Source organism: Scyliorhinus torazame, chromosome 14 (genome assembly GCF_047496885.1).
Source record: "Scyliorhinus torazame isolate Kashiwa2021f chromosome 14, sScyTor2.1, whole genome shotgun sequence".
Classification (NCBI taxonomy): domain Eukaryota; kingdom Metazoa; phylum Chordata; class Chondrichthyes; order Carcharhiniformes; family Scyliorhinidae; genus Scyliorhinus; species Scyliorhinus torazame.
This window is the reverse complement of record NC_092720.1, coordinates 209,496,510-209,568,598: the sequence shown is the minus strand read 5'-3', so window position 1 is coordinate 209,568,598 and position 72,089 is coordinate 209,496,510. Positions and strand designations below refer to the sequence as shown.

At 47.3% G+C, this 72,089-nt stretch overlaps 1 protein-coding gene across 1 annotated transcript; it reads left to right on the top strand.

Moving 5' to 3' along the window:
- The first annotated feature begins 21,021 nt into the window (after positions 1 to 21,021).
- On the top strand, positions 21,022 to 57,944 carry LOC140389150 (uncharacterized). The gene is made up of 12 exons (XM_072473309.1): positions 21,022 to 21,645; positions 21,731 to 21,826; positions 21,917 to 22,150; positions 23,304 to 23,326; positions 24,340 to 24,455; positions 33,717 to 34,264; positions 42,443 to 42,913; positions 50,975 to 51,070; positions 51,162 to 51,395; positions 52,607 to 52,629; positions 52,726 to 52,841; positions 53,537 to 57,944. The coding sequence occupies exons 1-12, from the start codon at positions 21,238 to 21,240 to the stop codon at positions 54,094 to 54,096; spliced, it is 2,925 nt and encodes a 974-aa protein (XP_072329410.1). The 5' UTR covers positions 21,022 to 21,237; the 3' UTR covers positions 54,097 to 57,944.
- Positions 57,945 to 72,089: the final 14,145 nt, after the last annotated feature.

Here is a 72,089-nt window from a genome sequence, read left to right as displayed (position 1 = left end):
TTTAAGAGTGAGATGAGGAGGAATTTCTTCTCTCGGAGGGTTGTGAGTCTTTGAAACACCTTGCTACAGAGAGCTGTGGGGTTGTGTCATTGAGTCATAGTCATAAAATTCTACAACACAGAAAATGTCCTTCGGCCCATCGCATCTGTGTCGGTCAAAAAAACAACCTAAGTATTATAATCCCATATTCCAGCACTTGGCCCATAGCCTTGTATGCCTTGTCATCACAAGTGCACATCTAAATACTTCTTAAATGGTATGAAGCTCTCTGCCTCCACTACCCTTTCAGGCAGTGAGTTCCAGACTCCCACAAGCTTCTGAGTGAAAACGTTTTTCCTCCCGTCCCCCCTCAACCTCCTGGCCCTCACCTTAAATATATTGATCCCTGCACCAAGATGAAAACTTTCTTCCTGACTACTCTATCTATGCCCCTCATACCTTTAGACATAGTGATCATGTCCCACCTCAGTCTCCTCTGCTCAAAGGATAATAAGTCCAATCTATCCAATCTCTCTTCATAGCTAAAACTCTCCAACCCAGGCAACATCCTGGTAAGTCTTCTCTGTCCCCTTTCTGGTGCTATCACATCCCTTCTACAACGTGGATTCCAGAGCTGAATACAATACTCTAGCTGCAGCCCAACCAACATATTCTACATTTCCAGCATAATCCCTGCACTTAAACACTAGCCGACAGAATACCCTTCGTCGTCCAGTACTTCCCCGGAGCGGAGAAACTACGTCATCTTCTTCACAGCCTTCAACACGTCATTGATGACGATGAACATCTTGCCAAGGTCATCCCCACACCCCCACTACTTGCCTTCAAACAACCGCGCAACCTCAAACGAAGCATTGTGTGCAGCAAACTACCCAGTCTTCAGAACAGTGACCACGACACCACACAACCCTGTCATGGCAATCTCTGCAAGACGTGCCAGATCATCGACATGGATACCACTATTACACGTGAGAACACCACCCACCAGGTACGCGGTACATACTCGTGCGACTCGGCCAACGTTGTCTACCTCATATGCTGCAGGAAAGGATGTCCCGAAGCGTGGTACATTGGCGAGACCATGCAGACGCTGCGACAACGAATGAACGGACATCGCGCAACAATCACCAGGCAGGAATGTTCCCTTCCAGTCGGGGAACACTTCAGCAGTCAAGGGCATTCAGCCTCTGATCTCCGGGTAAGCGTTCTCCAAGGCGGCCTTCAGGACCCGCGACAACGCAGAATCGCCGAGCAGAAACTTATAGCCAAGTTCCGCACACATGAGTGCGGCCTCAACCGGGACCTGGGATTCATGTCACATTACATTCATCCCCCACCATCTGGCCTGCGAAATCCTACCAACTGTCCTGGCTTGAGACAATTCACACCTCTTTAACCTGGGGTTACCCCATCTCTGGATCTGTAAAGATTTAATCACCTGCTAATGCTCGCATTCCTAGCATTGTTTGGCATCTTTGAATTTGTCTATATATGTGTTTCTGGAACAGACCTCTTCATTCACCTGAGGAAGGAGCAGCGCTCCGAAAGCTAGTGACATCGAAACAAACCTGTTGGACTTTAACCTGGTGTTGTAAGACTTCGTACTATGCTCACCCCAGTCCAACGCCGGCATTTCCACATCTTAAACACTATGCCTCAGCTCATAAAGGCAAGTATACCATATGACTTCTTAACCCCTGTATCTACCTGCCCTGTGACCTTAAGAGACCAGTGTATATGCAGACCAAGGTCCCTCACATCCTTAGTGCTTCCCAGGGTCCTGCTATTTATCATGTATTTCCTTGCATTGTTTGTCCTGCTCAAGTGAATCGCCTCATATTTATCCGGATAGAATTTCATTTGCCCACTGATTCGCCCATCTGGCCATCTATATTCTCCTGTAATCTAAAGCTATCATGGTCATTATTTACCACTCCATCAATTTTTGTATCATCAGCAAATTTACTGATCAACCCTCCTACATTCATGCCTAAATCATTCATAAAACCCACAAATAGCAAGAGCCCCAAAACTGATCCCTGTTGGTCTCCATTGGATACAGACTTCCACTCAGAAAAGCACCCCTCGACCATCATCCTCTGCTTCCTGCCACTCAGCCAATTCTGGATCCAATTTGCCAAATTTCCTTGGATCCCCTGGGCTCATACCTTCGCTATCAGTCTCCCACATGGGGCATTATCAAAAGCCTCGCTGAAGTCCAAGTAGACCACATCAAATGCATTGCCCTCATCTACACAGCTGTTCACCTCTTTGAAAAATCCAACCAAGGGTTGCATCGTGGCACAGTGATTAGCACTGCTGTAGCACAGCACCAGGGACCCGGGTCGAATTCCAACCTTGAGTGACTGTGTGGAGTTTGCACTTTCTCCAAGTATCTGCGTGGGTTTCCGTTGAGTGCTGTTTTCCTTCCACAGTCCAAAGATGTGTAGGTTAGGTGGATTGGCCATGTTATAATTGTGACTTGGTACACAGGTTAGGTGGGATGAGGAGGTTACAGGGATAGGGCAGGGGAGTAGGCCTAGGCAGGGTGCACTTTCGGAGAGTTGGCATGGACCCGATGGACCAATTGGCCTTTTTCTGTTGTGTATGGATTCTATGATTCCCCGGAACAAAAGCACACTGACTGTTCTTGATTAATACCTGCTTCTGCAAATACAGATTAATTTGGTCTCTCACAATTACTTCCAATCGCTTCTCGGCGTTTTGGCTAAGATTGAGCGTGAGGTCAGGTGTAATGCCTGGATCTGGTATGTCTCTCTTGTGGGGACCATGAATTGGATCCAATTTGAATTGGCATTTGGAGCAGGCAAATATCTGGATTAGGGGTTTGCCCCTGTCCATTCTGAGTTTTGGCTTTGTAACTGATATAGGAATAAAAAAAACAATTGCTTCCAATAATTTCCCCAACACTAAGGTTACACTGACTGGACTGTAACTTCCTGGTTTATCCATCTTCTTCAATAATGGTACCACATTAGCTATCCTGCAGTCCTCTGGCACCTCTGCTATGGCCAGAGAGGAATTGAAAATCACTGCCAGCACCCGTGTTATTTCCTCCTTTGTCTCACTCAACAACCTAGGCTACATTTCATCTGGCCCGGGAGACTTGCCTACTTTTAAACATGTCAGACCACTCAGAACCTCCTCTCTGTATATTTTCATTTTAAAAACGTTATCACAGTCCTTTCTGTGATTTCTATATCCACACCAGCCCTTTCACTCGTGAATTACCAACACAAAGCATTCATTTCGAACCCTACCTATGTCCTCTGGCTCCACACACAAATTACCACTGTGCTCCGTAATACGCCCAACTCTTTCCCTAGTTATCCTTTTACCCTTAATGTGCTTGTAAAACAACTTAGCATTTTACCTGCCAGTATCTTTTCATGTCCCCTTTTTCCCCCCACCTGATTTCCTTTTTTAAGTTCCCTCTTGGACATTCTATACCCCTATAGGGCTTCTACTGTTTTGAGCCCTCGATATCTTTCATGAGCCTCCCTTTTTCTCCTTATCCAGTTCTGTATATCGCTCAATATCCAGGGTTCGTTTGATTGGAACATGTTGGCCCTGTATTTTCCCTATTTCTTTCTTGAATGTGTCCCACTATTGTTTCACAGATTTACCTAAAGATGTCTTCTCCCAGTCCACTCCGGCCAAATCATATCTGATCTTATTAAAATCCCCCCAGTTTAAAACTTTAATTTCAGACCCATTCCTTGTCCTTTTCCATAGCAATCTTGAACCTAACAGGGTTATGATCACTGTCTGCAAAATACTCCCCCAGTGATACTGCAACGACTAGCTTTGTTATCTAAAACTAACTGCAGGACCGCTCCCTCTCTTGAAGGCCCTTCTACGTACTGGTTTAAAAAGTTCTCCTGGATGCATTTTAAGAATTTTATTCCCTTTGAACCTTTCACACTGTGACTATCCCAGTTAATGTTGGGGAGGTTGAAATCCCCCACTGTCACTACCCTGTTATTTTTACTTATTTTATCATTTATTTACTTATTTATCTTCTCGTATTCCCTTTCAACATATTCTCCCTGCTGAGTGTACCCGATCCTAAATTCATCCCTTTTAACATTCAACAGGTTTGTTAATGATATTTAGCAAACACTTGTCCAACAAGTAAAAGGCGAAGATCTGCAAGCTTAGTTGGCTGGTGTCTTCCAGTTCTAAACAATTTTAAACACAAATTACTTTCTTCCTAAACCCTCTCTTCCAGGTATAAATGCTCCCAGTTTCTGCAGCGTCTCCTCTTGACCGAGCTGCCACATCCCCGATTAGATTGGTTACTCTTTAACACATATTCTCCAATGCTGGATGACCCCCCTGATAACATGTTGATCAAAATGTTACCCAGAATTGCAGATCCGGCTGAACCCGCTGCTCAGATCTAGACCTGCTGACCACACTATTCCCTCTAAGGGGACATCTTGCCAGCCAACTTGGTGGAACAGCCCTCACCAGGTTATATTCTTTTGATCCGGTTTTATTCAGGTGTTATTCAATCGTCTTCCTAGACACTTTACTCAAAATAAGCTTTATTCTATATATAAACACACAGCAAGAATTTTTATCAATTACAAACAAAGATACCCCACAGCTACAGTAATCTATGTATAACACTTAATGAATTCCCCCTTAACTGTTCCAATTCAAACACAAAATCCCATCAATCCAAAAATAAAATCTTTTCAAGGGTGTGACCCAGCACTCTGCATTTTCACTTGAATAAGACTGGCTTTTCCTGAGATTATGACCCCATCTCTCCAGCAGGGGGAGGAGGGGGAAGGAGTGGGAGAAGGGGGGGCGGAGGGGGGGGAGGTGGGAAGGAGGGGATGGAGGGGGGAGGGAAGGGGGGAGGGGGAGGTGGGGATGGAGGGGGGAGGGAAGGGGGGAGGGGGAGGGAGGGGGGAGTAGAGGAGTGGGGAGGGGGGTGGGGAGGGGGAAGGGGAGGGAGGGCGAGTGGGGGAGGGAGTGGAGGGGAGGGGGAGGGAGTGGGGGGAGGAGGAGGAGGAGGGGGAGGGAGGGGAGGGAGGGGGAGTGAGGGGGGAGTGAGGGGGAGGGAGAGGGAAGGGGAGGGAAGGGGACGGAAGGGGGCGGAAGGGGGAATGGAGGGGGGTGGGAGGGGGGAGGGAGAGGGGGAGGGGGAGGGGGAGGGGAGGGGAGGGGTGGAGGGGGAGGGGTGGAGGGGGAGGGGGAGGAGTGGAGAGGGATGGGTGGAGGGGGAGGGGGGACAGGGAGGGGGGATGGGGAGGAGGGGAGAAGGGGGGAGTGGAGGAGGAGAGGGGAGGGGCGGGGAGGGGGAGGAGGGGGGACGGAGGGGGGAGGGGGAGGATGGAGGGGGAGGGATGGGGAGGGAGGGGGAGGAGGGAGGGGAAAAGGAGGGGGAGTAGGGAGGGTGAAGGGAGGGGGGCAGTGGGGAAGGGGGAGTGGGGAGGGGGAAGGGGGGAGTGGGAGAGGGGGAAGGGGGGGCGGGGGAGAGGGGGAGGATGGGGTGGGGGATGGGGGAAGGGGGGAGTGGGAGAGTGGGAAGGGGGGGCAGGGGAGAGAGGGAGGATGGGGTGGGGGGGAGGGGGAGGAGGGTGGGGGAGGGCGAGGAGGGTGGGGAGGGAGGGGGTGGTGTGGGGGAGGGGGTGGAGGGTGGGGGGAGGAGGGGAGGAGGGGGGAAGGGGAGGAGGGGGAAGGGGGAGGAGGGGGGAAGGGGGAGGAGGGTGGGGGAGGGAGGATGGTGGGGGGAGGGGGAGGAGGGTGTGGGGGATTGGGAGGAGGGTGGGGGCGAGGGGGAGGAGGGTGGGGGAGGGGGAGGAGGGTGTGGGGAGGGGGAGGAGGGTGGAGGAGGGGAGGGAGCGGGAGGTGGCGGAGGGGGGAGGGAAGGAGGGGGGAAGGGGAGGGGGAGGGAGGAGGGGGAGCGGGAAGGGTGAGGGGGAAGGGTGAGGGTGAGGGGGAGGGGGAGGAAGGTGGGAGAGGAGGAAGGTGGGAGAGGAGGAAGGTGGGAGAGGAGGAAGGTGGGGGGAGGAGGGGGAGAGGGAGGAGGAGGAGGGGGACGGTGAGGGGGAGGGGGAGGGGAGGAGGATGGGGGGGGGAGGAAGGTGGGAGAGGGGGAAGGTGGGGAGGTTGGGGGGTGAGAGAGGGGGGAGAGAGGGAGGGGGGAAGGGGGAGGGGGGCTGCAGTAAACTTCCAGCAGTGCGCTTTGCCCCTTATTCCTCCTCAGTCCAATCCATTTGTCTTCATTTGATACTCCTTCAGCAGATTGTTCCTCCTCACAGCTGTGTTTGTTTCTTTAACCAATTTGTGGCCCACTCCTTTTGTTGTCTCTATCTATCCTGTCGAACAGTCCTGACATTGTTTGGGAGGAATGGGGCGGGGAAACCAGCCTGGCCCAGCCTAGAGGACCCATCGCCCCTAAATTCAGTCCCATATCCCCAGGAATATAAAACCCTCCCTGCTGGCCCATGTATTCAGGCGCACCTCCCTCCTGTTTCTACACTAACTAGCACATGGCACTAGGAAGGAATCCAGGGATCTCTGCCTTTTAGGTTCTATTTTTCCATTTTGTTTCTAGCTCCCTATAAAAATCTCCATCCCTCATTTTTCTGATGTCCTTGGCCAGTGACGGGGTCCACGTGTCCCGATTTAAATGGAAGAGGATTGAAAACATAGTGATTGCTGCAGTGTTTTCTCAGAGTGGTGCAGGTCACATTTAACATCGAGGGTGGGGACACGCTCCACCGTTGAGATTTATAACTAGAAAGGTACAATCATAGTGAGTGTGGCACAGGCAGAGGGGACCCCAAATGGAACATAAAATGTGTGGTGGGGTGAGGGAATACACTTGGGGGTGAAATCTCTCCTGTGGAGGGGGTGCCAATGTCAGAAGGCTCCCTTCAACAAATGAAAAAAAAAAAAAAAATCATTTATTGTCACAAGTAGGCTTCAAATGAAGTTACTGTGAAAAGCCCCTAGTCACCACATTCCGGCACCTGTTCGGGGAGACTGGTATGGGAATTGAACCATGCTGCTGGCTTGCCTGGGTCTGCTTTCAAAGCCAGCGATTTAACCCTGTGCTAAATCACCTCACTGTGCATAAACAACGGTGATGCAATGCTAACAAAAAAATCAGAGCAACCTCGATTTTAAACAAAACACAGCATGGGTGTGGAGAATTAAATTGGGCTTTTGACCCCAGGCACTGCACTCTCTGTCTGGTGGGGTGCGGACAGGGAAGGAGAAAGTGGTTTGTATCCATGAGATTCTCAGCACAGCAGCAAGTCTACACCAACAGGTTGCCAGACACAACTGAAATTAAATAAAAATGGAAAACTATTATACAGGAGGTTGTTAGCAGGGCAAAGGGGAGAGACCGTAATGTGTAAACTTTCCAGCACATCCACACTCCTTCTGAGGAATAGGATTCCCGTGCAGACAAAATCACCTCAATCTGACCATCGTAAAGAGTCCAAATTTCTTCCAGGGAACCAAACCTTCAGGTGGCTTGTCTCTGCTACAATTCCAGTCATAGTCCTGGAGGAGATCAGCAGAACTGCTTGTGTGGTGGGCAGTTGCCAGTGTTTTTCCTTTGGGGCATTGCTAAGGTTTCTTTAAAAAAAAAGCCTTTGCATGGTCGAGGGCTACATTTACGATGCAACCACAGAGGAAATGAAACTTTGATGCTGTGGTGATCTGTGTGAGGGGTTTCCAGGATGGAAGGCAGAGTGAGCACAAAGACACTTGAAGCTCCTTTTAATAATTAAACTAATTTTATTTACACTACTAAGTTAGAGTTCCACACTTATTCCAAATAGTAAACATGTGTATAAGAATTAACCTATACTCACTAACACTATCTTCATCGACAACTATGACTATAATATAGTAACTAGCTTTGCAATACACTTCAATCTTGTCTTCATCAGCTCTAATCCACTCTCCCCTAGAAGAGAGAGTGCAATACCTGGTACTGTCCCTTAGCTCCTTCTAGTGACTAGGTTTAACATAACATTAACTCTTCACATGCTGTACATTTGTATAATGTCACAGATGCAACGATACAAACACAATTTGCATTTAAACAAAATACTAATGCCAACATTAAGGTCAAGCAAGCGTAAGCTTTATCTCCCAGCTCAGCTAGTATGTTAAAATAAAGCTGCAGGGTTTGAAACGGGCCGACCAACCCAACCTCAAAGTAACTCATCCCCAACTCCCGAAAGCCAATCCACCATCTACAAAGCACAAGTCAGGAGTGTGATGGAATCTCCATTTGCCTTGTGCCAACTCTCCATTTGCACAGTGCCAACAACACTCAAGAAGCTTGGTGCCATCCAGAACAAAGCAGCTCCCTTGATTTCTACCCCTTCCAAAAACATTCACTTCCTCCAACACTGACATAGTGACAGCCGTGTGTACTATCCACAAGATGCACTGCGGGAACAGCATCTCTCAAACTCCCGATCTCCACCCTTGAAGGACGAGAGCAACAGGCACAAGGGAACACCAGCACCAGGAGGTCGCCCTCTAAGTCAGTCACCATCCTGACTTAGAAATATCACTGTTCCTTCACTGTCACTATGTCAAAAACTTGGAATGCCTTCCCTAACAGCACAGTGGGTCTACCTACCCCACGAGGACTGCAGGCAGCTCACAATCGTTTCCTCAAGGGCAATTCGGGATGGACAATAAATACTGGTGACACCCACATTCCTTGAGCACACAAGTTAAAAAAATTTCCCAAGACAAATTAAATGATAATTAGCTTGGGGTGGGGGGGAGAATAGATTGAGAAAGTGACTGAACAATGATTAAGTTACATAGTTCAGCTCACTGTGCTGGAGTATCTAATAATAGACAAAAGCAATTAAAAAACAGAGATACAAGTTTAACTTGCTTGACAAATGAGGTGCAAGTATACAATTTCAACAGAAGCTTTGAACACTTGCACTGACATGCATCAGTTATGTGAGTCATATGATGACTCTGGGTCTGTGCTTGTTGGAGTTTAGAAGGCTAAGGGGGGAATCTCATTGAAACTTACAGATTACTGAGAGGCCTGGATAGAGTGAATGTGGAGAGGATGTTTCCACTCGTAGGAGGAACTAGAATCCGAGACACAGCCTCAGGCTGAATGGACAATACTTTAAGACAGAGATGAGGAGGAATTTCTTCAGCCAGAGGGTGGTGAATCTGTGGAACTCATTGCCGCAGAAGGTGGTGGAGGTGGTGCAGTGTCTTTTAGACAGATATAGATAGGTTCTTGATTAATAAGGGGATCAGGGGTTATGGGGAGTAGGCAGCAAATTGGGGATGAGAAACATATCAGCTATGATTGAATGGCAGAGCAGACTTGATGGGCCGAATGGCCTAATTCTGCTCTTATGTCTTATAGTGAGCCTCCGCTCAGCGGGCCCCACTCCTGCCTGAGTCACAGTTGTGGATCCAGATCTCACTACACAGGCTGGAGTAGAGAATTGTAACGCCAGTACTGAGGGAGTGCCGCATTATCGGTGGTGCTGTGTTTCAGATGAGATTTTATAACTGAGACCCTGTCTGCCCTCTCACACAAGCACAGAAGCTCCCACGGCCACTGTTCGGAAGAGCAGGGTGTTCTCCCATCTTTTCCTGGACAATATTCATCTCTTGACCAACATCAGTGAAATATTTGACCTGGTTATCGCGTTGCTGCACGTGGGAGCTTGCTGTGCGCAATGTAGTTACCGCGCCTATCTCTATGACAACAGTGACCACGCTTTAGAAGTACTTCATCGACTGTGAAGGGTTTGGGAAATCCTCGAGGATGGGATAGATGTTATGTAAATACCTATTTCCAATCAAACTGACAACTTGGGAAATGGGTTTGTGGGTTACAGATTGTTGATTTATTATCAAAATAAATCAAATGTCTTTTTCTTCTTTCGGCTAAATTACTCATTGATTTCCCTCCGCACCTTCCCTGGTTCACATTACAGTAAAAGGCCACTCATCCCCTCTGGTCCACGCCGGGGTTTGCATTCCACCTCAGGTCATCTCACCCTATCACTTCCTTGAATTTCTCTTCCTCCTGTGCTTATCCAGCTTCATTATTAAATACGTCTCTGCTCTTCATCTCAACCACTGTAACCGTCCAAACACCCCCGACGTAAATCTAACCCCTGTTTAGTGTGATTAGAGAGAATACCAACACTAAGAACTACACAATTCCTCCCATCGTGTTTTATTTAAAAAAAAAAAAATGTATTAGGATATTTGCAAGTTTTTATAACAATAATAACGGCGACATAAACATGGTACAACAAACATTTCCACTCTCATCACAATCTTCACACACCCCAACCAAAAAACAACAATCTTCCCCCCCACCCCCCAGCTTTGGAATTCTCTTCTGCTAACATTTTACTTTTTCCCCAGAAAGCCGGCGTACAGCTGCCACCTCCGGGTGAACCCGACCATTGACCCTCTTAAGGCGAACTTTATTTTCTCAAGACTGAGAAACCTAGCTATGTCACTACCCCAGGTCTCTGCACTCGGGGGCTTCGAGTCCCTCCACATTAATAAAATCCGTCTCTGGGCTACCAGGAGGCAAAGGCCAAGACGTCGGCCTCTTTCGCCCCCTGAACTCCAGGCTCTTCTGACACTCCAAAGATCGCCATCTCTGGACTCCAGGCTCTTCTGACACTCCAAAGATCGCTATCTCTGGACTCGAGCCTGCTGCATCGTTCAATGAGATTCTGGCTGATCTACTCCTGCACCATTTCCCTGTACTATCTCCATATCCACTGATCTTTTTAACATGTAGAAATCTATCGATCTCAGTCTTGAACATACTCAATGACTGAGCCTCCACAGCCTCTGAGGCAGAGAATTCCAAAGATTCAGGACTCCGCACCCTGAGACAGGATCTGAATGTGTCAACCCTCGGGACTTTCTGAATCTTAAATTTTACAATCTCCAGTCAACTCAAATATCACTGCCATGTTTGAACTTAAGTCACTCCACACCTAAAACACACACAGCCAAATCTCCAGAAATATGGATTTCCTCACCCTCTCCATATAATTAATATATTGTCTTCATATTCTTCCTGCCTTTTCCCATATTGTACTCCACCTACTGTCACTTAACCTATCAAAATCCTTTTGTGAACTCTTCATGTCCTCTTCACAACTAATTTTCCTGACCATCTTTGTGTCATCAGCAAATTTAACTCCCATACATTCGCTCCTTTCATTCATGTTATTAATATCAGTTAGAGGGATTGCATGTTTGTGGAAGGGGGAGCGATCAAACGGGCGACTTTGTCCTGGATGGTGTTGAACTTCTTTAGTGTTGTTGGAGCTGCAGATAAGCTGACAAGACACTGGCAGTGGGGGGCAGTCAAGAGAGGTAATGGAGAGGTAGAACTGGGTGTCATCTGAAAACTGTCCCTCTTTCTGTGGGTGAGGTTACTAAGTGGCAGCAAGTCGATCAGGAAAAGGAGATGATCAAGGAAAAAAAGTTTGAGAGTCTCCTCGGGAGCAGTATGGAGGTGAGAAGTGAAACTATTGCTGGAGATACTCTGGCTAGGATAGAATCGGCAAGTGTGGAACCAAATAAAGACAGTGCCACAGAGTCGGGAAATAGAGGAGATAGTTTGGAGGAGAATGGTGGTATTGAGCATGTCAATGTTTGCACAGAGGTTCAGAGGGATGAGGAGGGATAATGCTTTCTACTCTCGTGTATGTCATTTATTAAGATGATTTTGGGGCTGTGATCGGGATGAAAATCTGGTTGCTGTGGTTCAAACATCCAGGTGCAGTAAATTGGACATTTATTTCAGAATTGATCATTTCTGGAAGGCTTTGTAGAAGAATGTAAGGTCAGCGAACAATTACAAATACAGAGAGATCGAGATTAGGGAATTTAAAATGGGGCTTAAAACTCTGAACAGGAATTTAACAGGAGGTGACAGCACAGGAACAAGATCGGAGAGAGAACACAGCCCTGTCTGACTCCGGATTTAACTGGAAAACTTTTCAGTTTCAACACTGATTGAAATTGCGGTATTTTCGTTTGGAGAGAGCAGTTGGATCCATTTGCAGACTTGACTCGATAGCTGATGACCTTGGACAGAATTCTGTTGTCCATGTTAAGCAGTGAAATGTCACCAATTTTGAATTCCTCTCACTCCTCTTCCATTTGTAGATGAAGGTGAGGGAAGCCTTTCCTCATGGATCCTGAAATCTTCAGAAGCAGACTCTCATACACTCCCAGTGGACCTGGACAAATCCAGTCTCACAGAGTCAAATTGAACTGTCCTGGTGAACTGTCATTTCTTCTGAAGGATTTGGCAGCTCGCCCAGAGTTAGTGGTTTTTCCAGGCTCTCCCGTGTACTGTCATCTAAGATCGATGTGATAGAAGACAGTAAGATCTCTGTGACAGAGGACAGTAAGATCTCTGTCACAGAGGACAGTAAGATCTCTGTGACAGAGGACAGTAAGATCTCTGTGACAGAGGACAGGAAGATCTCTGTGACAGAGGACAGTAAGATCTCTGTGACAGAGGACAGTAAGATCTCTGTGATAGAGGACAGTAAGGACAGGGAGGCCGTGCTCTCTGTGGGCTTCATGTCATACAATCTGGAACAAAAGGATTTGCTGATCCTCAGAATTTCCGACCATGATTATGTCAACCTCTTCATTTACCTTATTGATCACCGAGCCCTCTATCTCTCTCTATAACCTTTGGTCGATGAAACAGACTCTGGAATGAATGACCAGCTTGGGGCCTCTGCATCAAAGTGCAGATTGTTCACCTCTTGGATTATCAGCAGCAGGAGCAGATTCTGCACGCTTTTCTGTAGTCAGGACATTTCCTTCCATCTCTTTAACTTTCTGAACATCTTTAAGGATGACAGAGACTGAATGAGTGGGCAATTAGGTTATCATAGGATTTACAGTGCAGAAGGAGGCCATTTGGCCCATCGAATCTGCACCGGCTCTTGGAGAGCAGCCTACCCAAGCCCACACCTCCACGCAATCCCCATAACCCAATAACCCCACCCAACACAAAGGGCAATTTTGGATACCCAGCGCAATTTAGCATGGCCAATCCACCTAACCTGCGCATCTTTGGATCATATGGTAAGTTCTGGTATGTCCTTTTTAGGTTCACATGTAGATTAAGAATCAAGATCTTTAAAATAATTAAGCTAGCTTTTGTTTAATAGATAACTGCATGGAGTGGCAGTTACCTGCAATCACCTGAAAGCAGTTGGTTCAAGCAGTGTTAATTAGTGTAGGAGGATGTAAAACTAACTCGTGTCACAACAGAGGGTCGCTAAAAAAGACAGGCTTTCCAATTTGCACAATCAATAAGGGGTGGATGAGGAGACAGGCGACAATAACTGAGTAAGATGTAGACTAAGGGTATGATTGTCGAGTCTTGTTGTTCTCTCACACGAGCTAAACGAGGCTGCTGAATAGAGGGAGAGGCAGAAAATGAGAACTGCGGCAGGTGCCAAACAGTTTGCAATGCAACCGGCCCGCTCCCATAGGGGAAATCGGGATTTTGACGTAGTTTGGCGAGAAACCAATTATCTTCAGAAATATCAGTTCTTCTTTTTGCTCCATCTGTTACTGCAAATTTGAGAGTTTCTCCTCAATAGAATTTAAATTCTCCTGAATTTCTCGAAGGATTTTCTCCATTGGTTCTAGAATCCTCTCCTCTTCTTCCCTGAGATCTCTGAGTAAACGCTGCTCTTTCTCAGTGAGAATCTGGTGCATTTTACTGAACTCGATTTCAACACCTTCTTTAATCGGCAGGAAGTGGTGCCCTCTGTGTTCCCATGAATCGCTACAATTCAAATAGATCAATTTCTTGCCAGTTTCACAAAACAGCTTCAGTTCTTCCTGATGTTCCTCACAGTGAAGTTTACTTTCCTTCTCTTTCGGATTCAACTTTAATTTTCAAGCTGTCGAGGCAAAATTCGCGATGGCCCGATTTATCTTGAGGTTTATTTCCGGAAACTCCTCTCTACATTCCGGGCAGGAGTTTATCTCCTTCTTTTCCCAACACTGGGAGATACAGGAACGGCACAAGTTGTGTCCACAATCCAGTATTGCCGGATCAGTGAAGAAATCAAGACAAATTGGACAAATTGCCTCCTCGGTCAATCTCTGGACCTGCTGTCAGAGAGCCATGTTCACACTCAGCACTTCCTGATTCAAACCGGTTTTATTTTGGCTTTTAATCACGCATTTCTAAACATCTTCAGCACCTGATCATATTCAATGCAATACTCAGATGCTTGTTTCCATAAAGTAATTTAGACCGTCTCGACTTTCACAATCTTCGTGCAGTTAAACACGGTTAGAGCCTGGAGGGGAATCACTGAACCCTATGGGGGGCAGGTTGGGCTGCAGGGAATGTTGACAGCAGAGAGGGAGAGAGAGAGAGGGAGGGCGGGATCAAGATTTCATTGCATTTTGCTCCAGTTTGAACTCGGCACCTATTACAAACCCCCTGGGAAAATATGATGCAATATAATGCTCTTAGACTAAATTGTATTTACCATTTCAAAGACAGAACGTTCCACAAATGTCAAGGAGTCAGATCAGTGGCAGATCGAATTTAACCCTTAGGTGATGCACTTTGGAAGGAGTAACACAATAAGGGAGTCTTCAATGTATGGCTGGATTCTTGGAAGCTTGAAGGAGCAGAGGGATCTTCGGGTGCTTGTCCACAGATCCTTGAAGGTGGTAGGACAAGTTAATGAGGTAGTTAAGAATGCAGTTGAGGGCAGCACGTTGGCACAAGTGGTTCGCACGGTTACCTCACAGCGCCGAGGTCCCAGGTTCGATCCCGGCTCTGGGTCACTATCCGTGTGGAGTTTGCATGTTCTCCCCGTGTTTGCGTGGTTTTTGCCCCCACAACCCAAAAAAGATGTGTAGGGTAGGTGGATTGGCCATGCTAAATTGTCCCTTAATTGGAAAAAATGAATTGGATATTCTAAATTTTTTTTTAAAAGAATGCAGTCGGGATTTTATCAGTCGTGGCATAGGTGACAAAATCTGGGAGATCCTGCTGGGGCTGTACAAAACATTGGTTAGGCCACAGCTGGAGTACTGTGTTCAGTTCTGGTCACTATAGGAAGGATGTGATTGTACAGAGGGTGCAGAGGAGATTCATCAGGATGCTTGCTGGGCTGGAGAATTTTAGCTAAGAAGAGTGGCTGGATAAACTCAAGTTCTTTTTTTGGAGTAGGGAAGGCTGAGAGGGGACCTGATTGAGGTGTTAAAGATTATGAGTGCATGGGCAGGGTGGGTAGAAATAAACAGACCTCCTTAGTCGAAGAGTCAATAACAAGAGGGCATAATTTTAAGGTGAAAGTGTTGCTGATTTTCTCCTTGGTTCAATTGCTCTGTTTTATTACCTTTGCTCTCGAGTCGCCAGGTATCTTTATGATACCGCCACGAGGTTCAAGTCCGAGTAATGATCAATAACCCAATACACCAATTAGTAAGATTTAAATCAAAGCATATTTATTATACGCAGTAATTGCTACTCATGCACAAATTCTACGTCTAAGCTACTTCTACAACTAACAGGCCTATACTTAACTTTGAACTGGCCCACCAGGTCAGGGGAACAAATGGCCTTTTGTTCGGGTTCTGAGTCTGCGGGATTCGAAGTTGGTACGGATTGGTAGCTAGGAGCGCCTATCACGTAGCGAGCGTTGAATTAAGACTTACGATTTTGATGATCACTGGAGTCACTGCACCGGTCATGGTCAATGTTGATTCGTGTTGCTGGGTGACCCGGGCAGGAAGAAGAAAGTGAAGAGGAGCTGCTGAAGAGTGAAGAGCGCTTTGAACTTGGGGCTCAACTCTTATAGTCCCCAGGGGCTTCCCGCCTTTCGGGGCGGACCCTGTACCTGGTCCCAAGTGATTGGACTTTGTCCCAATCGCTTGGTTCGATTTTCTCCAATACTGGAGCGGTTCCCTGATCGATGGGCGGTCTTGAGTGCTCATTCACCTCCTTTGTGTTGGCTCCTGCTGGCGCTGAGGAGTCTGGCTTTGCTTTGTGTGTCAAAAATGTAACTTATTGTTCCCGGGGATTGCTCATCAGTATGCAGATGGCTGTTACTTTATTATGCTGATGGTCGCTGGTATCAATGTTGTCTGGTTTTTATACACAGCAAACCTGCAGCTGCTGGATTTTGTCTTGTTGGCTGACTTTCCCATCAGCCTTTGCCGTTCGCCATTTTGAATCGGGAGTTGGCCAATTTACGTGGTTACAAAAGGCTGGGAGTGGGATTCTCCATTTCTGAGACTAAGGGCTGAATTCTCCACCATTGGGTTGCTCCATTTTGCCTGCAGCCCGGGGGATTCCTAATGGTGTGGGGCCGCCCCACAATGGGAAATTCCATTGACCAGCCGGTGAAATGGAGAACTAGAAATATGGTGTGGCGGGACGGAGAATTCCGCCCTAAGTGCTGACACCAGCGCAGAATCCGTGGACTTCTATGACAGAAATACGGGCGCCGCACCTGGACCAATGCTGGTACCGCGAAGGGGCTACACCACCGTGTGGAACACAATCGATTCAAATGAGAAATGGTGTCTGATTCGCTGGTTTTGCGATTGACGCTCAGGAGGCTGACAAGCAGCAGCCGCAAATAAACAATTCTCCCCCCCACACACACCATCCCAGCCAACAAGATGGCAGCGAGGAGAGCAGTCCTGAGATTCACAAATGTCGAGCTGTCGACCCTTTTGGACATAGTGGAGGAGAGGCAGGTAACCCTGTACCCGGTCTGGGGAGGAGGCTGCCAGCTGCCGCTGTTCACTGGGCCTGGTCGCACGTGGCAGAGGCCATTAGTGGTGTGGGCAATACCATCCGGATGGGCCAGCAGTGCCGGAAAAAACTGCATGACCTCCTCAGGGCGGCCAGGGTGAGTTGGTAGTAGTGTGCCCCTGGCACCAACCCCGTCCCACACACCCGTAACTGGACACACCCCACCAGGAGGGTGGCCGAACCCCTGCACCACATGCCGGTACCCATCCCAGTTGCCACGGCCGGGTGTGTTGGCCACTCAGACCATCACCTACCCACCCCCTGAGCTGCATGCTTGGATTATCTAACACTGTCATTTTAAGGAGAAGGCTGTGCACAACCGCCGGGATCAGGAGAAGACAGGAGGGGGACCGTTGGACATGCAACACCTCACCATGCCCAAGCAGAGGGCCCTGGACGTGGTTAGCAGCTCAGAGGAAAGGAAGGTCACCGAGGTGGAGATTGGCTGCGGTCGAGAAAGTGAGACCTTGTTGAGTTGCAGTTCCCCATGACATGTGTGTCAACACCCCCCCCGCCCCCCCAACACCACGCCCACACCACTCTCGTCCCCACCCTCACCCCAACACCACCTCCACACCACCTTCGTCCCCACTCTCACCCCTACAGCACCCTCACCCGCACACTACCCTCACCCCAACACCACGCCCACACCACTCTCGTCCCCACTCTCACCCTGATAACACCCTCACCCCGACAACACCCTCGCCCCCACACCACCCCAACATCATCCTCACCCCACACCACCCCAACATCACCCTCACCCCACACCACCCACACACCAACCCCACACTAACCTCACCCCCAAACCACCCTCACCCCACACCATCCTCACCCCCACACCACCCTCACCCCACACCAACCTTACCCCCACTCCACCCAGGCGCCCACACCACCCCCACACCATCCTCACCCCACACCATTCACACACCCACACTAGCCTCACCCCAAATGATCCTCAGCCCCACAACACGCTCATCCCCACCCACGCCCTCACCCTACACCACCACCAACCCCACCCCATGCCCACCACCACCACCCCCACCCCACGGTCTAATCATGCATTTTGTCTTATCTCTTGCTGGACCTGCAAGGGGTCCTGAGATGGGGGTGGGTCCATCTGGCATCCCCCAACCACCGGCAGTCCCACAAACGGAGACCCCCTCCCGTGAGCGAGCAGTGATGGGAGCAGCTCGGACACCACCTCGACATCCCGTTAGGGCCCTTAGGGCCAGAAAAGTAGACGCCACTTAAGTTGGCCGGGTCCAGGGCACAGTTTAGTTATAGGCATTAGGGAATAAACCTGTATATATTTGTTCACAATAAACACCAGTTACCACTGTTACAACCTGCCTCCATGCTCTGTCTGATGGGTGTCAGGGGTGGGCTGGTCTGGGCTGGCCGGCGGGGGGGGGGGGGGGGGGGGGGGGGAGAGGAAATGGGTGGATGTTGGTAGGGGGGGGGATCAGGGGAATGGTGCAGACCCTGTGCGTGGCCTGTGACCCTCCCCCTCCTCCCCCCACCCCGACCGTACACACCACCATACTCGGGATCCGATCGGAAGGTGTTATGGAATGACCAGCCCGCATGCAGGGATCACCCAGGTGGACGGTGGAAAGTGCCACCGTGGGCAGGAGTCAGACATTGTCATACGATGCAGAGCAGCAGAGCTCATCGCACAGCGGGTTGTCATCATCCTCCATCCCAGGGTCCCCACCCCACAGAGCGGCAGGTATGTATCACGGACAGGGGTGCAGGCGGGGAGGGGGGTGGGAGCGGGGTGGCCTGGGGGGAAGTGAGGGTGTGTGTGGTTGGGATGTGGTGTCCGTGCCCCTGGCCAGACCTGCCCTCTACTCCCCCCTCCTAGTCGGTGTCAGAGTGTCCCTTGCGCGTCGGCCCAGGCGCACACATCATGTGGCCACCCGTGCCTGCCTGGGCTCCTTGTTTTGCCCACCCTCACCCTCGTCCACATCCTCCTTATCAACAAGGCCTGGCCTTCATCCTTCTCCTCCTTCAGCACATCGCCCTTCTGCTGTGCGGTGTTGTGGTGGATGCAGCAGGCCGCCACAATGCGGGCGACCCTCTCACGGGTATGATGCTGGAGGGCCCCTTCAGAGTGGTCCATGCACCTGAACCGCATCTTCAGGAAGCTGAAGCACTGCTCGATCACACCCCGGTCACTGTATGGGTGTCGTTGAAGCAGGTCTCCGCATCGGTCTGTGGCCTCCGGATAGGTGTCATAGATGATAGAACATTGAATTTACAGTGCAGAAGGAGGCCATTTGGCCCATCGAGTCTGCACCGGCTCTTGGAAAGAGCACCCTACCCAAGGTCAACCCTCCACCCTATCCCCATAACCCAGTAACCCCACCCAACACTAAGGGCAATTTTGGACACTAAGGGCAATTTACCATGGCCAACCCACCTAACCTGCACATCTTTGGACTGTGGGAGGAAATCGGAGCACCCGGAGGAAACCCACGCACACACGGGGAGGATGTGCAGACTCCGCACAGACAGTGACCCAAGCCGGAATCGAACCTGGGACCCTGGAGCTGTGAAGCAATTGTGCTATCCACAATGCTACCGTGCTGCCCTGTCATCAGCCAAGACCACAGCGGATAGTCCCTGTCACCCAGGAGCCAACCTGGAGCGAGTGTCCTCCCCATACCCCCGCAGTGCCAGGTGTGCCATCATCTGGCAGATATGTTGCACTGTCTCTCTGCTCAGCCGAAGTCTTCAATGGCATGCCCGGTCCGGCATGTCCATGAATGACAGGCGGTGCCGGGACACACAATGGCCTCATGTGGCGCCTCCTTGGCACCTCCTCCTCCTCGGCCTGTTGGATAGCCGCTGTTCAACTGGGAGCCTGCCATCTGCCCCTCTGCTGCACGCTCCGCTGCTGCCTGCTCCGCTGCTGCAGCATCCTCCTCCTCCTCCTCGAGGAGCTCCCGCTCGTCCAGCCGCAGGGCATCCCCCAGGGCTGCAGTGATCCATATGGCTGGTGTCACCCTGCCAAAACAGGGGCCAAGGTGGATGGTGAGTGGGTGCGCAGGAAGATGGCCAACATAATGGCGGTGCATGCCTGGACACTGCTCCAGTCCTGTGGGGGGGGGGGGGGGGGTGCTAACACCGACCACTTGACTTGTTCCCCCCATTCCCCTCCCCTTCCTCCGGCCGTGGCAGGGCTCTCCCACCCCAGCCAGCATGGCCCATATCCAGGCCTGCAGCCCGCAGTCCATGTCCTACCTCCTCTCCTTCTTCCTCAGCAGCCACAATGCCGGTTTCACGATTATTAAAAGCACAAGTGAACTGCGTCATTGTGAACTCTGCCCATCGGAGGCAGAGAATCACGGAGGCCCCGGAGAATACCGGATCGGGCCTGCTAATGACATGCAAACAGCGTTTACTGTATGTGCGTTCCGGAACGCATTGACACCATTGTCGAGGTGATGGAGAATTATTGCGTCAAATCAGCACCCGCCGCGTTTTGGCGTGGAAAACGATTTTCCACCCAATTGCCTTTCCCGGTCTCGGCATCGGCAACGGAGAATCCCGCCCCTATCTCTGAATAAAATGTGGAGATGCCGGCATTGGACTGCGTGGGCACAGTAAGAAGTCTTACAATTGGTTGAGCTCCGAAAGCGCGTGATTCCAAATAAACCTGTTGGACTCTAACCGGATGTTGTAAGAATTCTTACTAACTCTGAATAAAAAAGTGGTGAGATTAGTACCAGTGCAGAGAATTCAATACCTCGCCCAGACTTGCACTGCGCTTGCTGTTCTCAAGCGCACTGATGCATTTCCCTATTTCACCACAATTACCGCATTTGCAAAATAGTTAATCGGTTTTAAGATACTTTGAGACCGCCCGGGATGTTGGAACGCGCGACAAAATCGCTGAGTTTTACTTTGCAGAAAATAAAGCCGATCCTAAAAGGCACAACCCTTCAAAATATATCCTCTGTACCGGACATCAAAGCGACTCTGCTTCAGGGCAAAGGCTACATGAATCTTTAACGCATTTCACTGATTTGAGCAGAGTTTTTGTCATTGGCAGCAAGTTCAGACTGGAGAATAGTGATCCGCTTATCACCACCTCCTCCCCGTCCCTCCCTCTCTCCACAGTCAATGTTCCCTGGAGCCCAACCCGCCCCCAATAGAAGTACAATTATTCCCCTCAGTGCTCTCATGCTGTTTGTCCTTCACACTGCGTGAGGTTTTATCAATCCGGGCGCAAGTCGAGGCGACACAGATCAGTTTATAATAACACTTTTCTGAATACTGCTGTGAACATAATCAGTAAATCGCAGAACTGAAGATTTTCGACAGGGCAGGAACATTTAACCTAAAACAGGCAGGAGGTGCGGAGTGTGAACATGGCTTCCAGACAACGTGTGGAGAGTTGGACCGAGGAGACAATTTGTCCCATTTGTCTTGAGTTATTCACCGACCCGGTTTCACTAGAGTGTGGACACAACTTCTGCCGCTCCTGTATCTCCCAGTGTTGGGAAAAGGAGATAAACTCCTGCCCGGAATGTAGAGAGGAGTTTCCAGAAAGAAACCTCAGGATAAATCGGGCCTTAGCAAAACTGGCCGAGAAAGCACGAAAATTAAAGCTGAATCGGAAAGAGAAGGAAAGTAAACTTCACTGTGAGGAACATCAGGAAGAACTGAAGCTGTTTTGTGAAACTGACAAGAAATTGATCTGTCTGATTTGTAGAGATTCGCGGGAACACAGAGAGCACCGCTTCCTGCCGGTTAAAGAAGCTGCTGAAAAATACAAGGTAAAAGGGAAAATGTAATAAGCTGATAGTTGTATCACGTTTGCATGATGTAATATTTTAATATTGCGAGTTTTCCTGATCCCAGGGTCACCTGAAATTTTCCGCAGATTTTCTCACAGAGAAGAAATCAGCGCTTCTCGAAACGGAACTGAAGCAGAAAGGGAAGATTTCTGAAGTTAGGGTAAGGACTCGTGCTGATTTTCTGGGATCTCGGTTAGTTTTGTTCCCTTTATCGCGGGACATTAATTATGTTTCACATTTCATTTGGTAGGAACAGTCGCGCAGTCTGCAGATCCACATCACATCCGAGTTCAGTAAAATGCACCAGATTCTCACTGAGAAAGAGCAGCGTTTACTCAGAGATCTCAGGGAAGAAGAGGAGAGGATTCTAGAAACAATGGAGAAAAACCTTCGACAGATTCAGGAGAATTTAAATTCTATTGAGGAGAAACTCTCCAAGTTGCAGAAACAGATGGAGCAAAAAGACGAGCTGATATTTCTGAAGGTGAGGGTCGGGTCAGTTAAGCTCCGGCAGCCTCTGGGAACTATATAAATGCAGCATTTACTGAAAATACACCAACAGAACTAAATAAACTTGTTATATTTCGGGCTGATCCCGCACTCCCTGCAGGTTCTCGGGAATATCTCTAACCTCCTGACGAAAAGATTTCATCAACTTCACGATTGTTTTATGATCATTCCCGTGTTTCCCATGTTTAATTTTCTCCTGGAACTCCCATTGTAACCAGTTCCAGTTCCATGATGTCAGTGTGTGTGTGTCTGCTACGGTGTGAAATGAAAAAAATGAAATGAAAATCGCTTATAGTCACAAGCGGGCTTCAAATGAAGTTACTGTGAAAAGTCCCTAGTCGCCACATTCCGGCGCCTGTTCGGGGAGGCTGGTACGGAGTTGAACCGTGCTGCTGGCCTGTCTTGGTCTGCTTTAAAAGCCAGCTATTTAGCCTTGTGAGCGGGACTGATGTTCATACATAGAAACATAAATAGAAAATAGAAGTAGGTGGAGCCCATTCGACTCTTCAAGCCTGCTCCTTCATTCATTATGATCATAGCTATCACGTTCAATGTCCTGATCCCGCCTCCTCATCCCCCCCTCCCTCCCCGCATAGCCCTTAATTATTTTAGTCCCAAGAGCTATATCTAATTCCATCTTGAAATTACACAACATTTTGGCCTCAACTACCTTCTGTTGGAGTGAATTCCACAGATTCAGCACTCTCTGGGTGAAGACAATTCTCCTCACCTCAGTCCTAAAAGGTTTACCCCTTATCCTCAAACTCTGATCAATAGTTCTTTCTGATCTACCCTGTCTAAATGCCCTATCCAATTGCAGTAAAGTATCCCTAATCCTTTACTCAAATCCTCTCACTAGGAAGGCCACCATACAAGTTGCCTTCTTTACCAGTGCGCTTATTTTCAGTGGCTGATGCACGGGAACAGCAAGGTCTCGCCGAGTATCCACCTCTCTCAATTTACACCTATTCAGTTACAGTTTATTTGACTCTTCACAAACTTCTGTCCAAAATGCATCACTTTTCTGTGTTAAACTCACCTGCTCTGAGTCTGCTCATTTCACCAGCCTGTCTAACTCCTCCTGAAATCTCTTATTACTTCTTTCACACGTGTTTGATTTATTTCAGGAGGAAGCTTGTCGGATGGGAAGGTAGGACATGTTCTTTACTGAAACTCTTCAGTTCAATAAATGAATCTGTTATGACCCAGTGGATTTTACTACCAGAGGGGACAATGTCAGATTGTAATCCTGGCTCAAAAGAGTGAAACATTTACTTTTATGTTGGAAAACAGATTCACTGCCAATTAGCTTTTAACAATGAACATACATGTATTAAAAATGAAAGGTTTGACTACAATACAAAACTGCTTCACTCACACTTATCTTCACAGAATTTAAGGATAATGCGAGTTATAAAATATATCTTGCACTTTACGGTGTTCTGTAAACACGTGGTCCCTGTAACCCAACAGGCTAACAGAGGTCAGACAACGCCCCCTCAAAGGACTGAGTGGCAAATGCCACTCAATCGATTGTGGATTTCTGCTCAAATCTCCCCCTCTCTCCCTCATGACTATTGCCTTGTGAGCCAACTTATCTGACTGGACAATGAGACACAAAAGTGTTTCAAAACTCCATGACCGAACAGACATGCCTTAGAATTTTCTTCCGAACAATGCGTTCCCTCAGCTGTTTTCAGCAAGAATCTGCATCGATGCTTTCCAACTCTCCATTCAATATTCCTTTGCCTCAAAAAGGCAGAAGCTTTCAAACTGGTTGCTATGCAACAGTTCATTTTTTGTCCAAGAGTGTGTTTACAGGTCCTTGTCCAAAATACAGATATGCCTTGAAAGGAAACCACCGTCCCACCATACATGCTTTGATTAGTACAAATCTAACTAGAACTTAACACATTCTCACAGAAAAACACTAAATTAAGCTCGATTAAATCTATAATTTATTTCTGATATCCAACAATAGAACCGAAGATCACTTGAAACTATGTCTGCCTTTTTACAGATTCAGCAAAGTGTTGGTGTGGATTTATTTCCTGTTTAAACACGCTGAAAGATAGGAATGGTGGAGAAGAGTGACTATTTACATTATTTTTAAAATACTCTAACAAAGATTGATTTTTCACATCAGCTGTTTAATTCTTGCAGGATTGGTGATGAGCGACACATGGTCTCAGTAACAGATGCCGTCCTGTCTATCGGAAAATTCAAAGGCCCTCTACAGTACACAACATGGAGAGAAATGATAAAGAACATTAATCCTGGTAAAACTCTTACATTTATTTCTCTGAGTATGAATCCAGCTGTGCAGTGACTCGAGGAGCTTTAATGCTCATATTGTCAGTTGTTTATCCTCTGGAAAATTTCCATTCTTATATTCTGTGTTCTCTCCCATACTCACATTTTCTCTCCACTGTAACATCTACATTCTCTCTCCTTTCACATTTACATTCTCTCTCTCCATTCACATTCATATTCCCTCTTCTCTTCCATTCACATTCTTTCTCTCTATTCACATTCAAATTTTCTCTTTTTCTCCACTCACATTCACATCCTATCTCTCCCCTCACAATTGCATTCTCTCTCTCCACTCACATTCACATTCTCTCTGTCCTCCCACATTCACATTCTCTCTCTCCTCTCACATTCACATTCACTCTCTCCTCTCACATTCACATTCACTCTCTCCTCTCACATTCACATTCTCTCCCTCCTCTCACATTCACATTCTCTCTCTCCTTTCACATTCTCTCTTCTTTCACATTCTCTCTCTCCTCTCACATTCACATTCTCACTCTGCTCTCACATTCAAATTCTCCCTCTCCACTCACATTCTCTCTCTCCACTCACATTCACATTCTCACTCTCCACTCACGTTCATATTCACTCTCGTCACTCACATTCAAATTCTCTCTCTCCCCTTTCACTTTCACATTCTCTTTTCTTTTAAATATTTATTAAGGATTTCTTCATATTATACAGAACAAACGAAAGCATGAACATACATCGAAAACAAAACTATAAATACATCGGTCATCTTCCCTTATTTACATTGGTTATCTTTCATCATTTACAATGGTTACAGCTTCTGGTTTTACATTCTTGAGTAGGTGTTTGGTTCTCGCTGGGTCCCCTACTTCACTCTCCACCTTTTCTTCCTAATCCCCCTCCCTTCTATTCAGCTGGTGTGCCCTCTTCCCTTATCTGTTCTTTTATCCTGTAGCTGTTGGCTTGGCGTGATGCCGTGTATTTTGTTGTGTGCACATTCACATTCTCTCCCTCTACCCACATTTACATTCTCTCTCCTCTCATATTCACATTCTCTCTCCACTCATATTCACATTGTCTCTCTCCACTTACATTCACATTCTCTCTCACCACTCACATTTACATTCTCTCTCCTCTCACATTTACATTCTTTCTCTCCACTGCCTTTACAATCTCTCTCTCTTTCTGCTCATGTCCTCTTTCTGCCCTTACATTCACATTCTCTCACTCCACTGCCTTTACAATCTCTCTCTGCTCACATTCACAATCTCTCCCACTCCTCTCACATTCAGACACTCCCTCTCCCCTTTACATTCCCAGTCTCCTATTCTCCTCTTAAATTCATGTTTACTGTTTCTCTCCTCTCACTTTCTCATTCTCTCCTATGCCAAACATTCACATTCTCCCTTTATCTTCCCTTACATTCCCTATCTCCCCTCAAATTCAAAATCTCCCCCTAATCTCAGGCATTCACATTCTCTCCTCTCACATTCTCCCCCTTCTCCCACGTCCACACTCTACCTCTCTCCTTACATTCACAATCTCTCTCTCCACTCACATCCACACTCTCCCTCTCTCCTCTCACAATCTCTCTCTCTCCACTCACATTCACACTCTCTCTCTCCTCCCACATTCACAATCTCTCACTCTCCTCTCACATTCACAATCTCCACCTCTCCTCTCATATTCTCAATTGCTTTCCTCTCAGATTCACAATCTCTCTCGCTCCCCTCATATTCACAATCTCACTCTCTCCTCCGACATTTACAATCTCTCCTCTCACATTCATAATCTCACTCTCTCCTCCCACATTCACAATCTCTCTCGCTCCCCTCATATTCACAATCTCACTCTCTCCTCCGACATTCACAATCTCTCTTCTCACATTCATAATCTCACTCTCTCCTCCCACATTCACAATTTCTCCTCTCACATTCACAATCCCTCTCTAAATTCCCCTCATATTCACAATCTCACTCTCTCCTCCCACATTCACAATCTCTCCTCTCACATTCACAATCTCTCTCTCCTCTCACATTCTCAATTGCTTTCCTCTCGCATTCACAATCTCTCTCACTCCTCTCATATTCCCATTCTCGCTCTCTTCTCACATTCACATTCTCTCTCTCCACTCACATTCACGATCTCTCTCTCGCCTCTCCCATTCACCATCTCTCTGTCTCCTCCCACATTCACAATCTCTCTCTCTCCTCCCACATTCACAATCTCTCCTCTCACATTCACATTCTCTCTCTCCTCTCACATTCACAATCTCGCCTCTCACTTTCATAATGTCTCTCTCTCCTCTCACATTCACAATCTCTCTCTCCTCTCATAGAATATAGAATATACAGTGCAGAAGGAGGCCATTTGGCCCATCGTGTTTACACCGACCCACTTAAATCCTCACTTCCACACTATCTCTGTAACCCAATAACCCCTCCTAATCTTTTTGGTCACTAAGGGGAATTTATCATGGCCAATCCACCTAACCTGCACATCTTTGGACTGTGGGAGGAAACCGGAGCACCCGGAGGAAACCCACGCAGACAGGGGGAGAAATTGCAGACTCCTCACAGACAGTGCCCCAGCGGGGAATCGAACCTGGGACCCTGATGCTGTGAAGCCACAGTGCTCTCCACTTGTGCTACTGTGCTGCCCAAGCCACAGGCTCTCACTTGGCTACTGGCTGCCCACCAAATCCACTTACTCTGCTCTCTCCCAACCACACACTCCACTCACCCTCACATCACATCACTCCTCTCACCATCACACTCTTCTCTCTCCCTCATATCACATCTCTCCTCCCACATTCCCACCTCTCTCACACTCACACCTTCCTCTCATATGCCCCTATCTCACTCTCTCCTCCAACATTTCCAATCTCTCCTCTCACATTCACAATGTCTCGCTCTGCTCAAACATTCACAACCTCTCTCTCTCCTCTCACATTCTCAATTGCTTTCCTCTCACATTCACAATCTCGCTCTCTCCTCCCACATTCACAATCTCTCCTCTCACATTCACAACCTCGCGCTCTCCTCCCACATTCACAATCTCTCCTCTCACATTCACAATCTCGCGCTCTCCTCCCACATTCACAATCTCTCCTCTCACATTCACAATCTCTCTCTCTCCTCTCACATTCACAATCTCTCCCACTCCTCGCACATTCACAATCTTTCTCTCTCCACTCACACCCACACTCTCCCTCTCTCCTCTCACACTCTCTTTCTCCCCACTCATTTTCACACTCTCTCTCTCCTCTCACATTCACAATCTCTCCCTCTCCTCTCATATTCACAGTCTCTCTCTCCTCTCACATTCACAATATCGCTCTCTCCTCCCACATTCACAATCTCTCCTCTCACATTCACAATCTCGCACTCTGCTCCCACCTTCACAATCTCTCCTCTCACATTCACAATCTTGCTCTCGCCTCCCACATTCACAATCTCTCCTCCCACATTCACAATCTCTCCTCCCACATTCACAATCTCTCCTCCCACGTTCACAATCTCTCCTCCCACATTTACAATCTCTCCTCCCACATTCACAATCTCTCCTCCCACATTCACAATCTCTCCTCCCACATTCACAATCTCTCCTCCCACGTTCACAATCTCTCCTCCCACAATTACAATCTCTCCTCCCACATTCACAATCTCTCCTCTCACATTCACAATCTCTCTCTCTCCTCTCACATTAACAATCTCTCTCTCCTCTCACATTCACAATCTCTCCCACTCCTCTCACATTCACAATCTTTCTCTCTCCACTCACACTCTCTTTCTCTCCACTCATTTTCACACTCTCTCCTCTCACATTCACAATCTCTCTCTCCTCTCATTCACACTCTCTCTTCTCACAATCACAATCTCTCTCACTGCTCTCATATTTACATTATCTCTCTCTCCCCTCACATTCACAATCTCTCCTCTCACATTCACAACCTCGCGCTCTCCTCCCACATTCACAATCTCTCCTCTCACATTCACAATCTCGCGCTCTCCTCCCACATTCACAATCTCTCCTCTCACATTCACAATCTCTCTCTCTCCTCTCACATTCACAATCTCTCCCACTCCTCGCACATTCACAATCTTTCTCTCTCCACTCACACCCACACTCTCCCTCTCTCCTCTCACACTCTCTTTCTCCCCACTCATTTTCACACTCTCTCTCTCCTGTCACATTCACAATCTCTCCCTCTCCTCTCATATTCACAGTCTCTCTCTCCTCTCACATTCACAATATCGCTCTCTCCTCCCACATTCACAATCTCTCCTCTCACATTCACAATCTCGCACTCTGCTCCCACATTCACAATCTCTCCTCTCACATTCACAATCTTGCTCTCGCCTCCCACATTCACAATCTCTCCTCCCACATTCACAATCTCTCCTCCCACATTCACAATCTCTCCTCCCACGTTCACAATCTCTCCTCCCACATTTACAATCTCTCCTCCCACATTCACAATCTCTCCTCCCACATTCACAATCTCTCCTCCCACATTCACAATCTCTCCTCCCACGTTCACAATCTCTCCTCCCACAATTACAATCTCTCCTCCCACATTCACAATCTCTCCTCTCACATTCACAATCTCTCTCTCTCCTCTCACATTAACAATCTCTCTCTCTCCTCTCACATTCACAATCTCTCCCACTCCTCTCACATTCACAATCTTTCTCTCTCCACTCACACTCTCTTTCTCTCCACTCATTTTCACACTCTCTCCTCTCACATTCACAATCTCTCTCTCCTCTCATTCACACTCTCTCTTCTCACAATCACAATCTCTCTCTCTGCTCTCATATTTACATTATCTCTCTCTCCCCTCACATTCACAATCTCTCTCTCCACTCACATTCTCAATCTCTCTCTCTCCTCTCACATTAACAATCTCTCTCTCTCCTCTCACATTCACAATCTCTCTCTCTCCACTCACACCCACACTCTCCCTCTCTCCTCTCACACTCTTTTTCTCTCCACTCATTTTCACACTCTCTCTCTCCTCTCACATTCACAATCCCTCCCTCTCCTCTCATATTCACAATTTCCCTCTCTGCTCTCAAATTTACATTCTCTCTCTCCCCTCACATTCACAATTTCTCTCTCCACTCACATTCTCAATCTCTCTCTCTCCTCTCACATTAACAATCACTCTCTCTCCTCTCACATTCACAATCTCTCCCTCTCCTCTCACATTCACAATCTCTCTCCACTCACACCCACACTCTCCCTCTCTCCTCTCACACTCTTTTTCTCTCCACTCATTTTCACACTCTCTCTCTCCTCTCACATTCACAATCCCTCCCTCTCCTCTCACATTCACAACCTCTCCTCTCACATTAACAATCTCTCTCTCTCCTCTCACATTCACAATCTCTCCCTCTCCTCTCACATTCACAATCTCTCTCTCTCCACTCACCCCCACACTCTCCCTCTCTCCTCTCACACTCTTTTTCTCTCCACTCATTTTCGCACTCTCTCTCTCCTCTCACATTCACAATCTCTCTCTCTCCACTCACACCCACACTCTCCCTCTCTCCTATCACATTCTTTTTTTCTCCTCTCATTCACATTCTCTCTCTTCTCACATTCACAATCCCTCTCTCTCCTCTCGTATTTACATTCTCTCTCTCTCTTCTCACATTCACAATCTCTCTCTCTTCTCTCATATTCACAATCTCTCTCTCTCTTCTCACATTCACAATCTCTCTCTCTTTTCTCATATTCATAATCTCTCTCTCTCCTCCCGCATTCACAATCTCTCTCTCTCCTCCCACATTCACAATCTCTCACTCCCCTCACATTCACTTTCTCTCTCTCTCCTCTCATTCACTTTCTCTCTCTCTCTCCTCCCACATTAACAATCTCTCTCTCCCCTCACATTCACTTTCTCTCTCTCTCCTCTCACATTCACAATCTCGCTCTCTCCTCCCACATTTACAATCTCTCCTCTCACATTCACAATCTCTCCCTCTCCTCTCACATTAACATTCTCTCTCTCTCCTCTCACATTAACAATCTCTCTCCTCTCACATTGACAAACTCTCTACTCCCACATTCACAATCTCTCTCTCTCCTCCACAACCACAATCTCTCTCTCTCCTCTCATATTCACAATCTCTCTTGCTCCTCTCACATTCACAATCTCTCTCTCGTCTCACATTTTCAAGCTCTCTCTCTCCACTCACATTCACAATCTCTCCCACTCCTCTCACAGTCACAATCTTTCTCTCTCCACTCACACCCACAGTTTCCCTCTCTCCTCTCACACTCTCTTTCTCTCCACTCATTTTCACACTCTCTCTCTCGTCTCACAGTCACAATCTCTCTCCTCTCACATTCACAATCTCTCCCTCTCCTCTCACATTCACAATTTCTTTCTCTCCACTCATTTTCACACTCTCTCTCTCCTCTCATATTCACAATCTCCCTCTCTCCTCTCACATTCACATTCTCGCTCCTCTCACATTCACAATCTCTCTCTCCTCTCATTCACACTCTCTCGCTTCTCACAATCACAATCTCTCTCTCTGCTCTCATATTTACATTCTCTCTCTCTCCCCTCACATTCACAATCTCTCTCTCCACTCACATTCTCAATCTCTCTCTCTCCTCTCACATTAACATCTCTCTCTCTCCTCTCACATTCACAATCTCTCCCTCTCCTCTCACATTCACAATCTCTTTCTCTCCACTCACACCCACACTCTCCCTCTCTCCTCTCACACTCTTTTTCTCTCCTCTCATTCACATTCTCCCTCTTCTCACATTCACAATCCCCCTCTCTCCTCTCATATTTACATTCTCTCTCTGCTCTCATATTCACAATCTCTCTCTCTTCTCTCATATTCACAATCTCTCTCTCTCTCCACTCACATTCTCAATCTCTCTCTCCACTCACATTCTCAATCTCTCTCTCTCCTCTCACATTAACAATCTCTCTCTCTCCACTCACACCCACACTCTCCCTCTCTCCTCTCACACTCTTTTTCTCTCCACTCATTTTCACACTCTCTCCTCTCATATTCACAATCTCTCTCTCCTCTCACATTCACATTCTCGTTCCTCTCACATTCACAATCTCTCTCTCCTCTCATTCACATTCTCTCTCTTCTCGCATTCACAATCCCTCTCTCTCCTCTCACATTCACAATCTCTCCCTCTCCTCTCACATTAACAATCTCTCTCTCTCCTCTCACATTAACAATCTCTCCCTCTCCTCTCACATTCACAATCTCTTTCTCTCCACTCATTTTCACACTCTCTCTCTTTTCTCATATTCACAATCTCCCTCTCTCCTCTCACATTCACATTCTCACTCCTCTCACATTCACAATCTCTCTCTCCTCTCATTCACATTCTCTCTCTTCTCACAATCACAATCTCTCTCTGTCCTCTCATATTTACATTCTCTCTCTCTCCCCTCACATTCACAATCTCTCTCTCCACTCACATTCTCAATCTCTCTCTCTCCTCTCACATTAACAATCTCTCTCCTCTCACATTGACAAACTCTCTACTCCCACATTCACAATCTCTCTCTCTCCTCCACAACCACAATCTCTCTCCTCTCATATTCACAATCTCTCTTGCTCCTCTCACATTCACAATCTCTCTCTCGTCTCACATTTTCAAGCTCTCTCTCTCCACTCACATTCACAATCTCTCTCTCTCTTCTCACATTCGCAATCTCTTTCCTCGCACATTCACATTCTCTCTCTCTCTCTTCTCACATTCACAATCTCTTTCCTCGCACATTCACATTCTCTCTCTCTCTCCTCTCACATTCACAATCTCTCTCTCTCCACTCACATTCACAATCTCACTCTCTCCTCTCACATTCACATTCTCTCTCCTCTCACATTCACAATGTCTCTCTCCTCTCACATTCACAATCTCTCTCTCCACTCACGTTCTCAATTTCTCTCTCTCTCCTCTCACATTCACACTCTCTCTCCTCTCACATTCACATTCTCTCTCTCTCCCCTCACATTCACAATTTATTTCTCTCCTTTTACGTTCACTATCTCTCTCTCTCCTCTCACATTCATGTTCTCACTCTTCTCACATTCACATTCTCTTTCCTCTCACATTCACATTCTCTCTCTCTCTCCACTCACATTCTCCCTCTCTCCTCTCACATTCACATTCTCTCCCTCTCCACCCCCACTTATTCTCTCTATATACCCTCAGATTCACATGCCACCCCCTCCTCTCCCACTCACATTCTCTCTCTTCTCTCATTCACATGCTCTGTCTCCTCACATTCTCCTCATTCACATTCTCCCTCTCTCCTCTCACATACACCTTCTTTCCCCAGCCTCTCTCACTTTATCATTCCCCCTCTCTCTCACATTCTTCTCTTCTCTCCTCTCACCTCATCTTCGTCCTCTCTTTTTTTCAAAATAAATTTGGTGTATCCGATTCTTTTCTTCTTCCAATTAAGGGGCAAATTAGTGTGGCCAATTCACTTACCCTGCACATCATTGAGTTGTGGGGGTGAGACCCACGCAGACATGGTGAGAATGTGCAAACTGCACACAGCCAGTGACCCGGGGCCGGGATCGAACACGGGTCCCCGGGACCAGAGGCAGCAGTCCTAATGACTGCTTCACCGTGCCGTCTTTCTTCGCCCTCTCTAATATGCTACAGTCTTTCCTATGGGTTGGCACCCAGACCTGTACACAACATTCCAGCAGAGGTCCATCTGACCTGCTTCCTCAATGATCTATGCACATTTAGACAACATCCCTCTGCTTCTGCACCCCCATAGTAATTGTAGACAATATGTTAGATTGTCTCTCCATCTGCTTGGTCTCCTTTCACAGTCACATTATTTCTTGCCTCTCACATTCGCATTTCCCCCTCTCACACTATTCATTCACCCCCAGGGCTTACCCTCCCTATCCCACTCTCTCTCTATACTCCAGGTTAGTCTATCTCCCCCTGATCCCCTTCTCTCATTTGGTCATCCTGCTCCCTCTCACAGTCCCTCTCCTCATGCTTCAATCCTCTTTCTTGCTGCACTGCTGCACTTGTTTGTTCCTCCTCTCCTGCCCTCACTGCCTAGTGTCACTCCCCTCTCCCTCTCTCTCTCTCAACTTACTCTCTTCATTCCTTGGCCACCAGCCACCCAAACATCCCAACGCCACACCTCCCCCTCCCACTCTTGAACTCTCCCTACCCCTCTTGTCTAAATCACTGATAATGTCATGTTTACTTCCCCCCTTCCCCCCAAGCTCCAGCCGCTCTGACTCTGGATCTGAACACCGCGAATTTCTGGCTCATCCTGTCTGAGGACAGGACCATTGTGAGACTCGGAGACAAACGACAGCCGCTTCCGAACATTCCGGAGAGATTTGATCCTTTGCCTGTTGTCCTTGGACTGGAGGGATTCACATTTGGGAGACATTACTGGGAAGTGGAGGTGGGGGAGAAGACTGAGTGGGGTCTGGGAGTGGCCCGAGAGTCTGTGGAGAGGAAAACAGTAAAAATCTTGAGCCCTGAAGCAGGAAAGTGGGCAGTGGGATTGATTCCTGGAAGTGGCTATTTTGCAGTCACCACCCCTTCACCAACCCCCCTCATCCTAAGTGTGAAACCCCAGAAGATCGGGGTTTTCCTGGACTATGAGGGGGGACAGGTGTCATTTTACAATGCGGACAACATGTCCCATCTCCACACTTTCACCCACACTTTCACTGAGAGAATCTTTCCCATCTTCAATCCAGGTCTCAATATTGATGGAAAAAACACCATGCCGTTGATAATCTGCGGGACTAAAGGTCACTAACAGATCCATCCCATAATTTAACACCATCCCCCTGCCTCCCGCCAGCTGTAAACTGATGGGTGTCAGTCTCAGTCACAAGTGGAGAGAGAAACCAGGTTAACATTCCGGGAATATCGGGTGGCACATGGCACAGTAGTTAGAACTGGGACTACGGCGCTCAGGACCCGGGTTCGAATTCCCGGCCCTGGGTCACTGTCCGTGTGGAGTTTGCACATTCACATTCTCCCTGTGTCTGTGTGGGTTTCACCCCCACAACCCAAAGGTGTGCAGGGTAGGTGGATTGGCCACGCTAAATTTCCCCTGAATTGGAAAAAAAAAGAATTGGATACTCTAAATTTTAAAATAACATTCAGGGAATAAACCCTGTATCGGAACTGGGAACTGAAAGATCAGCAAGGACCTCTGTAGGGCTGGGGGGAAGGAGTAAGAGTGAAGAAACAAATAGAAGCTCACTTGTAGATAGAGAGACACTTAGTGGGGAGAATGAGCTGTGAACTGCAGAAATCCGGTGAACTTCCTGTCTGTAATGTTGCTCCACAGGCGGAAGTTGCGGGGACATCACTGTGTTTGAGACGAATGAGCAGGTGGGAGATAGCACAAGGGGTGGGCAAGTGAATGTTAAATTTCCTGGGCACATGTTAGTCCTGCACGAACTTCCTGCACAATACTTCCAGCGCAAACATCCCAAATTCTCTCTTCTTCACAGTGATAGACATTTTGGATGTCATTGCTTTTAGCGGTGAGTTTCACAATTACATTTGATAGAAACATCGAAAATAGGTGCAGGAGGAGGCTATTCGACTCTTCCAGCTCGCTCCGCCATGCGTGATGCTCTTGGCTGATCATCCGACTCAATAGCCCGACCCCCTCTTCCCCCCCTTCACCTGAACGCTATATCGAATTGCTTCTTGGAAACATGTTTTGATCTCAACTACTTCCTGGGGTAGCAAATTCCACAGGCCGACCTCTCTCTGGGTGAAGAACCTTCTCCTCATCTCAATCGTAAATGGTCTACCGGTATCCTCAGACTGTGACCCCCTGGTTCTGGACATATCCACCATCGGGAACATCTAACCTGTCCAGACTGCTGTAATCTTCTAGGCGTCTATGAGCACCTCCACCCGCCCCCCCCCCCCCCCCCCACTCCCCCTCTCCACCCCCACCCCCATCTCCCCTCCCCGGAGATAAATCTGTCAGTTTGGCTGACTTCAAACTCTCACCGTGTTTCAATAATGTAACTTCCTTGTGTGAATGATTAACGGTGACAACGTGGGCTGGGTTTGTTTAGGTCTGCAAATATTGTCCAAAGTGTAACACGGACGTGTGTGATCCGTAATAAAATTTGAGGGAAGGAAACTTGTGTGTTCATGGGAAGTCTTATTCTGCATGGAAATAGGAAGCTGCCTTGAGACAGTTTAAAGACGTAAATGATGTGACACTGCTGTGAACACTGATTTGACAGTCTGTCTGTATTGAACATGATGTGTGAACTGATGGGGTGACATTAACAGACAATGTTTAACCAGGTGAAAAGCAGTTCAGTTGCTGTACTAGAATGTTAGTGGAGTCTCAGTTATCATTTATCTCTGGTTTGTCTGCTCTGTCTCATCGCTGTCCACACCAGATAAAAATCTTGAAATCACGACTATATTTCAATGCATTATTGAAACATTTTATTCACGTAACCTTATAATTTACGGCTACAATAATGAGTTGTAATTTATATTGGACTGGGGTCCATATTAACATTTGTAAAATGGATTTTTAACCTAAAAACCCGAGGACCACTGGAATAGAAACAGTTTTTTTTGTCAAAAATGATTCCGATCATCATTAAATGCAGGAAGCAGAAACTGAACATGTTTGTTTAATTTGCAAATTGCCCCAGAGTCTGGAACATTACAGCGCCCATTGCAAATGAATCTGGATGATGTTAAGAGTCTGTGGCTGGAGTAAATGGAGTGCCAGTTTCCTGGAAATGGTCCTGTGTTGGTGTGGAGGGAGGGGGGGGGGGGGGGTGGCGAGGACGGTCGGAGAGACTCGGAACCCTGGTGTTTAATACCTGTAAGTCTGGTGCCGAAAAGGCAGAATTGGAATCCACTGCTGAATGGGGGCGTGGAGCGCCGCTGGCCCTCCGCGCTGCCCAGAGATATCGGAAACTAATTGGGAAACTGCCAAAACAGGGGTGGATTCGATAAATCGATGTTCGAAGCTCAAAGAAGTGAAAAAGACTGAGTCAGCCACTGTGCTTAACTTGAGCACAGCAAGCTCAGCTCATTCAGAAGTTTATGTGGACGGCAGCTCCTCGCCGTGGTGCAGGTCGGCACAGCTCAACGATTCCTCCCAGAAACAGCTCCCACTGATTGGGATTCAGAGGGAAAGGCAGCCGAGGAGGAAGAGCAAAGAGAGAATTGAAAAAAATGCAGACAGCCACCTCCACACAATGGGTGCGCTGATCCCCTTCCCCTCACTCTCACCCCCTCACACACCCCTCACCCTCCCTCACCCCGACCCCTGACCCCCCTCCCAACCCCACCCCTCACCCCCACCCCCTCTCTCCCCCTCCCCTCACTCCCCCCTCACCTCCTCCCCCAACCCTCACCCCACACACACCCACGACCCCTCACCCCCACCCCTCCTCACCCTCCACGCCTCCTTACCCTCACCCCCTCACCCCCCCCACCTTCAGCCCCGCTCACCCCCCACCTCTCCCCCCCCCCCACCACACCACCCCACCTTCTAAACCGGTGGTGAAAGCTCAGCGCATCGGGATTAACATTAGGGACGCCGTAAGACTCTCTTACTGCCGCAGAGAGAGGAATGTTTCCCAGGAGTTACCCACCTCTTTAAAAAAAATAGTGGAAATGTGTCTAGTTCCCACGGAAATAAATTATAGGGGGCGAGTTTGAGCCCGCGAGAAACTCGGCGGGAACTCAAACTCTGGAGAGAATCGGAACCCGCGATTCTCTCCGGCGTGGTTGGCGTTTGGAATATTCACCCCGCCCCTCCGGCAAGCAGCGGAATCAAGTCGCGGGGGCCCAGGAACCTCGGGTTAATACATCAGTGTGTCATTACAGCATTCATTCCACACCTTCATCCCTACGGAATAGTCAATGGAATATTCACCATTTACAACAGTTTGGCCACACATGAGGCAGTCAAGGAGATATCTCCCATGCTCCAGAGGTAAGTATTACCCCATGGAGGACCCGGAGAGAGCCCTTTCACTGCCAACCTGGCATTTCCAACCTGTCAGTGCCAACAGTGGTTGGGGGGAGGTTGGGCGTTGGGGGGGGGGGGGGGTGCACGGGGGGTTGCATGGCGGGGGGAGGGGGAGGGGGCGGGGGAACCCCCTCGCCCCCCCGCCCCCCCCCCCCCGCCCCCTAGACCTCTGTGATACACAAATTAGACTAGGAGAGCAAAGTAGGTTACCTGTGAAAATGGAGTTGAATGTGATGTTTAGAATTTGTTAAATAAAAGTTACGTGGATCTATGCAGATGGGTAAATCCAATAAAGTTTAGACCCACCACCCGATTCTGCAGAAAAGATAATCTTTTCAGGAAACAGTTGATTGTTTGTAAATCTCCCGGAAACAGTGCTATTCTCGATTTACCTGGGGTTCACGATCTGGCGATGCTTTTGAGATTATCTCGTTATATGTGTTGATCATTTTAAGCGTATCTGGAATTCTGAAAGTGTGTCTGCAGTTATGTCGGTGTCTACGTTAATTTATAAAAGGTTTAATTGTTGATTTGTGGGGACTCAGTGGCCAGTTAAATGTGGTCATTTTAAACTTAGTCTAGTGGAATTTAGAATAAGTGAGAATTTTTATCCGGTTGTCACAACACCACCAGATAATGTATTTTGCAGGTGGTAAAGTGTTCCGGTGAGAATGCGTTTGAGATTTTGAATCAACCAAGAACAGGCGATGCCTATAAAATTAGGCATTTGAAATTGGCTTAAATGGAACAAAAACAATGTAAGTTATAATGAAGGAGTATGGAGAATCTTGTTTTTAAATTTGAATCAAGAGATGGTGAGCTTGTCCAGCTCTGTCCCTGTAAGAAGCTATAGCTGCGAGAGAATGCTGAGAATTCATGTTTTCAATTTACTAGCAGTGAGAATCGGTGCGATTCGTTTGTTTAGCGGAGATGTTCGAGGATTGGTTTTATCATTATTTTGGGCTACACTCATTCAGGTTAATCCTCCAGAAAGACAAACCTTCTTCGGATTTTTTAATGACAGGTATTTTGGAAATTTAACAACAGAACCACAAGAACGCTGACGTAATGAATGTTGGTCATTGTTTGTTTCAAAGCACGTGTTATATTTCCCTGCTGTGTATGGATGATATTTGTGTGACGTATGCTTCAAATGTTGATGTTTCCCTGTCTGATTTGTGATTCTCTGATAGCAGTTTCAGTGATTTAAATCAAACGCTAACAAGAATTAAGTATATTGTTTTCAAATTATGAACCTCGAATCATAATACCAGGATATTTTAATCAGCATGTGGTCATTTTAGTCCGAATACAAATTTACGCACGGGAGAATGAGATAGTTTTAGTTTTATCGGGTTAATTGGAATTTGGGCTATTTGAAATGATTATGAGTAATCCTGTGCTGGATTGATCTTATTGTCAGGTTCAAAGACAAATTCCTGACACAAATGGCACAATGAAAATGAACACTTTCAGATTATTACTTACATTTTTTTGAAGAGCAGAGTGTATTGCTCTTGTTAGATTAAAACAAAAAAAGAGTGGTAACGTAATGACGTCCATTTGAGAACTTTTAATCTATCCCTTTTCAAACCAGCAGACAATTAATTCTTGTCGACAAAGCTGAAGCTAATTACAGCTGAAGGTATATTGATATTTTTACAGGAATTGGGAATTACAATATTTCTGAATTGTCAGTTATGTTCAGATGAATTAATCCATTTCCCTCCAAGCAGAATAGATCTTTTGTGTTTTGATTTCCAGGTTACTTCAAGTAGAACATGACTCAAGTAGAACATGCAGTAGCTTCAAGACTTTGAAAATATATTTGTAGATTTTCAATATCACAGCGATAGTCCTGGTTTAAAGCTATGTGTTTAAAAAAAAAACCTTACCCTATTCAGGCCAGTTCACAATTCCACAAGCAAATAGGGAATTTTATGGAAACACTTCGATTAATGAGTATCCGATCCGGGCCTGGGCACAAGAAATTGGAGTTCAGTGCCTTCTGAAGAGCACTTGACGGTCTTTGATGTGGTCAGGATCCGTCAATGATAGCTAAATGTTTATAAAGATGCCGTTGTTTCACAGCTGACTGCTTGTAATCCACGCAAGCGTGAAGGGGAATGAGGTTAAACCATCCGGACAGCTGGCTGTGCGTGGAAGCTGTCAATTACAGCCGAGTAAAATCAATTTCACATTGATATAAATGAAAGCATTGCAGATCAAAAATCTGTGGGGCTGTAAAGCCAGCTGATGTGGTTTTCTCTTTCTCGGAATTTACATGCGCCTCTTCCTCTGCCTCAGCCAGCAGGCTATTGCACAGTTCAGTTTTGAAGCTGTGATGTTTTTCACTGTCTCTGTCTGGATTGTTCTCGAGCTTCCACGAAGGGGTTTCTGTACTGGGGAGGGCGGGGAGTGGCTTCTAGACAGGGGATGGGGTTTCTGGCGAGGCTCTCTGTTATGGGGGTCTCTGCTGGGGTTATCTGTAATGGGGTTCAAGTCGGGGTCTATCTCATGGGGGTCTCTGGTGGGGGCCTCTGGTGGGCTCACTCTTATGGGGGGTCTCTCATGCGGGTTTCGAATGGTAAGTAGGTACTGGTGAGTATCTATTCTACTGTTTGATAGTGTAGTAAGAATAAGGTACGGTAAATTGTTTTGGGCAAACTAATGGGGTTAAAGCCTGAGACGTTCACTGGACCTGACGGTTTGCTCCTCAGGATTTTAAAGGAGGTAGCTACAGAAATCGCGAATACATTACTCGTCATTTTCTAAAATCCTTGGATTCTGGAACTGTGCCAAAGGATCGGAAACCTGCCAATGTGGTGCCATTGTTCAAAAAGGGAAGGACGCAAATTCAGGCAACTACAGGCCAGTTAGTCTAACTTCAGATATTGGAAAAATATTAGAATAATTATTAAGGAGCGAATAGCAGGTCATTGTAAAGTCATAATGTGGCCAAGTGGAGCCAGCATGCTTTCATAAAGGGGAAATTGTGTCTCACAAATTCACTAGATTCTTTGAGGAGGCATCGACCAGAGTAGGTAGTTTGGATTTTCAAAATGACCTTCCTAAGGTGCCAAGATAGGAGCTTGTGGTCTTGGATATAATATTCTGGCATGGATAGAGAATTGACTCAGTAACAGGGAGCAGTAAGTAGCGATAATATGTCATTCTCTGCTTGGAGGACAGCAACGAGTGGAGTTCCCTACACAGATCAGTGCTGGGACTATATCTCCTCACAATGTATGTTAATGATTTTGTGAAAGGAGCAGTATACTGTGGCCAGATTTACAGATTATACAAAGGTGAGAGGGAAGACAGGTAGTAAGGAGTAATAAATAGTTCAGAGATGTTGACAGGAGAAGTGAATGGGCAGAAATCTGCCCAGTGGAAGTCAATGTGTGTAAATGTGAGATTGTTCATTTTGGAAGAAAGAATGAGAAAGTGGAATATTATTTAAATGGAGAGAGACTGCAGAAATCTGTAGCACAAAGGGACTTGGGGATCATTGTTCATAAAACGCAGAAAGCTAGCATACACGTGCAGAATGTAATAGGGAAATCAAATAGAATGTTGGCTTTTATTTCAAAATGCCTTGAGTAAAATAGTAAAGAGGTTTTGTTACATCTGTACAAGGTAGTAGTGAGGCCAAGTTGAAAATACTATATAGTTTTGATCCCCTTATTTAAGGAAATATACATTCGGGTTGTGGTCTTGGATATAATATTCTGGCATGGATAGAGGATTGACTAAGTAACAGGAAGCAGTAAGTAGCGATAATATGTCCTTCTCTGGTTGGACGACGGGAACGACTGAAGCTCCCCACACAGATCAGTGCTGGGAGGGTTGCAGAGAGAACACAAGAAAGTGAACTCAGTGAGTATTGGATCAGCCATGATCTTATTAAATGTTGCTGCAGGCTCCAAGGGCTGAATGGCCTATTTCTTATGGTGTTGCGAAATAGTGGACGTGTTGGTTGTCATCGACAAAATCCTGTAGATTCTTAGCAGTCCCGGCAGAATGGGGGTGTGGCAAATGTCACTTTTTTTTCTTTTATTAAAAATTTAGAGTACCCAATTATTTTTTCCAATTAAGGGACAATTTAGCATGGCCAATCCACCTATCCTGCACATCTTTTGGGTTGTGGGGGAGAAACCCATAAGCAGACACGGGGAGAATGTGCAAACTCCACACGGACAGTGACCTAGGGCCGGTATTCGAACCCGGGTTCTCAGCGCCGTAGGCAAACACCGTGCCACTGTGCTGCCCGGGAGTGTGGCAAATGTAACATTTTGAAAGTCCTTGACATGGCAGACACTGAGAGGCTGTTTCCCCTGGCTGGTCAGAAGGTAAGAGCACAGTCTAGACGTGAACCTTTAGAATTCCCGACCCCACAGGGTTAAGGATGCTCCGTTGCGGAGTGTAGACTTGTTGCTGGATCGGGGAATCCAAGGATATGGGGAGCTGTTGGGAAAGAGAGTGGAGGCAGGAATTCTGCCATGATTTTATTGAATGGCGAAGAAACCACGATGGATGGTCAATTCCTACTGTCCTATTTCGAATGCTAATATATTAATCAAATTTCAGCTAGACCTTACACGGTGTTACACCAGAGGGTTTGTAGTCGGTAGAGAGTTCTGTCCTGGGCGAATGACAACGGAAACTGGGCCCTCCTCCCACTTCCTATCTCCTCTCTGTCCAATTGATGGACCTTCAATCACCCGCCAAGGGGCCTATTAAAATCATTCTTTACTGTCAAGTCGTTCTCTTCCCCTCCCCCTTTGCCGTTCTCATGAAGAAAAGATTAATTATGTTAATATTAGATAGAAGTCCCATCGACTTCTCTGCAGCATGCTGAGACCTGGAGCAGTTAGAGAGGGGAGTACTGCCCTTGGCGGGGAGATGTGCAGCATTGCAGGGCGGGTCATCGGGGAATCCCGGAACTGACAGTTCGGCAGCAACAGAAACCTTAAAGCTGAAAGCGGGTCGAATCAGGAAGTGCTGATTGTGAACATGGCCTCCAGGCAGCTGAGCGAAAGCTGGATCGAGGAGACAATTTGTCCCATTTGCCATGATTTCTTCATGGATCCTGTTTTACTGGATTGTGGACACAATTTCTGCCGCTTCTGTGTCTCCCAGTGTCGGGAAAACGATATAAACTCTTGCCCAGAATGTAGAGAGGAGTTTCTGGAAAGAAATCTCAGGATAAATCGGGCCTTAGCGAATCTGGCCGAGAAAGCTCGAAAATTAACGTTGAATCCGGAAGAGAAGGAAAGTAAACTTCACTGTGAGGAACATCAGGAAGAACTGAAGCTGTTTTGTGAAACCGACAAGAAATTGATCTGTTACACTTGCAGAGATTCGCGGCAACACAAATCTCACGACTTCATGCCGATTAAAGAAGCTGTTGAAATCTACAAGGTAAAATATTTGATTACCTGATAAGTTTTGGAAATGTATTCTTTCATCGTCCTTGAACTGTGTGCCTTTCCAAACCATTCTTTTTTTTTTAAATTTAGAGTGCCCAATTCATTTTTTCCAATTAAGGGGCAATTTAGCGTGGCCAATCAAACTACCCTGCACATCTTTGGGTTGTGGGGCCGAAACCCACACAAACATGGGGAGAATGTGTGACCCAGACCTAGGATCGAACCTGGGACCTCGGCGCAATGAGGCAACAGGGCTAACCCAGTGTGCCACCGTGCTGCCCCCCCAAAGCATTCTTAATTAATAAGGTACAGCTCCTTCCTCAACATTCACCTGAGGAAGGAGCTGTGCTCCGAAAGCTAGTGATTCGAAACAAACCTGTTGGACTTTAACCTGGTGTTGTAAGATTTCTTACTGTGCTCACTCCAGTCCACATCATTATTAATAAGGGATCAGGGTTTATGAGAAGGATGCAGGAGAATGGGGATAAGGAACATATCAGCCATGATTGAATGGCGGAGAAGACTCGATGGACCGAATGGCCAGATTCAGCTCCTCTGTTGTCTTATTTCAAAGGCATTTCAATGTCCACCACATCGCTGTGGATCTGAAGACACATGTAGGCCAGACCAGTTAAGGATGGAAGTGTGGTAGTCTGTGTAGAGGTATTACGGTACCTGGTAATGCTGGAACACCATTGGTAGATATTGTGTGTTCCTATTGGTCAAGCTGTATGATAGCTCTGCCCTGCTAGGCGGGGTATAAGAGCCGGTGCCACCCCAGCAGCCTTCATTCTGTACCTGAGCTGCTGGGGGAAACATCTAGCTTATTAAAGCCTTCAGTTGGACTACAACCTCGCTTTAGTGGTCATTGATTGTGCATCAATTTAATAAGCTAGATGTAAAAGGATGGTGCTCCCAATCAAGCCGGAGTGTCTGCAACTCAGCCCCCACGCGGTAAACTCAGCGGCAATCTTCAAGCACAGGATGGCATGTTTTAAAGGACATCTCAGAATGGCCAAAAACACATCCACGGGAGAACAGAAAATGCAAGTCCTGCACTCGAGGGTGAGCCCGGAAATTTACACCCTCATCGAGGACGTGGAAGAGTTTGATGCAGCAACAGAGCTATTAAAAGGACATTATATTCGCAGGTAAACCAGGTCCAAGCCCGACATCTGCTAGCAACGAGGCGACAAATCCCTGGGGATTCGCTGGAAGAATTCTACCGTGCGCTCCTGGTGTTGGGGAGAAACTGCAGCTGCCCACAATTTTCGCCGAGCGACCACACACAACTCTTGATCCGGGATGCTTTCATGGCAGGTATGCTGTCCTCCCAAATCCGCCAGCGATTGCTGGAAAAAGACACCCTAGGCCTCAAGGAGGCACAAGCCCTTGCAGGCTCCCTTGATGTGGCCTCCAGAAACCCCCGTGCTTACACTCCCGACTGCGCGGCAGCCCCCTGGGAAGCATGGAACCCCTCCGCAGTCGACCCCGAGACATCCCCCATCCCCTCACAAGCTTGTGCTGCAAAGCTGCCTGGCAACCCCGGCGGGCCCCGCTGCTACTTTTGCAGGCAGGCCAAGCACCCCCGGCAGCGCTGCCCGGCTCGCGCAACCACCTGCAAGGGATGTGGTAAAAAGGGCCACTTTGTGGTGGTATGCCAGGCCCGTGCGGTCGCCGCGGTCTCTGGTGGCGAATGCGGACCGCCACCACAAACCTCTCCACAGTTCCCGTGCGGCCAGCGGGTGCCGCCATCTTCCTACTCTAGGGCCACGTGCGGCCCCCGGGCGCCGCCACCTTGTCCCGCGGAATCCACATTCGATGTATGGGCGCCGCCAATTTGTGCACCTCCAGCCATGTGCGACCAATGGGAGCCGCCATCTTGGATGGACTCCCAGGACCCCAGCTCGGCTGACCACACATCGCCCGAAGAGAACACTCAACTGCTGAGATTAGCCTCGATGACCCTGGATCAGTCCCAGCCTCGAACACTCTCAACTGCTACAACGACTGTACTTATCAACGGGCACAATACGTCTTGCTTAATTGACTCTGGGAGCACGGAGCGCTTCATACACCCCAACACGGTAAGGCGCTGTTCTCTCCTCGTCCACCCCATTAATCAAAAAATCTCTCTGGCCCCCGGTTTCCACTCAGTAGAGATAAAGGGGTTTTGTGTAGCAAACCTCACAGTTCAGGGAAGGGAGTTTAAAAATTGCCGGCTCTATGTCCTTCCCCACCTCTGCGCGGCCACACTCCTAGGTTTAGACTTCCAGTGTAAACTCCAAAGTCTAACTTTCAAATTTGGTGGCTCTATACCCCCCTTACTGTCTGCGGCCTTGCGACCCTCCAGGTCGGTCGCCTTCCCTGTTTGCGAATCTCACCCCGGATTGCAAACCCGTCGCCACCAGGAGCAGACGGTACAGTGCCCAGGATCGGATCTTTATTAGGTCAGAGGTCCAAAGGCTACTGAGGGAAGGAGTCATTGAAGCTAGCAACAGTCCCTGGAGAGCTCCAGTAGTGGTGGTAAAGACCGGGGAGAAGCATAGGATGGTCATCGACTACAGTCAGACCATCAACAGGTTTACGCAGCTGGACGTGTACCCTCTTTCCCCCCCATATATCCGACCTGGTAAACAGGATCGTGCATTACAAGGTCTTCTCCACGGTGGATCTTAAGTCCGCCTACCACCAGCTCCCCATCCGCACTAGTGACCGCTAACACACTGCCTTCGAGGCAGATGGGCGACTCTATCACTTCTTAATTTTAAAATATATTTTATTCAAGATTTTTTGGCCAAACATAACAGTACATAGTTTTTATTTTAAACAACAATAAAGCAATATAAATAACAGTGGCCAGTTTTAAACAAGTAAATAAATAATATATAAACAGAAACAAAAACAAAACTAAATGGCAACTGCCTTGTCAAAAATAGTTACTCTCCAAAGATACAATCCAACAGTCCAATATACATTACCTATAACAAATGTCTATACATATACAATGACATCCCTAAGAGCCCGCCCGGATCCTCCCCCCCTCCCCCCTGGGTTGCTGCTGTTGTTTTCCTTCTTTTTCATTCCCTCTATCGTTCTGTGAGGTAGTTGACGAACGGTTGCCACCGCCTGGTGAACACTTGAGCCGAACCCCTTAATACGAACTTGATCCGTTCTAACTTTATAAACCCTGCCATGTCGTTTATCCAGGTCTCCACGCCCGGGGGTTTGGCTTCCTTCCACATAAGCAATATCCTGCGCCGGGCTACTAGGGACGCAAAGGCCAAAACATCAGCCTCTCTCGCCTCCTGCACTCCCGGCTCTTCTGCAACCCCGAATATAGCCAACCCCCAGCCTGGCTCGACCCGGACCCCCACCACCTTCGAAAGCACCTTCGCCACCCCCACCCAGAACCCCTGTAATGCCGGACATGACCAGAGGCTCTATCACTTCTTAAGGGTTCCCTTCGGTGTCACCAACGGGGTCTCGGTCTTCCAGCGCGAGATGGACCGAATGGTTGACTGGTACGGTTTACGGGCAACATTCCCGTAGCTTGATAATGTCACCATCTGCGGCCACGACCAGCAGGACCACGACACCAACCTCCAAAAATTCCTCCAGACTGCAAAGATCCTTAACCTTACATACAACAAGGATAAATCCGTGTTTAGCACCGGCCGCCTAGCCATCCTCGGCTACGTAGAGCGAAATTGAGTTATAGGCCACGACCCTGAACGCATGTGCCGCCTTATGGAGTTCCCCCTCCCTCACTGCTCCAATGCCCTGCCAAGGGTTTTTCTCTCACTATGCCCAGTGGGTCCCCAACTATGCGGACAAGGCCCATCCCCTGATCCAATCCACAGCTTTTCCCCTGTCGATAGAGGCCGGCCAGGCCTTCAGCCACATCAAAGCAGACATTGAAAAGGCCACAATGCATGCCATCGACGAGTCCCTCCCCTTCCAGTTCTAGAGCGACGCATCTGACGTAGCTCTGGCGGCCACTCTCCACCAAGCGGGCAGACCCGCGGCCTTCTTCTCACGTACCCTCTATGCTTCCGAAATCCGCCACTCCTCAGTCGAAAAGGAGGCCCAGGCCATCGTAGAAGCTGTGCTACATTGGAGCCATTATCTGGCCGGCAGGAGATTCACTCCCCTCACTGACCAACGGTCAGTTGCCTTCATGTTCGATAATGCACAGCGAGTCAAGATAAGAAACGATAAGATCTTGCGGTGGAGGATCGAACTCTCCACCTACAACTATGAGATCTTGTATCGTCCCGGGAAGCTAAACGAGCCTCCTGATTCCCTGTCCCGCGGCACATGGGCCGACTGCCTCCGAGCCCTCCACGAGGACCTCTGCCACCCGGGGGTCAATCGCTTTTTCCACTTTATCAAGACCCGCAACCTGCCCTACTCCATCGAGGAGGTCAGGACAGCCACCAGGGACTGCTAACACTGCGCAGAGTGCAAACTGCACTTCTACCGGCGAGAGACAGCGCACCTGATAAAGGACTTCCGTCCCTTTGAACGCTTCAGCATGGACTTCAAAGGCCCCCTCCCCTCCACCGACCGCAACACATACTTCCTGAACGTGATTGACGAGTACTCCCGATTCCCATTCGCCACCCCCTGTCCCGACATGACCGTAACCACCGTCATCAAGGCCCTCCATAGCATCTTTGCACTGTTCGGGTTCCCCGCTTACATACATAGTCAATTCCTGCTCAGCAAGGGCATCGCCTCGAGCAGGACGACCAGTGACAACCCCCCGGGTAATGGACAGGTAGAGCGGGAGAATGGAATGGTCTGGAAGACCGCCCTACTGGCCCTACGGTCCAGGAATCTCCCAGTCTCCCGCTAGCAGGAAGACTCCCGGATGCCCTCTACTCCATCCGCTCACTGTTTTGTACCTCAACCAACCAAACACCTCACGAACATCTCCTTGTCTTCCCCAGGAAGTCCTCCTCTGGGACCTCGCTCCCGACCTGGCTGGCAGCTCCTGGACACATCCTGCTCCGAAAACACGTGCGGGCGCACAAGTCGGACCCATTGGTCGAGAGGGTCGATCTTCTCCACGCTAACCCCAAGTACGCCTATGTGGCGTACCCCGATGGCCGACAAGATACGGTCTTCCTATGAGACCTGGCGCCCGCCGGAGCCCCAAGCACACCCTAGCCACCAGCCCCACCCTCCCTCCCACCAGTGCATCTTACAGGAGGGTCGGTCCTTGAGCCGGCCCCGTCTAGGCCCCCCCACCCACCGACGCACCCCGCAGACGCTCCCTTCCCAGGTCAACCGTTTTCCCCATCAGCGCCATCTAGGGGTGTCGAAGCTGCCACAGAGATGGAGGCCACGCTCCCGGAGTCACAGACGCCCGAGCCTCCACCGGAGTCAACACCGAAGCGTCGATGATCACAGAGGACGACTAGGGCCCCTGATCGATTGATTGCTTCATTTTAAAGTGTATAGTTAATTAAGAATCATAAATTGTAAATAGTAAATAAAATTGTAAATAGTTACAAATTGCTGTATGGAGGTATTACGGTACCTCCATAACTATAATTTCTACCACGTTACCATGTTGTAATGTCAGGCCACCACCCCCGCCGGACTCTCTTTTTTTTTTAACAGCGGGTGAATGTGGTAGTCTGTGTAGAGGTATTACGGTATCTGCTAATGCTGGAACACCATTGGTAGATATTGTATGTTCCTATTGGTCAAGCTGTATCGAACATAGAACATAGAACATTACAGCGCAGTACAGGCCCTTCGGCCCTCGATGTTGTGCCGACCTGTGAAACCACTCTAAAGCCCATCCACACTATTCCCTTATCGTCCATATGTCTATTCAATGACCATTTCAATGGCCAACACTAATGCCCTTACTGTTGGCGAGTCCACTACTGTTGCAGACAGGGCATTCCACGCCCTTACTACTCTCGAAGTAAAGAACCTACCTCTGATATCTGTCTTATATCTATCTCCCCTCAATTTAAAGCTATGTCCCCTCATGCTAGACATCACCATCCGAGGGAAAAGGCTCTCACTGTCCACCCTATCCAATCCTCTGATCATCTTGTAAGCCTCAATTAAGTCACCTCTTAACCTTCTCTCTGACAAAAACAGCCTCCAGTCCCTCAGCCTTTCCTCATAAGATCTCCCCTCCAAACCAGGCAACATTCTGGTAAATCTCCTCTGCACCCTTTCCAATGCTTCCACATCCTTCCTATAATGCGGCAACCAGAATTGCACGCAATACTCCAAATGCGGCCGCACCAGAGTTTTGAGCAGCTGCAACATGACCTCATGGCTCCGAAACTCAATCCCTCTACCAATAAATGCTAACACAACATACGCCCTCTTAACAACCTTCTCAACCTGGGTGGCAACTTTCAAGGATCTATGTACATGGACACCAAGATCTCTCTGCTCATCCACACTGCCAAGAATCTTACCATTAGCCCAGTACTCTGTCTTCCTGTTATTCCTTCCAAAATGAATCATCTCACACTTTTCTGCATTAAACTCCATTTGCGACCTCTCAGCCCAGCGCTGCTGCTTATCTAAGTCCCTCTGTAACTTGTAACATCCTTGCGCACTGTCCACAACTCCACCGACGTTAGTGTCATCTGCAAATTTACTCACCCATCCTTCTACGCCCTCCCCCATCCAGGTCATTTATAAAAATGACAAACAGCAGTGGCCCCAAAACAGATCCTTGTGGTACACCACTAGTAACTGGACTACAGTCTGAACATTTCCCATCAACCACCACCCTTTGTCTTCTTCCAGCTAGCCAATTTCTGATCCAAACTGCTAAATCACCCTGAATCCATGTCTCCGTATTTTCTGCAGTAGCCTACCATGGGGAACCTTATCAAACGCTTTACTGAAATCCACATACACCACATCAACTGCTTTACCCTCATCCACCTATTTGGTCACCTGCTCAAAGAACTCAATAAAGTTTGTGAGGCTCGACCGACCCTTCACAAAACCGTGTTGACTATCTCGAATCAAATTATTCCTTTCCAGATGATTATACATCCTATCTCTTAGAAACCTTTCCAAGATTTTGCCCACAACAGAAGTAAGGCTCACTGGTCTATAGTTACCGGGGTTGTCTCTACTCCCCTTCTTGAACAAGGGGACAACATTTGCTATCCTCCAGTCTTCTGGCACTATTCCTGTAGACAAAGATGACTTAAAGATCAAAGCCAAAGGCTCAGCAATCTCCTCCCTAGCTTCCCAGAGAATCCTACGATAAATCCCATCTGGCCCAGGGGACTTATCTATTTTCACACTTTCCAGAATTGCTAACACCTCCTCCTTATGAACCTCAAGTCCTTCGAGTCTAGTAGCCTGAATCTCAGTATTCTCTTCGACAACATAGTCTTTTACCTGTGTGAATACTGACGAAAAATATTCATTTTGCACCTCGCCTATCTCCTCGGACTCCAAGTACAACTTCCCACTACTGTCCTTGACTGGTCCTACTCTTACCCTAGTCATTCTTTATTCCTGACATATCTATAGAAAGCATTAGGGTTATCCTTGATCCTACCTGCCAAAGACTTCTCATGTCCCCTCCTGGCTCTTCTTAGCTCTCTCTTTAGGTCCTTCCTACCTAACTTGTAATGGTAGCTCCGCCCTGCTAGGCGGGGTATAAGAGCTCATGCCGCCCCAGCAGCCTTCATTCTGTACCTGAACTCCTGGGAGAAACATCTAGCTTATTAAAGCCTTCAGTTGGACTACAACCTTGCTTTAGTGGTCATTGATTGTGCATGAGGAAGATTTCCTTCCTGAAAGAAAAATGTATCTCTACGACAATCGACAATGGTTTGAAGGTCACAATTACTGAGACTGGCTTTTCAATTCCAGGTTAATTAGATTTAAATTTCATCAGATGCCTTGGTGGGATTTGCACCTTTGTCCCCAGAATATTTGCCTGTGTCCATGGGTTATTAGGCCAACAACAATACCGCTGCCCCACTAATTCCCCCCTTTCATTGTCCAGCACTTTCATTTTGCAATTTTTACCTTTTTATTTCAGGATCAGCTGAAATCTTCTTTAGATTCTCTGACAGAGAATAAAATGACAATTCTAGAAACTGAACTGAAACAGAAGCGGAAGATTTCTGAAGCTAGGGTAAGGTCTCTGTGCTGATTTTCTGGGATCTCGGTTAGTTTTGTTCCCTTTATCGCGGGACATTAATTATGTTTCTCGTTTCATTTGGTAGGAACAGTCGAGCAGTCTGCAGACCCACATCACATCCGAGTTCAAGAAAATGCACCAGATTCTCACTGAGAAAGAGCAGCGTTTACTCAGAGATCTCAGGGAAGAAGAGGAGAGGATTCTAGAACCAATGGAGAAAAACCTTCGAAAGATTCAGGAGAATTTAAATTCTATTGAGGAGAAACTCTCCAAGTTGCAGAAACAGATGGAGCAAAAAGTCGAGCTGATATTTCTGAAGGTGAGGGAATATATTGCGGGTCAGTTCAGTGAAACTTCACAATCACAAAATAATTGTAAAATAAACGCAACTTTTGTTGAAAAATGTGAAACGGATGAAAATCTATATTTTGTCTATTACGGGCAATTCTGTTATTGTCACAATTAATTCGTTTTCAGTGTCTACAGAACTCCAGGCATGAATTGCTGTGATCCTGATACTGGTTATAACTTTGTGTTTCACGAGTTTAACATTTCCCGAAGCTCACATTGCAATGAATTTTCCAATTCTCTGTTGCGTGGGTGTTTTTGCAGATTTTGTGTGTGCAGTTCAGTGAGGGTGAGATTTAATGTGAGGGTGAGATTTACTGTGGCGGTGAATCAGATTGTTCTCTATCTACAGTATCTGGCACATAAATCAATCAAAATAAATTAAAAATGCTACAACATGGACGAATCATAGAATGTACACTGCAAAAGGAGGCCATTCAGCCCATTGAGTCTACACCAACTTGGAACTAGCACCCCACTTAAGTAACCCACTAATCCCACCTAACCTTTTTGGACACTAAGGGCAATTTATCATGGCTAATCCACCTAACCTGCACATCTTTGGACTGTGGGAGGAAACCGGAGCACCAGGAAGAAACCCACGCAGACACTGGGAGAACATGAAGACTCCGCACAGACAGTGACCCAAGCCGGGAATCAAACCTGGGACCATGGAGCTGAGAAGCAACAGTCCTACCCACTGCGCTACCGTGCTGCCCCTAAGGACAACTGTCCTGTTCCCTTGAAGAAGTTCGAGCCTTGCTTTTCCCTCACAGCTATACATTTTTTACATTTTCAAACGTTAATGCAACTCTCCTTTATAAATTATTCTGGATACTGCGTCTCTCATCATGCCAGTTAATACATTGCAGCCAAAAATATACTGTTGAAGATATTGAAGCAAAGCACTGTGGACTTGGAAACCTGAAATAAAATCAGGCAATGCTAATTATCAGCAGGTCTGGCAGCATCTGTCGAGAAGGAACCAGAACTAATGTTTTGAGTCCAATTTGACTCCTTATTATTGCAAATATTTCATTTTTTGCCAAAAAAAGTATGATCTCTGTGTTCTCTGTACTTGGGTTTCTTTCTAATATTGGCTCACTTCACATTTATCTATGCTAAGTTTTATTTACTACGTGTCTCGTTATTTCTAATAACCTTCTGTTTAATCTTTTTCAGGACCAGGCTAGTCTTAAAACGAGGTAGGTTTTTTTTTAACTGCAATTATGCACGATTTGATAAACATTCTGAAACGTGATTATGTTCAATTTATATCATCATCTGTTGAAAACTTACAGTATTTGTGACAACAGTCAAAAGCTGACAATAAAAGCTGCTGTCTTACCTATTGGAAAGTTCAAAGGTCCTTTACTGTGCATAGCGTGGAGAGAAATGATTGACTTCATTAAACCTGGTAAAAACCTTTTTCTTCATTTTCCTTTATTATTCTCAATGGGAGGAAGAGGGTACCTAAATCGGATCAGCATTTCTTGCACCCAATAACCAAATGCTCCGACTGATGGTAGTGAAGTATTTAAGATCATAAACAGCTTAGAAAATATAAAAATCCATAATTTTAACCTGGTCATCGGGTCTGTAACACAGTAGCGATAGTCTAAAACCAAGGAAAGGGAGTGTGCAAAGACAGTTCTCAGTGAACGAGCTTGATATTTGAGTGACCCCATTGTCCATGCAGACAATAACCCAGCCAGGCTATTGCTCATTCCATGAGCTTGTTTCTCAGTTCCCTATCTCCAATCACAGTGTTGGGATTCAGTACAATATTTGGTTTTGGATTTTGGGAGTGCACTTGGTAATCCATGGTGGGGAGATGTGGGAGACAGGAAATCCGGTGATTCCCTGTGGAGGTATGTGATCAGACGCTGTTGAATCTGGGCACATTTTGCATGTGCGGAAGGGGGCGGGGGGGGGGGGGGGGGGGGGGGGGGGGCGGGGGGGATGGTGAGGTCAAGCCTGCAGCGCTGTCTCCAGTGGCAGCAGATCATATGAATACAAACCAATGCCTGAGGTGGATTTTGAAAAGGAAAGTGTCTGAATAAATCACACCAAGAAACCATATCACCGACTGTTATTTTAACTTGTCCTCAGCATCAGCCTCTCCAACTCTGGATCCGAACACAGCCCATCCACAGCTCATCCTATCTGAGGACCGGACCAGTGTAATGCATAGGAACAAGTGGCAGCTGCACCGTGACAATCCGGAGAGGTTTGATTCTTGGGCTTTTGTCCAGGGATCGGAAGGTTTCACATCAGGAAGACATTACTGGGAGGTGGAGGTGGGGAACAAGACCGAGTGGGGTGTTGGAGTGGTTCGTGAGTCTGCCGAGAGGAAGGGGGGAATAGAACCAAGACCTGAAATTGGATACTGGGTTGTGGGGCTGATTTCTGGAAGGGGCTATTTTGCCCTGAGCTCCCCGTCATATCTCCACCTTACTCCGAGTGTGAATCCCCGGAAGGTTGGGGTTTATCTGGACTATGAGGGTGGACAGGTGTCCTTTTATAATTTAGACAACATGTCCCACCTCTACTCTTTTACCCACACCTTCTGTGAGAAAATCTTTCCAATCTTTAATCCAGGATGGAATTTCGATGGAAGAAATTCCGGACAGCTGACAATCTGTGGAGCTACGAACCAATCCATCCCATAATTTCACATCGTCCGCCTGCCTCCTGCCAGCTGTAACATTTTGTGTGCCAGTCACAGTGGTTTAAATGTCACCTGAAGTGAATACAAGCAAGAGACAATGTATTGTTGGTGATATTTATTTCATTAATCTGTGCAGTGGAACAAACTAATGACAAGTGTTGCAGAAACTGTGGTAAATTTAAATAAAAGCGTAAAAAAAAAAATCGAAATTTATCAGAGCTCAGAGAGAGATATGTTGATGTAGTTATGCTGCTGCATCGATTTTTAGAAAGTTGTTGTGGAGGTTACAAGTTTACTAAAAAATTGATTGCAAATCAACATGGTCAGTGCAGAGGACACACAACTCAATGGAGTAGGCCATTCAGCCCTTCTAGCCCGCTCCACAATGGCTGATCTTCTACTTCAACACCAATTTTCTTGCACTATCCCCCATTCATCGATGTTTTTATTAAAAAAAACTTTTTTTTTTAAATTTAGAGTATCCAATTCATTTTTTCCAATTAAGGGGCAATTTAGTGTGTTCAATCCAACTACCTTGCACATCTTTGTGCAAACTCCACACGGACAGTGACCCAGAGCCAGGATCGAACCTGGGACCTCGGCGCCGTGAGACTGCAGTGCTACCACTGCACCACCGTGCTGCCCTTCATTGATGTTTTTTAACATGTAGAAATCTATTGATCTGTCTTGAACATACTGAGTGACTGAGCCTCCATAGCCTCTGAGGCAGAGAATTCCAAAGATTCACCACCCTCTGAGAAATGCCCCCTCATCTCAGTCCTAACTAACCTGCCCCATATTCTGCCCCTCGTTCTAGATCCCCCTCGCCAACCCCTCCACCCCACCCACCTCCAACAGGGGAAACAACCCTTCTGCACCGGTGGTATTGTTTCACAGTGGTTAGCACTGCTGCCTCACAGCGTCAGAAACACGATTTTGATTCTGACCTCCTAGAAAATAATTTGGTGAACCTTCGTGCACTCTTTCTAGGATGCGGTCTCCAAGATTCTATATAATTATAGTGAGACAGATCTATCCTAGACTCAAATCCTCTTGTAATAAGGACCAACATATCACTTACCTTACTAATATCTTGATGTACCTGCATGTTAGCTTTCAGTGGCTCATGAGCAGCGACACCCAGGTCCCTTTAAAGTTCAACACTTCCCAGCCTCACCATTCAAGGAATACTTTATATTTCTGTTTTTCCTACCAAAGTTGATATCCTTACATTTCTCCACATTGTATTCCATCTGCCACATTTTGTCCGCTCACTTAGTCTCTCCAGTCTCTCAGAAGCATCTCCTCACAATTCATATCCAATCTAGTATTGTGTCATCTGGAAATATTACATTTAGTTACCACATCCAATTTATTGAGATTGTGAATAGCTGAGGTCACAAGCACTTATATTTGCCATAACCCACAAGTCACTGCCTGCCACCCTGAAAATAATCTGTTCATTCAAACACTCTCTTTTCTGTCGGTTAACCAATTCTCAATCCATGCCTTTATGTTTCCCCAATCTGCTTGCTCTAATCTTGTTTGCAAAACCTCTTGTGTGGGATCTTATAGAAAAAACTTTCTGAAACTCTACAGGGTCATATCCACCTGTTTCGCCCTTTCCCTATTCTGTGAATTACATCCTCCATAAACTCCAAACAGTTTAGTTCATCGATCCATACTGACTTGGGCCAAATCCTGGTATTATTTTCTGTGTCCCATCAACACATCCTTCATAAAAGATTCTAGCATTTTCCTTACGACGGATGTTAGGCTCCAGGTCTACATTCCCCCTTCTTTCTCTCCCCTTTCTTAAACAGTGGAGGTACATTTTCCACCTCCTGATCTGAAGCAACTATTCCAGAGTCTACACAGTTTGGGAAGTTGACCACAAATACATCTGTTTTCTCTGCAGCCACCTCTTTCAACACTTTGCGATTTACATCATCATGTCCAGGGAGTTTATTTACTTTATGTCCCATTAATTTCTTAGTAATATTTGGTTACTAACATTAGTATCTTGCAGTTTGTCGTTCACACTAGTCCTTGAATTTCTATTATTTCTGGCAACTTTAGTATTTTTCTGCATGGTGACAGACACACAGTATTTAGTTTATTTTCTGCTGCTTCCTTATTCCCATTATACATTCTCCTGACTCCGCTTATAATGGACCAACATTTGCTTGTGCTAATATTTTTATTTTTAGATAGCGCTGGAAACGTTTATGTTTTCTGTTTATTATCTTTCTAATGTACCTTTCAAAACACTTCTTTTACACAATTCTAAAATGATCCCAATCCTCATGTTTACCATTTATTTTGCAACTTTTCTTCCTCTTTTGATCTAATTCAATCCTGATTTATTCTAGTGGCCATAATTGTAACGCTTTCCTTGCTGAGTTCTTGTGAATTAAAGGAATGTATTTTTGTTGCAAACTACGTATAATTATTTGAATGTTCACCATTGCCTAACTACTATCATGTCTTTTAAGTTTCGCAACTCACTCTCACCAAGTTCTATCTCATGCCTTCATGGTTTCATTTGCATAGATTTAAGACCATAGTTTCTAATGAACTGAGTTGCTTTCAAACTCAATTCTATCATACTTTGGTCACTCTTTCCAAAAGACTCATTTACAAATTAAGTAGCATTTTTCATTGCATGATAGTACATCTAAAATATCACGTACCCTTGGATATTCAGGTCCCAGCTTTGGTTTCCTTACAGGTTCGTCTCTGTGATAGTTATCAGGTCATACATATGCATTTCTGTTTGAGGTATTTTCTTGTGGATGTTGCATCCATTCAGATACAGATATCCTAATTTAGTTTGTTTTATCTGTTTTTTTTTTTACAAACTCTAGTCCTATCTTCTGGCTCATTCTTTGCAATGACTGTCCCTTCCTCCTAAACTGTTTCTCATTACCTTGAGTAATTTCCCTTTAATTTACTCAATCTTTCCTACATGATGTCTTCCACCCGCTATTTAGTTTTAAACCCCTCAACCTCCCTAGTTATATGGATCACTAGAAAACTGGTCCCAGCACAGTTCAGATTAAATCCATCCCAACCATACAGTCACCACTTTTACTCTGCACTGGTGCCAGTAGCACACGAGCTGGAACCCACTTGTCTTTTCATGTACAAAAACTCTGCAAAAGAAGTGCTCCTAAAGTGGCTAGCAAAACAAATCCACATATTACCATTACGTTCTTCTTTTTAATTCACTTCCTAGCTCCTCATACTCTCTACACAGTAACTCTTCTCTGGACTTTTCCTGTGCATTCAACCAGTACCATCCAAACGTGGACCAGTCTGTGCTGACCTCCAGAGGATTCAAAAAAAGACCCTTGGAAATCAGTGTCTCCTCAGACAAACAATAGTTAAGTTAAGCCTGTCATGTGAATGTCCCTTTAAGAAAAGTATGCAGATCAAATGGCTGCAGTGATGTCATTGTGTGGGTGGAGCTGAGCTCTGCTCTGCTTTTCTCTTTCTCTTTGAGCTGGGAGCTGTTTTTGGCTCTGTGTTTAGTTTTGCTTTCAGTTGGAGAGCTGCATTCAAACCAAGCAGATGTGTGTATTGATCTCGCTGCAATCTGAAGAATGTCTCCAGACCACTTGATGATTTCAAAGTAATACCTGTTTCTGTAAGGAATGCAAACCTAATGTCTTTGTTAGAATGTTTTTTTTTTTGACTTATGGATGTTGTTGGAAAGTTATTAAGGGTTATCTATAGAGTGCTGTATCTTTTGGGGCGTCATCAGTGTTGGTAGTTGGTAAGATGTTTACTGTGGATTTATAAAATGTTAAATGGATTCATAGAATAAACATTGTTTTTGATTTAAAATACTTTTAGTTCTCTGTTGCATCACACCTGTAAAGAGGGCCCTTGTGCTCCAATAACCAAAATATATTAAAGGTTGTGGGTCAGGTGAACTCCATAATATACTTTGGTGTTCTCTAAACCCTGATCCATAATGAGGCCCTGGCATGGGCAATATGGGAAGGGGAATACAGACACTGCGGGATCTAATGTCGAGAATGATCAGCAATTTCGGGGCTTGGTGAAAAGGAGGGCAGAAGAAACAATTGTAGAGAGGAACTTACCTGATAGAATGAACTGCAGGAACCCGGTGACCTTCCTGCCTGTCATGTTGTTGCCCAGGCGGAAGATGGCACGAGATTGCCGTGTTTGAGAGAATTAGTGCAACATCTCTACTGCTAAGAGTTGGATTGGATTGGTTTGGTTTATTGTGACGTGTACCGAGGTACAGTGGAACGTATTGTTCTGTGTGCAGCTGAAACTGTACATGAAAAGAAAATACATAAAAGGACAAAAATAAACCACACAATGTATATACATAGATACACACATCAGATCAGTCCATCAGTCCATAAAAGCTGTTTTTGAATCTATTAGTGCGTGTTTTCAGGCTTTTGTATCTCCTGCCCGATGGAAGAAGTTGGAAGAGTGAGTAAGCCAGGTGGGAGGGGTCTTTGGTTCGGCTGTCCGCTTTCCCCAGGCAGCGAAGTGTTGATAGAGTCAATGGCTGGGAGGCCTGTTTGTGTGATGGACTGGGCTGTGTTCAAGATTCTCTGTAGTTTCTTGGGCTGAGCAATTGCCATAGCAGGCTGTGATGCAGCCAGATAGGATGCTTTCTATGGTGCATCTGTAAAAATTGGTAAGAGTCAATGTGGACATACTGAATTTCCTGAGGAAGTATAGGCGCTGTTGTGCTTTCTTATTGAGATGTTATTGAACTAGACAGCAGAAGCACTTTAGCCGATCTGCCTCTGTTGTACTCCCCTGTGTGGCCTGATCATGTAGTTACAGGTGTGCTTTTATTGTTTATTTTGGTTTTCAGGATGTCCTTGGGCCCATCCCCTGTGGCTTTGACCCTTGTCTCTCACATTATTTTTGTGTACCTTTGCCCCCCCCCTCCTCCCCCCCTCCACCCTCTTCTCTCTCTCCACTTTCCTTTTTCTCTATGTTCTGTGACTAGTCTCTGTCATCCCCTCTTCCCCCCCCCTGCCCCATACTCTGCTGGCTACAAACAACTCTTGGAACAAGTAGGTGCATAGCTTCCATGTCCTGTAGAAGCACTCTTCCCCCCACCCCCACGATGGCAAATGCTATCTTCTCCAGCCTGAGAAATGCCACCAGGTCGGACAGCTAGTCTGCAGCTTTGGGTATTGCAGCCAATCGGCAGCTGAGCAGAATTCTTCGGCGGGCAGGAAGGCAAAAGTGAGGGCATCGACCCTCCTCTCCATAAGGAGTTCTGGCTGCTCTGAAACCATGAGGACAGCCACTTTTGGACATGGCTCCACCCTCACCCCAAAAACCTTGGACATTACCTCAAAGAAGGTCACCCAGAAACCGACAAATCTGGGGCAAGCCCAGGACATGTGTCGTTGGTCGGGCCACCCTGGTCACGTTTGCATTTGCCTCCTTCTCCAGAAAGAATCCACTCATTCATGTTGCAGCTGTATAGAACCTTAGTTAGGCCACACTTGGAGTATAGTGTTCAATTCTGGTCGCCACACTGCCAGAAGGATGTGGAGGTTTTAGAGAGGGTGCAGAAGAGATTTACCAGAATGTTGTCTGGTATGGAGGGCATTAGCTATGAGGAGAGGTTGAATAAACTTGGTTTGTTCTCACTGGAACGTAGGAGGTTGAGGGCGACCTGTTCGAGGTCCACAAAATTATGAGGGCATAGCCAGAGGGGAAAGTCAAAGGCATTTTCGCAGGGTAGAGGGGTCAATTACTAGGGGGCATAGGTTTAAGATGCGAGGGGCAAGGTTTAGAGGAGATGTACGAGGTAAGTTTTTTTTACACCGAGGGTAGTGGGTGCCTGGAACTCGCTGTTGGATGAGGTGGTGGAAGCAGGATGATAGTGATGTTTAAGGGGCATCTTGACAAATACATGAATAGTATGGGAATAGAGGGATACGGACCCCGGAAGTGTAGAAGGTTTTGGTTCAGATGGGCAGCATGATCGGCGCAGGCTTGGAGGGCCGAAGGGCCTGTTCCTGTGCTGTACTTTTCTTTGTTCGTTGTTTTATTCAGATTCTGGTTAGGTGCTCTCTGCGCACCACTTTTAGCTGCTTAAGGCTCAGCCCTACGATGTGGACGTGGAGCTCGCCCTGTGCAGTGCTTTGATCCAGAGACCTCCCCTACCACTATGCCTAGTTTTTCCTCCCACTTTTTCCTCCTCTCATCCAGGGGAGCGTATCTCCTCCAACATTCACCTGTACATTTCCCATAGTTCCCTCTCCATGAGTCGCCCGTGTCCAGCAGTTCCTCAACTAGCAAATGTCCTTGCATCTGCAGGTACATCATTGTTTCCTTATGGAGGAGGCTTTTGACCTGTATGTGTCTTAGCTCATAACCCTTTGGCAGTTGAAATCTCTCTCTGATTTTCTCCAGCATCGCTACTCTGTCATTCATGTACATGTTCCTAACCCTCGTCCTGTCTCCACCTTTTGAAGGTGGCATCCATTGTTGCGGGAGTAAACCTGTGGTTGTTACAGATGGGGGCCACGGTGGACATCTTTGTTGGACTGAAGCGCTGTCTCATCTGATACCACATTCGGAGCATGGCTACCACCTCTGAGCTTCTTGAGTAAATTGGTTGGGGGGGGATAAAAGTAATTGCGACTTGGGCTCGGAGGGATGTCCCTATGCGGGAACTCTCCTCCATCTTCACTTATTTCGCTTCAGGTTCCTTCACCCATTCCCTCACTCTTTCTGTTGTGGCCGCCCATTGGTAGAAGTGTAGGTTTGGGAGGGCCAGGCCTCCCACGTTTCTTCTCCTTTCTTCCCTCCAACACCCCCCTCCCCGACACACCGACAAACACCACAATTAGTTTGTCTAACATGTTGAAGAAGGCCTTCGGGATGTAGATTGAGAGGGATCTGAACAGGAAGAGGAACATGGACAATACGGTCATTTTGATCATCTCTACTCTCCCTGCCAGGGAGAGTGGTTGTGTGCCACACCTCTGCAGGCTCCTTTTGACTTTCTCTACCAGACTCCTCATGTTCCATTTGTGGATGTGTTTCCAGTCATGTGCTCTTTGGATCTCCAAGTAATGGAATTTGGTTTGGGCTTGTTTGAATGGTAATCCCTCCAGCTCTGCCCCTCCTCCCTGGAGGTTCACAGGGAAGATTTCACTTTCGCTCAGGTTGAGCTGCAGCTCAAGAATTCTCTGAAGGCTTTTCGGAGCTTCACGATCCCTTCCATGCTGGCCTGGGGTTTTGCGATGGAGAGGAGCAGGTCATCTGCATGGAGTAAGACTCTATGCTCTCTGCCTCCCCTCTGGCTACCTCTCCACCGCATCGCCATTCTGAAGGTGATTGCCAGTGGCTTAATTGCCAGAACAAACAGCAGCAGGGACAGCGTGCATCCCTGTCTTGCGCCTCTGTGCAACTGGAAGTATTTAGAGCTGGTGATGTTAGTCTGTACGCTTGCCATGAGATCGCTGTGCAGTAGTTTTACCCAGGAGGTGAACCCAAGCACGAACCCAAACCGTTCCACGACTGCTACGAGGTAGAGCAAACAGCAAAGAAACCTACAACACAGGAACAGTACCTTCAGCCTCCAAGCCTGTGCCAACCATGCTGCCCCACTAACCTAAAACATTCTGCACTTCCAGAGTCCATATCCCTCTATTTCCATTCTATCCATGTGTCAAGACACATCTTAAACGTCACTATCGCACCTGCTTCTACCACCTCCTCCGGCAGCGAGTTCCAGGCACCCACTATATTCTGTGGAAAAAGATTCCCCTCGCACATCTCCTCTAAACTTTGCCCCTCACACCGTAAACCTATTTTTCCATTAGTAATTGACAGGACAATAGAATTTTAGAATTTACAGTGCAGAAGGAGGCCATTTGGCAAATCGAACCTCACAAAGAGCACCCTATCTACCCTATCCCTGTAACCCCCACTTAACCTTTTTGGGCACTAAGGGCAATTTATCATGGCCAATCCACCTAACCTGCACATTTTTAGACTGTGGGAGGAAACCGGAGCTCCTGGAGGAAACCCACGCAGCCTCCTGTCGACTCCGCATAGTGACCCAGCCGGGAATCGAACCTGGGACCCTGGAGCTGTGGAGCAACAGTGAAGCAACTATGCTAATCAATATCCTACCGTGCTGCCCACTTAATAGCGTTGAAATTAACAGCTTTTTCGCCATCTCTACTCTCATTCAAACTGATGGAACAAAAAAGACTTGCACAAAAACACGGGATTGTCTTAATGCGCTCAAATGTTACTTAATCGGTCTGCCTGTGTTTCTCAACTCAGTTCTCTGAACAGCACCTGCAATAAAATAAAGCCAAAATACTGAGGATGTTGGAAATCTGAAACCTAAAGAGAAAAAGCTGGAAATTTTCAGCAGGTCAGGCAGTATCTCTGGAGAGAAGCTCGCTAACTTTCCATCAGCTTACAACGAAATACGAACTAACCAGCTGAAGAATGGCGACCTGAACTCCCGCAATGCGCTGCACGGTAGAAACCACTCTGTCTGAGGCGCTCATTCCCTCAGCTGACAGTGCGCATGCTCCCGAGGACCAGCTGCGGACAATGCGGGCAGTTCCTTTGTTGAGAGTCGGCCTCGGTGAAAATCGGGGAAGAAACGGCGGCTGAAATGGGGTGGCCCCGAGGCCCTCGCCACCCGTCCTCCGGTACCGGTGTTTCAGAATCGGATCCTGATAGCCGCACGCAGCATTGCTGAGACTGCGCTCTGCCCAGAGCCACACTGCGCAATCGCGTTTCTGTATTTCTGTCCAGATCGACCTTATTCCTGAATGTCGAGCATTATTCCTGAATGTCGAGCATTCTGGATATTACCATCCGCCATTGATTGGAGAGGAGCGTGGAGAAGAGTTCACACATTATCAACAATATTATACATGTATTAAACATAGTATTATGTTCGCTTGATTTATTTATCCCCCTTTGACTGTAGGTTGAAAGTGTTGCAAGAATTATTGGATTTCAATTTCGATTTATTGTCAAGTGTACAGAGTGAAAAGTATTGTTTTGCGGACAGTCCAGGCCGATTGTTCCATTCATGATAAACATAGGACAAAGGATTATTACACAATGTAAATACACATACGAGGGTCATTCAGGAGCCTGGTAACAGTAGGGAAGCTGTTTTTGAATCTGTTGGTGCATATTCTCAGACTTTTATCTCTCCTGCCCGATGGAACAGGTTGGAAGAGAGAACAACCCAGGTGGGAGGGAATCGTTGATTATGCTGCCCGCTTTCCCAAGGCACCGGAAGGTGTAAACAGAGTCAGACAGAGTCAGTGGATGGGAGGTGGGTTTGCGTGATGGACTAGGCTGTGTCACGAATCTCTGTAGTTTCTTACGGTCTTGGACCAGGCAGTTGCCATACCAGGCTGTGATGCAGCCTGATAGGATGCTTTCTATGGTGCATCTGTAAAAATTGGTAAGAATCAATGTGGACATGCTGATTTTCCTTAGTGTCATGAGGAAGTATAGTTACAGTTGTGCTTTCTTGGTCATAGCATCAACGTGGGTTGATCAGGACACCCAGGAATTTGAAGCTTATTATGAAATTATGACTATTATGAAATTAAAATTATGAAATGTTAATTTATTGAACACACCAGAATTTTCCTTTATCAAACCAGGTGTAGCTGTCTGGGTTTGTTTTGTAAGGGCCACGAAGAATCCAGCACGAGTTTTAAGGATACAAAGTATTAACGTTTATTTACTACAACAATATATACATAACAGTAGCAGTAACTTCCCTTGCTACCTTCTCCTTCCTGCTGGTTCCTGAACTGGCCAGCTTATTTATACTAGGAGTTTCTCCGCCCCCTCATTGGGGAAGTTCATACTCCCACAGGATTGTGGGATAGTCATTAGTCCCCAGCCAATCGTAAGTAGGCAGGTTATAACATCCCTCCCCCCCAAAGTCCAAGGAATCCACCGAAGACCCTGGCGAAGGAAGGCGTCAGACTCGTTTGGCCGCAGGCCGGACGCCATTTGCACGCGGCGCTGGATCAGGCGGCGTGTAACGAGATGGAGACCGGCGCTTCCGTGATGAACGGCGCGGTTGTACATCCACAGCCCGTGAACCCGAGGATTCCCCCTCTGATGCATCCTGTGTCTCCATCTCGGAGTCAGAGTCTGCTGCCTCCGTCATGTCAGCGTCTTTATCTCCATTTGGTCCCGTAACTACCTGCGCAGGCTTCGTGTGAGGCACCAGTGGAAGATTTTGAGGACTACCTTCCCTTGTCTCTGGTCTTTGCGGCCGTTGAAATGAGCTCCGGGGGCGGGGAATCTTTTGAGGGGATGATCTTCTGGACCGGATGTGGTCTACATGTTTTCGCTGGAGACGACCCTGGGCTTGCACTTGGTAAGATATAGGGCCCGTTTGGTGAAAGATTACACCAGGAACCCATTGGGCACCACCAGCAAAATTCCGCACGAATACTGGGTCACCGGGCGCAAACTGCCGAATCGGACGATGCCGAGACAATCCCTGTCCCTGCCGTTCTTGTGTGCGGCGTACTTTTGCGCCAATGTCCGGGAAAACCATACTAAGGCGGGTGCGGAGTCTCCGGCCCATTAGGAGTTCTGCGGGAGCTACCCCAGTCACTGCATGAGGGGTGGTCCTGTACATAAACAAAAAGCGAGCCAGTCTCGTGTCCATTGATCCGGAAGACTGCTTCTTTAGGCCTCTTTTGAATGTCTGCACTGCACGCTCTGCCAACCCATTTGAAGCCGGGTGGTAAGGGGCAGTGCGGATATGGCGGATGCCGTTCATCTTTGTAAACCTAGCAAAGTCCTCACTCGTGAATGGAGTGCCATTATCCGTGACCAGCACCTCGGGGAGGCCATGCGTACTAAACAATAAATGCATCTTTTCAATTGTTGCGCAGGACGTTGTCCCCTGCATCTTATGCACCTCTAGCCATTTGGACTGGGCGTCAATTAGTAGAAGGAACATGGATCCTTGAAAAGGGCCTACGAAATCTGCATGCAAGCGTGCCCAAGGCCGCCCTGGCCATTCCCAGTGATGTAGGGGCGCGGCCGGCGGAAGCTTCTGATGCTCCTGGCAAATGGAGCAGTTTTGGGCCACCTTCTCAATGTCGGTGTCGAGGCCTGGCCACCAGACATAACTCCGGGCCAACATTTTCATCTTGGTCACGCCCGGATGCCCATTGTGCAAGTCTGATAATATCAGCTCCTGGCCTTTTTCCGGGACAATCACACGCGTCCCCCACAAGAGGATGCCGTCTTCCATGCTGAACTCTGACAGCTTGGAGGAAAATGCCTGCAACTCGCCTGGGAGCTGTCTATGCTGCCCACCATACAGGACTATGTGCCGAACCTTTGACAGGACTGGCTCCATCTGGGTCCACTCACGGATCTGTGATGCCGTGACAGGCAAGGTGTCCATAAGATTTAGGGTTGTAACCACCTCACCGGTCGTGGGGGTCGACATGGGGCCGGTCGATAAAGGCAATCGGCTCAGTGCATCGGCATTTGCTACCTGCGTACCTGGTTTGTGCTCCAGAGAATACTCATATGCAGCAAGCAACAAAGCCCAGCGCTGGATCCGTGCAGAAGAAATGGGCGGTATTGGCTTATCCTCTCTGAAGAGTCCCAGCAGGGGCTTATGATCAGTCACGATAGTGAAATGGCGGCCGTACACATACTGGTGGAAGCGTTTCACCGCGAAAACCACTGCCAGGCCCTCCTTCTCGATCTGCGCATACTTTTTCTCCGCTGCAGTCAATGTGCGGGAAGCGAAAGCTACCGGTCGCTCGGCCCCGTTCTCCATCTTGTGGGACAGAATGGCCCCAATACCATACGGGGATGCATCACATGTGACGAGCAAAGGCTTTCCCGGATCATAGTGGGTTAGTAACCCAGACGACGACAATTGTTGCTTTACCCGACGGAAAGCGGTTTCTTGCGGCTGACCCCAAACCCAGGTGTGATTTTTCTTTAGCAGCAGGTGTAAGGGGGCCAGCGTAGTTGCCAGATTGGGGAGGAACTTCCCGTAATAGTTTACGAGACCGAGAAAAGAACGAAGATGCGAAGTGTCAGTCGGGGTGGGGGCATGTTGAATTGCACGCACCTTCTCTGCAATGGGGTGCAGACCCTCGCGGTCCACCCGATAACCTAGGTAGACTACTTATTTTGCCTGAAATATGCACTTTGTGTGACGTAAACGGACTCCAGCCTCCGAAAGGCGTCTAAGGACAGCCTCCAGATTTTCCAAATGCTCTTGCTCCGACGTCCCTGTAATCAACACGTCATCTAGGTAGACAGCCACACGTGGTAAACCTCTCAAAATGCCCTCCATAACGCGTTGAAAAATTGCGCAGGCAGAGGATACTCCAAAGGGCAACCGTGTATATTCATACAGGCCCCGGTGTGTATAAATTGCTACATATGGTCGGGAGGCAGGGTCCAGCTCCAACTGCAGGTAGGCGTGACTCATATCTAATTTTGTGAATGAGAGTCCACCTGCAAGTTTCGTGTAGAGATCCTCTATGCGAGGCATTGGATATCGGTCGAGTCGGGAGACTGTATTCACTGTAAGTTTATAGTCGCCACACAAGCGAACTGTGGCATCTGGCTTCATTACTGGTACAATTGGTGCTGCCCAGTCAGCAAAACGGACGGGCCTGATAATACCCAAACTCTCCAAACGAGTGAGCTCCCCTTCTACCTTCTCGAGCAAGGCGTAAGGCACTGGGCGCGCCCGGAAATAGCGCGGCGTGGCTCCTGGTTCAACTCGGATACGGGCTACGGCCCCTTTTATTTTCCCCAAACCAGGCTGGAATACCTCTGGGTATCGTCCTAGCACCTCAGTCAACCCTCCAGAAACTGTTTGGAGGATGTCCTGCCATTGCAACCGCAAATGGCGCAACCAGTCCCAACCCAACAGGCTGGGCCCATGGCCACGCACTACGATAAGTGGGAAACGCCCCTCCTGGCGTCCATAGACAACAGGGGTCATTGTAGTTCCTGCAATGTCCAGTGGTTCCCCCGTGTAGGTGGCCAACCTGGCCTGTGAGTCAGTTAATGTAAGGGTCTGTATACCCTGCATGATGCGGTCGAATGTCCTCTGGGCGATCACGGAGACCGCTGCGCCAGTATCCAACTCCATCTCCAGCGGGTGGCCATTGACCCGTACTGTCACCTTAATGGGGGCAACACGGGGAGCTGCCACACAATGCAGCTGCAGGCAGTCGTCCTCCGTCTCCACGTCCTCAGGAGTGGTCGCCGCAGGTTCATCCACATGGAAGGTACGGCCTCTGGGCTGGTCCCAGTTACGGCCCCTGGGCTGGTCCCAGTTACGGTCGGAACGACGGCGCCTCTGGCGTCCCCAGGACCGCCGTCCGCGACGGGGTCGGCGCCTACAAGTCTGACACGGACATGGCTCCTCATCCATTGGCTCTGGAGAAGGCTCCCTTCGGGGAGGAATGTCCGATGGCCACTGGCGTTGGTCCGGACGTTGCCTCGCCCAAGATACCGCAGGAGTGCGGGGGGACATTTTTGGGCGGAAAGGGTTGCGCCCCAAGGCATGCACTTCCATTCCCTGTAGCTCCTGTACTCCTCGCTCTGCACTCTCTCGGGACAAGACTATTTGTATTGCCTGTTGAAAAGTCAATGTTGGCTCCGCTAACAACTTTCTCTGGGTTGCTGCATTGTTAATACCGCAAACCAAACGGTCGCGTAACATTTCTGACAAGGTATCACCATAGTCACAGTATTCTGCAATCCCGCGTAGCCTGGATAAAAAAAATCGGCAAGGGATTCTCCAGGGGTCCTCTCAGCGGTATTAAACCGGTAACGCTGGACTATCGTGGACGGGGTTGGGTTAAAGTGTTGCCCCACTATATTCACAAGTTCGTCAAACATTTTGGTGTCCGGCGCAGCTGGGTACGTAAGGCTCCTAATCACCCCAAACATATGCGGGCCGCAGGCGGTGAGCAATATGACCACCTGGCGCTCGTTTTCAGTGATATTGTTTGCCCGGAAATAGTAACGCATCCGTTGTGTGTACTGGTTCCAGCTTTCCAGCGCAGCATCAAAAACATCCAAACGTCCGTACAGAGGCATGGTATAATAGAAAACAACTTCCAACCTGTATCCAGCAAAAATCCAGGGAGGTGGCTTCAGCAGTGTAGACAGCTATTCACTTTTACCTTCGTCGCCAGTTTTGTAAGGGCCACGAAGAATCCAGCACGAGTTTTAAGGATACAAAGTATTAACATTTATTTACCATAACAATATATACATAACAGTAGCAGTAACTTCCCTTGCTACCTTCTCCTTCCTGCTCGTTCCTGAACTGGCCAGCTTATTTATACTAGGAGTTTCTCCGCCCCCCTCATTGGGGAAGTTCATACTCCCACAGGATTGTGGGATAGTCATTAGTCCCCAGCCAATCGTAAGTAGGCAGGTTATAACAGTTTGACATGAAACCAGCATTTGACTGAGGATGGTATCAAGGAGCCGCAGCAAAACTGGAATAAATGGGAAAGTTATCCGCTGGTTTGCATCACACTTATCACAATGGAAGATGTTTGGAAAGCAATTGTCTCAGTTCCAGGGTACCATTACAGACGTGTCTCAGAGTAGTGATCTGGACCCAAGCATCTTCAGCTCCTTCATCAATAACCTTACTTCCATCAAAAGGTCGGAAGTGGGGCTGTGCGCTGATGATTGCACAATGTGTAAGTGTCTGAAGCAATAAGCAGTGAAGCAATGAAGGGATCTGTATAACCAGAGGAATTAAGCACCAATGTCAGGATGTGAAATAAAATTTGGAGAGGAGACTTGGCTGGTCGTGCCTGGAGTTCTGGGTAACATTTTTACCATCGTATTATCAGGGAGACATGTAAACAGTGTGTGTGAACAGGACAGCACGGTAGCATTGTGGATAGCACAATTGCTTCACAGCTCCAGGGTCCCAGGTTCGATTCCGGCTTGGGTCACTGTCTGTGCGGAGTCTGCACGTCCTCCCAGTGTGTGCGTGGGTTTCCTCCGGGTGCTCCGGTTTCCTCCCACAGTCCAAAGATGTGCAGGTTAGGTGGATTGGCCATTCTACATTGCCCTTAGTGTTGGGTGTGGTTACTGGGTTATGGGGATAGGGTGGAGGTGTTGACCTTGGGTAGGGTGTTCTTTCCAAGAGCCGGTGCAGACTCGATGGGCCGAATGGCCTCCTTCTGCACTGTAAATTCTATGATAATCTATGAGTAGAGAAAATGTGTTAACAGGCTAACATCTGTTTGGTGGAATAGTCACCTTAATTAAGAGGAGCTGCAACTCTGCACTGGATAAAGGGGGGGGGGGGGGAGGGGAATGTGCTGATCTTATTGAAGTAATAACGATTCAAAATAGTAGAGAGAAGATCAAGATGCATACATTTGACATGGTCGCAGGCTCTACGATAAAGCATGGATATCCTTAAACTTATAAAAGGGTGACATGGCAGTTTAGATTGAGCAAGTTTGATGTTTCACGTGACCCCCCCCCCCCCCCCCCCCCATTGATCAGGTAGGTAGTGAACCAGTGAACCCATTGCTCACTCTATGTGTTTAGTCAGAGACTTAATCCATTCTGAGGGTTGAGCTCCAATGCAATGTTGCTGACCACAGGATTCATAATGTGGGAAGCAGAATGGCGAGCAGCAGGAAGAAACATTAAATTGCTTACTGCTCACAGAGAAATCATTTGCAAAGATATTTTAAACAACCTTGCATTCAACTGCTGCCTTCATCACCCCAGTGTGGCCCCAAATGCTTAGGAACCAGTGGAATATTGTTGAGGAATAGTCACTGTTTTAATATCGGCAATGAGAAAACCAACTGGCGAGAAGCAAGATCCCAGAAACAGCATTGTGATGATGACGTTTTCTGTTTTGATGATGTTGTTTGCAGTATAAGTATTGGGAAGAAAACAGAGGGAACATATCCCTCCTCATTTCCGGTGGGGTTCCCAGTTGTCCCTTTGAGACCAGTGGTTAGGCCGTTCTACAGACTATTCCTCTGGGTGGGGCTTAACAGTTCATACATCAGCATCCAATGGAAGATCACGATTTTATTAAATACATCAAATGTCGCCAGTTTGCATAACCAATGAGTCTTCTCCTTATGTTTAGTGTGGGAACACTGGATATCTATTTTGCTGCTGCTACATAATTGGTCAGTTTGTCAATGGCCTTTGGGTTCTCAATGAGTCACAGTCAACTCACTGATTATCACAGTCAACAAATGGTTGGTCAGTATTATTTAATCACACAGGGATGGTTTTAAGTAAACCAAACTGTCAGCTTTATTACGATTACAACAAACAATCGAACTAAAGGTAAATATAAACAGAGGATGATGGAAATACTCAGCAGGCCGGGCAGCTTGATAACGGCACTTACTCACTGCCTGAGACCAAATCGAAGACAGCCGAGTATCACAGCAGCAGCTGGTGTCGCACCTCCCCTCCACTCTCACCGAAAGTCAATGCGAGACCCACTGCTGAAAACCATGGCAGCCAAGGTTTTTTAAAAATTCATTTAGAGGGATATGGTTGCTGCTCGTTAGGACACCATTTATTATCAATCCCTCTTTGTCCTTGAGAAGATGGTGGTGATCTGTCTTCTTGAACTTCTGTAGTGCATTTGGTTTGGGACACACAGATTGCTGTTAGGGCGGGATTTCCAGGGCTTTGACCCAGCGACAGTGAAGGAAGGTTATATATTCCTCAGTCAGGATGGTGAGTGACTTGGATGGCAACCTCCAGGTGGTCGTTTTCCCATATGTCTGCTGCCCTTGTCTTTCCAGATGGCAGTGGTTGTGGCTTTGGAAGGCATTGTTTCCGGAACTTTGGTACATCTTGTAGATGGTACATACTCCTTCCACTGTGCGTTGAAGTTGGAGGGATTGGATGTTTATGAATGGTTTGCAAATCAAGTGGGCTGCTTTGTGCTGGATTGTATCAGCTTCTTGAATGTTGTTGGAACTGCACTCATCTGTGACAATGACTATGTCAGGTTGTTATTGGACTAATGTGTGGGACAAATCTCCCAATTACAGCCAACCCCCAGTTGTTGGTAAAGGACTCTGGATGGTCGACAGGGCTGGGATTCCCAGTCAATTCTAGTGTCTTGGTCGATGCCAGGTAGTCTGTCAGTTTTAATTCCATTTTATAAACTTTGTAGCGCACACAAGACAGACAAACACAGAGGGAAAAGAGGGGTGAAAAATAATGATGGAAGTAAAAGGATAAGAGTCTTTGATCCAGATGGACATAGTCCAGTCCACCTTTCTTCAATTTAGGCAGGAGGTTTTTGTTTTCAGTCTCTAATGGGTTGAACTGAATCCCTCCGATCTCTGGGGTGCCAAAACGTCTGTTTCTGTTTAGAAGCTAAACCTCCATAGCACATGTACCATTTTGCAACTTTTGAGTTGCTCACATCCTTTGCTCGACTTAAAGGCCCATTAAATATCCATGGATAAAAATGAGAACCGCAAAGTAAAAGAAATGGGAAATAATGGAATCACCAGCAAGGGTCCTTACAGTGAACATAATGATGGATAAACTGTTGGATTGGGATTTGCATTCATTTGGGGAATTGGGTAAAATATGTTGTGTGACTGAAAAATATATTTGTGGGAGCATGGTTTAAATCAGTTATCTTCATGTTACCCTCACGAACAAGCAGAGATATCTCCATTCCAGACTGAGTAACATTAATTCCAGTCATTGAAAAAAAAAACAGCATTACCCCATTTACTATCTAAGTTTTTTAGAGAACAATATTATCTAAAACAGGGATTGCACATATTTAATTTAAACCCCCGCAAATCAGAGAACGTGATCATTTTAACAACTATTGGGAATAATAAGTTGCTGCAACTGAGAGGTGTGATGGGACATTGAATATTTTTAGAAAAGTGGCCAGACCTGAAATTCGATGTTTTAAAT

Coding starts and splice junctions, on each gene's coding strand:
- LOC140389150 (XM_072473309.1), top strand. CDS start 21,238: ATGGCTTCCAGACAACGTGTGGAGAGTTGGACCGAGGAGACAATTTGT. Junction 23,327..24,339: donor GAAGCTTGTCGGATGGGAAG/GTAGGACATGTT, acceptor TAATTCTTGCAG/GATTGGTGATGAGCGACACA. Junction 24,456..33,716: donor GATAAAGAACATTAATCCTG/GTAAAACTCTTA, acceptor CTTCCCCCCAAG/CTCCAGCCGCTCTGACTCTG.